The following is a 72,089-nucleotide window of genomic DNA, read 5'->3' on the forward strand; positions in this document are numbered from 1 at the left end:
CAGGGGAAAAGAAATGAACACGGTCAACAATGCAGATATTCAATCTGAGTCGCACACAGTGACATGAGGTATCAACTATAAATTTCACTTACAAACGTTAACAACATGCGAAAGTTACTCGAGAAATAACTTCTTACATTGTACGAATTACTGTCAACTAGGATGGGATCACAATCTGGAACACAAGGGACAACAACAACACTCAAGTGAGCACACTAGCCACAGAAACGTCTTTCTGCAACGGCTTGTGGCATCAGCAAGAGATGGCATAACTCGTTGCAAGTAAAGTTCTTCTCAAAACGTCCCCTGGGAAAGAACGAGTACTTGAACAAGTCGCCATCACAAGGATAGTAGTCTCAGCACTATCCTGCATGCACGATACTGTGGCTGGAGTCCAGACAGGAGTGACAGTATTACTAGTGCCTGACCGCTCGGCTACGTTAATAAGTAATGAACGAATCTATAGGAGCTTAATCTGAACGTCACATTTTGCAGCACTTTAACAAATCTCAGATACAAGCTGTGAGAACAAACACATTGCTCAAGGGCTAGGTATTGTCTTTCACTCAGTAAGGGAATATTGGTACTGTGGACTGATTCATATTGACCGTGGAAAATTGCATTTATCTGAATGTAACTAATTATGTACAGAACAGTAAATGATAACAAAGATAATTATTATTTATCAATGTTACATAGACAAGTAGGAATTTGGGACACCTAGGTCGCAAAAAATGTCCCCCTTCGATACCTACCACTGTCATAACCACAAGATGCTCTGGACCTATTAATTAAATGAAATATACATACACCAGGAATACTGGTAAATATATAAATTTGTGGACTGTATATTAAAAATAATAAATGGTTATATATATATACACAATTACATAACAGAAGGAAAATATATCTTAATATCACTCACCAATCTGACTGGAGATTAATGTGTATCATACTCAGAAAACCTCACTCTAACTAAATCTATTAAAATAATGCTGGCCAGAATTACACACAAATCTAGAGAGCTTATCTGAGGTTCCTGGAGCTGTCTTATCCAGTCGTCTGATATCTCAAGTTATGCAGGAATGCACATCCACCAATTTTGCCTCCTATTTGAGAGGTGTCAACACAATTTTAACCTCAAGAGCACGAAAAATTCTTCCCATTACACCAACGTTTGTACAAAATTCAAAACCAAGATGGCGAGTCTCCTGCCCAGGTGCAGGCTTTCCGTTTTCCAAGACAAATATTATTAAATACAGTGTAGGCCATCTATTTACCTATAAATTACCATATATCCGGAAAATATATACAGTATTTTCCACACTGCAGCTGGCCGGAGTTCGTTGCTAAATGACTCAAATTACTCCTTCCTTTAGGAGATGATTCCAGCCGGTTCTGGCTTGAGTGGCCGTTCTCCTAGTAGGTCTTACTACGATTTCATTTTCCAGCATCACTTAGTCAGCGTTATCTTCCATATCACTCGTATCATTTTCCCTCAGATTTTCATTTATGTTTGATTGAACACCTAACTCCAAGGGAATCAATTTATTAATTGTGCGTAAACTTTCCTGGCCATGACACAACACTTTGACATTCCTGAGAACACCTTGTGCATCTGGGTACAATGTCAATACTTTGCCCAGAGGCCACAATGTTCAATGTTGTTCAGTGTCAATTAACACAATGTCACCTGGTTGAATGGTCTGTCGATTTACTGCCTCTGTCGCACCATAAAAGTGTTCACGTAGTGTAAGAAGATATTCCTTACGCCACACATTAGACCAATGATCAATTACTTTATTTAACATTTTAAATTTATCACACAACACTGCCGCATCATTGTAATCTTCATCACTTTCTTCCAGATTATCTCTATAGACAGGGGCAGCTTCCAATTTCCTTCCACATATTAGGTGAGAAGGTGTTAATACATCTGCATCAGGTGTATCACTCATGTATGAGTGAGGCCTATTATTTATACGATTTTCTGCCTCCACTAACACTGCACGGAATTCTTCCAAATTAATTCTCTTCCGGTGTAGTACTTTGCGGAGACACCGCTTCACTGTGCCTATCAGTCTTTCGTACAGCCCCCCCCTGCCAAGGGGCTCTAGGAGTAATAAATTTCCAGGTACACCCTCGCTGGGTTAACAGAGATTGAACATCGTTACTATTATTTAATTCTATCAAGTGTTGAGCACCTACTACAAAATTTGTGGCATTATCCAAAATCATCAATCTCGGACAGGATCTCCTAGCTGCAAATTTTCGAAACAGCTGTATAAACTGTTCTGCAGACAAGTCCTGTGCCACTTCTAAATGAACTGCCCTAGTAGCAGAACAGGTGAACAAACAAACATACACTTTCAGTGGAGCACCTGTTAAAATTATTGTTACATTAAATGGTTTCACTAATTGTACACGCTCCTTTGGCAGTGGTGGAGGACCTGGGTACATATAGGATCTGGCATCCACACGGCGACATATTACACAAGATTTAATCACCCTTTTTACACTTTGCCGTCCTTGTGGAATCCAGAAAGTTTCCCTAATACAATTTAAGGTATCTTGTACCCCACCATGCATTACATTTTTATGGGCATTTAGAACAATCAAATTTGTTACATGATGAGTTTTGGGCAGTAAGATAGGGTGTTTAGCATAATCACCCAATTCAGCATTTTGTAACCTACCTCTGCACCTAGTTACACTGTTCTTTAAATACAGCCCCAATTTCTCTATTATGGAACCTTTCACAATTTTTCTTTCCATCATCAATTTAATCTCATTTCCATAGATTTCCTCCTGTACCCTCTTTATCCAAAATTCAAGGGGATGTGAAAACTTAAATGAAATATTCATCTTGTTTAAAAATTTAAACACCAACTTAGTTATATTGATTAGTTTGGGTAAAGAAGAATACCTATTTATATCAATGGCTAAGGAAGGACAAACAATTGGAGCGGTGGTCACAGTAATTTCAACAGGAGCAATATACGCCTTTTGTACAGGCCAATTAGCTTAATTTACTAATTAACTCGGTCCTTTAAACCATGATACAGCATTTACAAATTTAGCATAAGGTAAACCTCTAGACTAGAAATCAGCTGGATTCTCCTCACCTGGTATATGATTAAAAGTTAACATATGCTGACCCAAACTATTATACTTCTCTTGCATCTGATTAATTTCAGCGACTCTGTTTTGTACGTACATAATTTTACTGTTTCCATTATGAATCCATTGTAAGGATATCTCATTATCAGACCAAATTACAGTGTCGCTAATATTTATCTCCTGCAACTTATTTCTTATATAATTAGCTAATTTGACACCTACATAAATGGCTGTTAATTTCAACTGAGGTAAAGTATGTGATTTAATTGGAGACACTTTAGCTTTAGAGATAACAAGGGAAATAACACTATTACATTGAAGGTAAGCAACCACTCCACATGCCAATTTTGAAGCATCACAAAAAATGTGGAGTACATTTTTCCCATTTGGATTGGCCACATGGCATGGGAACTCCAACATTGGAATTTTCTCATAATCACCAATTAATTCATCCCACCTGTTAATGAATTCCTCAGGTAGAATTTCATCCCAAGCACATTTAAGTTTCCATGCTTCCTGAATTAATAATTTCCCTCTTATAGTAAGGGGTGACACTAAACCTAGTGGATCAAAACATTCGGAAACTTCAGCAAGCAAGACTCTCTTAGTTAATTTATTGGGCATACTGTAATTATTAGGTTTTAACATTAACAAATTTCTCTCAGTATCCCAAGTTAAACCCAATACATTACTACATTTTGGCACTTCATCTCCAGGGTAATCTTTACTTATTTTGTCCTTTAATTTGGATGAATTACTATTCCATTCCCTCAGAGGCATATTTGCACTTTGCATTATTTTATTAGCCTCTTCATAAGTCATTAACAGTTCCTCTTCAGTTGATGCCACACCCAGGAAATTGTCCACATAAAATTGTTTGCTCATTACTTTACTCAATGGACTTTCCATACGTTTAAGGTGTGCATTTATCGTCGCTTGAAGTAGGAACGGACTGGATGTAGCACTAAATAATATGCTCCTAAAGTGAAAGGTTTTCAGAGGGCTAAGTGGGTCACTAGGATTCTCAGGCCATAAGAAGCGGGTACAATTCCAGTCAGCCTCTTGTAAACCCACTCTTAGGAAAGCTTTACTTATCTCAGCCGTAAAGGCATAGTGCTTCACTCTGAAATTTAATAAGATATCTCCTAATTTTTCCGTCAACGACGGACCTGTCATCAAACAGTCATTTAAACTAGGTACATTTTTGTTACTCCTGGCACTACAATTAAACACAATCCTCAAAGGAGTGGTCTTAGAATCCTTCTTCACTCCATGATGGGGCAAATAGTGACCATAAATTTTGGCTTGCTCAGGAGGTACTTCTATAAATTTATTAATTAACTGTTCAGCAATTATATCATTATATGCAGTTAACAATTCTGGTGTCTTACTCAGTTCGCGGAGCTGAGCCTTTAACTGTCCATATGCCATTCTGTAATTAGTGGGCAATTCTGGATGGTTCAGTCTCCACGGAAGTCAAACCCAGTATTGTCCAGATTCAAATTTTACATCTCTCAGGTATTGCTCCTGAGTAAAAGAATCGTCTGGACTTTCTTCATTTACATTTATTCCAATGCTGTCTAATTCCCACAATTTATGCACTGGCTCAACACCATCCTCTATGGAAGAATTATACTGGGGTACGATTTCATGAGTAAGACACACAGTTATGGTATTTGTAGTTTCCTCTACTCTTGAATTATTATTTCGAGGAATCCTACCATACATTACAGGGCCTCCTGCAGTCTTCAAAAGGGTGACACCACATTTATTTACCATACCCTTTACAACGGAGGCATAATAGTCACTACCTATCAAAATATTTATTGGGCCTACAGAATCATCACTTACACCAGAAGGTGCTAAATTTACATTATGTGAGAGTCTTTCTGTAGATATTTTCTCTGGAAGTCTATCTACAATTACTGCATTAACACGTTTTTTCTCATTGCCCAACCTGACAGTTACATAAACAGTGTCATACAATTGAGCTCTTTTATCTGAGAGAAAAACCAGATAATTTTAGAGTTGTGGGATCTCCCATCTGTACTTTCATACCATCAAGACATTTACGTTTCATAAAAGTACGCTGGAATCCCTGGTCCAATAATGCATTTACACTTTTAGATTTATGCCTTTTATCATCAATTTTTACCTGTAACACAGGTAAGGCTACTTCAGCAAAACCATCATTATTAATATTAGCAGCTATTTTTACATTAGCCACTTGTGTCAGGATTGTCAACATTATCATTATTATCAACATTATCATATAGACTTTTACACATGACTATATGGTGTCTTCCTTTGTGACATTGATAACAGAAGTTTAATTTGGCATAACAATCCTTTACATTGTTATTACCCAAACATCTGATACATCTGTCAAGTTCCTCCAATCTTTCAACTTTATCATTCCATGAATTGTATGCATTGCAATTCTTAGAAAAATGAGTACCCTTGCAGAAGAGACAATCTCTCTTTTCTTTGATTGGTTTCTTATTAACTGGGCTACTCTTAGGAGGGTACTTATTCTTCTTACCTTGTGGAGAATCATTATTTCTGATTCCTGCTACTTGATATGCACCTATGCAACTATTTTTAGGAAATGAATTTTGATTATTACTATTGGTATAATTTTTCCCTTTATGAAACTTGACAGATACCTCAGAATTAATATGTGTTGCATCTTTAAAATGAGTTAGTTGGCTGGTCTGCAACTGAACAATTAATTCTTGTAGACCTAGTCTTATTTCCTCCAGACCAAAATAACCTTTGTGATATTTGTTTGAGAGCCATTCAAGTGTTTTACAGCTTAATTTATTCTGTACCATGGCACTCAATAACCAGTCTGATTCCTTCAGATTATATTTATTACTTAAAGTTTTGAGAGTGCTCTCCAGTTTAACTCTGTAAACCTTTGTAAGTGTGATCTAAAGATTTTAAATTAACAATGATATTCACTAGATCCAACCTACTTTGTTCTATATTACTATAAGTGACCTTCAACAAGTCAACTGCTTCCTTGTAAGAGTCATCAACATTGGGAAAGGCTTGTATGAGTATGTGAGCATCTCCTCTTACCTGTCCTTTTAGGTAAAATAATATAGTTACACAGGCTAGGTCACTCCTGTCATGCACAGCTGCTTTAAAAATTGACCAAAATTCCTCCCAATTTTCTCCAGGATTAAACACAGGCAAACATAATTCTGGGAGTTTTGGCAAAGACATATTATTTGTTGGAGCAGACTGACCAACTGCCTGGTTTACACATTTTAATTTATTCAAGGCCTGACTTTTACAAGAAAGAATCTTTTCCTCTAATTCATAATACTGATCTACTTCAGTCTCATCTACACAGCTTACTAACAAATCTCCATCATATTTGTTGTAATATCATTTGTATGAATAATATCTATTACCTAAAGCATCTAAATACAATTTTAAATCATCAGTATTCACAGTTTCTTGATTCATTAATTCCAAGCACTTATTATATGCCTTGGTTACATGAACTTTCCTAGCCTGTAGTGATGCTTTCTTTACTCTATATTCCATATGTTTGTCTTCTACATCAATTTCCTCATTTTCAGCCATGATGCAATGTATTAAATTCAACCCAATCAATAACACTGACACAACCTACCTTTGAATAAATCCCAGCTACTTGAGCTCAGCAATTACATGTAAAAAATTGTAATATAAATTTTAAATGTACATTAATACAAACTTGGCTCATCAAATTAATATTATACAATTAATATAAACTTAGCCAGACTTGACTTATCAAAATTAATATTGTAATAATTATAATCCACTACACATTAAGTAAATTTGTGAACTTAACATCCACCTCCTTCTGTCATTTCACATATAATTATTAAGTAATTAACTAATTAATGACTTCACTAATTACCTCCGGTTCAAGAAGGACCAACGGGCAAATTAAATGTGGAAAATTGCATTTATCTGAATGCAACTAATTATGTACATAACAGTAAATGATAACAAAGATAATTATTATTTATCAATGTTACATAGACAAGTAGGAATTTGGGACACCTAGGTCGCAAAAAATGTCCCCCTTCGATACCTACCACTGTCATAACCACAAGTTGCTCTGGACCTATTAATTAAATGAAATATACATACACCAGGAATACTGGTAAATATATAAGTTTGTGGACTGTATATTAAAAATAATAAATGCTTATATATATATATATAGATATATATATATATATATATATATATATATATATATATATATATATATATATATATATATATATATACACAATTACATATCAGAAGGAAAATATATCTTAATATCACTCACCAATTTGACTGGAGATTAATGTGTATCATACTCAGAGAACCTCACTCTAACTAAATCTATGAAAATAATGCTGGCCAGAATTACACACAAATCTAGAGAGCTTATCTGAGGTTCCTGGGGCTGTCTTGTCCAGTCGTCTGATATCTCAAGTTATGCAGGAATGCACATCCACCAATTTCGCCTCCTATTTGAGAGGTGTCAACACAATTTTAACCTCTAGAGCATGAAAAATTCTTCCCATTACACCAACGTTTGTACAAAATTCAAAACCAAGATGGGGAGTCTCCTGCCCAGATGCAGGCTTTCCGTTTTCTATGACAAATATTATTAAATACATTGTAGGCCATCTGTTTACCTATAAATTACCATATTTCCGGAAAATATATACAGTATTTTCCACATTGACTTTGACTGGCATGATACACTAAGTGAACATTCAAAAGTGACTGGGACATCTTCTCAGTGAACTTACTGAAGGACATAAAGGCAAGAAAAAATTGAGAGAATAAAAGAAAATGGAACTGAGGAACACACAACACAGTGAACTTAAATGGGAAAAAAATGCTTAACTATTCTGCATAAGTAATTAAAAATTGACAGGACACACAGAAAGCAAGGAAACTCACACAAGAAAATGCTCAACTGAATAAACAACACTTTGAAAATCAAGAGAACTTGTACTTTACTCAAATCTAATTTGCTCAACTTTACTTTAAAATTGAATGAATGACATAGTGAGTTGTCTTTACTCTCAATGCAATAGGGAAATTCAACAATAAAATGATGAATCAATCAAAAATGTTAAACTGGACTCAATAAATCCTGTGCAAAATTAAAATAAACTGGGTAACAATTCACTAAAAATAAAATAAAATGGCACACAAAGAATAAAATATTATGCACAGAACAGAGCATAAGAAACTGCACTGAAATAAACTGTAGCAATATTACAAATAACAATTGCTAATCAAGAGTACTGCACAACACTACTTAAAATTTCTGCACGAAAATTTTTAATGATAACACAATGCTTGCACAAGAATTATTGCAAAATGAGTCAATGTGCAATAATAAAAAAAAAATTACACATACAAGAAAATACAGTTTACAAGATTAAAAAAAAAATATAGCAAGGAATGAACTGAGGGAACACTTTAACTCTTAACTGCAGTTTAAGCAACACCTACTGAACAAGCAAAAGAACAATTTACTCTAAATGAACAACTTAAAAATTGCACTAAGAGTGAATTTGTTCAATGAAACATGAAAAAAATAGGTGTAAAAACACAGAACAAAAAGGTTGAACACTTACAGTGATGCAGATCACAACACATCAATATAAACACAATACTAGAATTTTCTTTCTATGAAACTTGATGTGTGAAAAATTTGGAAAATAATTTCTTGCTTGCACAAAATAATGGCACTATTGTCTGTGGAGATAAGAAAATTAGACACTGGCTAAATGAAAGGAATTAACACAAAAATGTTCAACACATAGAGAAAAATGTAATAAACTGGCAAGAATGCACAAATGCTGGGATAAAATATAACAGACAACACTGAGTTGTGATGCAGAATATAAGGTAATAAGTTACTTCTTTCTTATGTTCTTATAGCAAAATACTGAGAACACAAGGTGATTCTGAAGTGTAAACACAAGTTCTATACTGCTCATATGTTGCACCCACAACAAAGGAAAAACACTAAGGTACTTACTTCAAGTGTATAAAAAAAAGAAGCACAACACAACAGATATGAAATTATGCACGAAAATTAACACTGAATTAAGAAGATAAAAAAATATTGCAAACAGTATATAATAAACACTGAGTCTAATCAAGAGTCACTGAATGTCACTAAGAAATCACTGGAAACACAAAGAAATGTCTCAACGCTCGCAAATGTCTCTATGAAAAATATTATCACTGTAGCGACTTGGTGAAGAATTAGGTAGATGGTGGTGGAGGATGTTTATGTCGTCTTGCGGCTGGCTACTGTCCTCTGCACACGTGATCGTAGAATTGCGCTTACATCGACGATAGACTTCACACAGGAGGCTTTCAACAGTGGCGCCAAACATACTCTAGCTCTTGACCCTCTATGTGGTCCTTAAAATATGGTACTAGTACCCGTAGTAAGACTACAAACAGTGGTAGTGGTTGGGAGAGTGGGTGAGTGGCTGAGTGAGGCGGCTGGGGCCGGGCAGGGGCGAGACCGCGTGGTGAGTGGGCTGAAGCAGGGCTGAAGCTGGGGGTGGTGAGACACACGTGATGAGTGGGCCTATGGAATGAACGGCGTAAGCCTCACTGGGGACAACCACACTGGCGCGTAAATATTTCTAAGCCAACTGGCTTGAAAACAAACCCACAAAATACCACAACACCACAGGGCTGAAAAAGCACTCAGAATGGCTTGGAGCTTGAAGCACAAAGCGATGAGAAGACTGTACCCACGTGGTTTGCTTGAGTACTGGATTAATCACCTCGGTTAGTTGCCTGGGTTAGTTGCTGGTTGGCTTATCTTAACCCTTCACACAGAATAGCTCGACAACTTCTAATGATGAGCACATCAGGGGTGGAAAGCTGGCTTGGCAGGCAAAAGCTGGATGGAGTAGGCTAGGCTGGACTGACTCCCTCACCACAGACTGGTTGCTGGCTTATTTTGCAAACTCGAGTCAACTCCTCGGGAGTGATTCAACTAAGCAGTTAAACACTAAAACAAGGAGAACAGTGATTATTTTAGAGGCTGGTAGACACTTGCGGGCATAACTGGCTTGAGGTAGCTGGCTGGCTAGGTCGGCCTAGCGTCAGGAGATGGCGACCATCTCAGTAGAAATTTATCTCCAGAAATCGCTGTAATCGTCAGAATTACAGGCCCTCCGTTGCCACCAATTTGTCGTAGGGGGTTCGGTAGGAGATTTGAGGGTTGAAGGTAGACACACTTGTTGGATGGTAACGCTATATTGTCAGACTGTGGTAAGGAAAGGATGAGCCCAGCCTGCCATGTCACTGCCTGGATGTCAATAAGCTGACTGAGAGCAGGGCAGCTTGTCTCACTCGCTCGCTGCATCCTGTGACGTCATACAGTCACAGGCCTAAGGGATCTTCTATATAAACACATGGATGGTACTATGATATGCTATACAACACATATAAGGGGATCAGCAACTATGCTGACAGGTCGCATCCTGGGGGTCAAGATTGAGGACCCCATTGGAAATAAGTTACTGTCCTCGATGATGCACTTTCTGGGGTGGCTAACCCTCCGGGGTTAAAAATCCGAAGAAAATCTTAATGGCCTAGTCTTTGCACCACGCATTTCGTTCATAAGCCCATATTCGGGAAAGATAATGCTCTGACGCCTAACTAAATGTGAAGAAAGTATTAAAATTCTATTCTATTCTATTTGATTCGCCGGTATGGCATCCCGGCCCGGGTCTCTTCCATTGTGGTGACCCGGCATTGGTTCCCCCGGTAGGAAAGTGTCATTTATCTTGCACATGCAGGCCAGTTCTTCAGTGGGAAGGGGGGTATCTCACCGGCTCTATGGCCAGATGACATACCAAACGTTAGTGTGCACTAACGGCGGCTGGTGTGCAGTGCAATGGAGGCCCAAAGCAGGCCCTCACAGCGACTTCAGCGGGGATGGGCGGATGACGTGCAATGACTGGAAGTAAGGTTTCCAAGTCTCTGATGTAATAAAGTTGGTAGAATTACTGACAATATGTAAAGTAAAAGGACACAAGTGCAACTAATGTGACATTTTATTGTGGCAACGTTTCACTCTCCAGGAGCTTTATCAAGCCATTATAAACAATACATGGACACAGAGGGTATATATAGGCTCAGAGTGAGGTGCAATACTAGTGGTAGTAGTAGTAGTGACAAAAGATGTAGTGGCAGTAGTAGTAGTGACAAAAGTTGTAGTGGTAGTAGTAGTAGTGACAAAAGTTGTAGTGGCAGTAGTAATACAATATGGTAGAACAATTAATTTGTACATGAGTAAAAGGATATAAAAGCTATTACTTGGGTAACATAAAATTAGGTTGGACAAATATAGACTGGATAGAGGCAGCCTGTTTCAGTGTTCACTCTGTAATGTGCTTTGTGTAGTATAACGGGAGAGACTATGTGATGGCAGGGTTTACTGTTTTCAGGATTCTTGCTAAGACTTCAGAGGTGGTGAAGCTGCCGTTGTTTTGTTTAATTGTATTCGAAACAGCGATCAGTGCTGATTCGAGGCACTTGCGTCTACGGAAGTTAGTTTCTTTGATCACTAATTGGGCGTCCTTGAATTTCATGAGATGATTGGTGGAATTTCGGTGTTGTACACATGCGTTGTTCAAGTTACCGTTCCTACATGCGTAAATGTGTTCATTGAGGCGGGTGTCGAGGTTTCTTGCTGTTTCACCAACATAAATCTTGTCAAAGCCTCCACAGGGTATAGTGTAAACCCCTGCATTGACTGGTTCGTGGTGCTTTGATTTTGTCCTGGTTAGATCCTTTAATGAAGTGCTAGAAGTGATGGCGACTCTGGTGTTAGCTTGTGAAAGTACTTTAGAAACGTTCAGTGCAACCTGGCTATTGGGAAGAATTATAACTTTGTTGGGAGTGGTGTTGGTGCGTGGAGAATTAATGATCTGAAGAGCTCTTTTCTTGCAGTCTTTGATGAAAAAGGAAGGAAAATGTAACTCAGTGAATGTTTGGTGAATGAACATTCCTCGTCAAGAAACTCAGGACTACAAATTCGGTATGCTCTTAGGAAAAACCCGATGATGATGATGCCTCTTTTGGTCTTGGTATCTTGACTGGAATAGAAGTGTGTGAGATCGTTTTTATTGGTAGGTTTCCGATAAACTTGAAATCTTAGGTCGTTGTCTACTTTTTGAATGAGGACGTCGAGGAAAGGTAGTTTGTCATTGGACTCTTCTTCTAGTGTAAACTGGATCGCCGGTTCAACTGCGTTGAGCCTTGCCTGAAGATTCCGTACATCAAAACGTTTGGGAGTTATTACGAGGACGTCGTCCACGTAACGTAACCAAGTGACGCTTGAAGGGATGATGTTGGCGAAGTGTTCGGACTCTAGGTGTTCCATGTATAAGTTGGCTAGGACGGCACTGATGGGGGACCCCATTCCCATGCAGTAGGTTTATTTGTAGAGCTTGTTATTGAAAGAAAAACAGTTGAAATTAACAGAGTTCAATCAAGTCAACAAAATCTCCGGGAGGTAGAGGAAGATTAAGGTCCTGATTGACTTTACGTCGTAGAACCTCGATGGCTTTTGTGGTAGGTACTTTTGTGAAGAGGGAAGTCTCGTCCAAACTGCTTAGTTTCTTGTTACGGATGGAGAGGTTTCGGATGCGGTTGAGAAGGTCGCCTGAGTGTTTAAGATGAGCAGGGCTGATGGTCCCCGGAAGGCAGGAAAGATGTTTGGCAAGAACTCCGGCTAGTTTGTGTGGAGCACTGCCTATTCCTGACGTGATTGGTCTGAGAGGAATATTGTGTTTATGGGTCTTGCGTAAACCATACATGTGTGCTGGTTTAGGGTTGCTTGGTAACAAGTACAGAAGTTTCTTCCCTTCTCTACTGCGTTTGAGTATTTGTCTGGTTTTGTATAGAAAATCTTTGGTGAGTGTCTCCCACTTTGAGTGCTGATGGGTTCGTATGTGGATTGATCATTCAAAAGACCCATCATTTTAGTGTAGTAGTCACTGGTGTTGAGTATGACGACTCCACCTCCTTTGTCGGCGGTGGTGACGATAATTTTGGGGTCGTTGGCGAGGTCCTTAAGGGAAGTGATGTATCGTCTAGGAAGATTAGAAGAAGAAGGTTCACATAAAGCTGCAGTGAGAAGGCCCTGTATATAACCCTTCTGGAAGTTGCTGTTACTGTGTCTATGGTTCCTGGTAACTAGATTGAGTTGATAGTTAGGTTTGCGTATGTTGGTGGTAAATTTGAGTCCCAGACTCAGTGCTTGTTTCTCGTAGTCAGTTAAGGTGCATGACGATAAGTTATTTATCAGGGATTCGCGTCCCATTTCCTTCCATCGACTGTTAGTGCAGAGGTACTGAAGTTTGCGATTGAGTTTGATCATCTGTTGGAGGTTAGCTGTGGTGACTGTGCTGAGAATATGCTCAGCAGTGTGTTGGTCAATCTGAGGATTGGCCCTCATATTCCTTGCAGTTTCAAAGGTTTCCTTAGCGATGTTAGAAAGTTCTTCGGCACATTCAGTTAAGTAAGCTTGGGTAGCTGGAGAGAAGGGGTGCTTGGAGTTGGAGAGTTGTGCAGGAGTAGACTTAGGGATCACCTTCTCTGCCAGGCAATCTTGTAGGAAGTTGTGCCTGTGAGCACGAAGAAGGGTGTCCAAATAACGTCTGCATGAAATGTCCATTATGTTGCGGTGTCCGACAGATTGTAATAAAGTTGGTAGAATTATCGACAATATGTAAAGTAAAAGGACACAAGTGCAACTAATGTGACATTTTATTGTGGCAACGTATCGCTCTCCAGGAGCTTTATCAAGCCATTACAAACAATACATGTACACAGAGGGTATATATAGGCTCAGAGTGAGGTGCAATACTAGTGGTAGTAGTAGTAGTGACAAAAGTTGTAGTGGTAATAGTAATACAATATGGCAGAGCAATTAATTCGTACATGAGTAAAAGGATATAAAAGCTATTACTTGGGTAACATAAAATTAGGTTGGATTTTGTTGACTTGATTGAGCTCTGTGTTAATTGCAACTGTTTTTCTTTCAATAACAAGCTCTACAAACAAACCTACGGCATGGGAATGGGGTCCCCCATCAGTGCCGTCCTAGCCAACTTATACAAGGAACACCTAGAGTCCGAACACTTCGCCAACATCATCCCTTCAAGCGTCACTTGGTTACGTTACGTGGACGACGTCCTCATAATAACTCCCAAACGTTTTGATGTACGGAATCTTCAGGCAAGGCTCAACGCAGTTGAACCGGCGATCCAGTTTACACTAGAAGAAGAGTCCAATGACAAACTACCTTTCCTCGACGTCCTCATTCACAAAGTAGACAACAACCTAAGATTTCAAGTTTATCGGAAACCTACCAATAAAAACGATCTCACACACTTCTATTCCAGTCAAGATACCAAGACCAAAAGAGGCATCATCATCATCGGGCTTTTCCTAAGAGCATACCGAATTTGTAGTCCTGAGTTTCTTGACGAGGAATGTTTATACATTCACCAAACATTCACTGAGTTACATTTTCCTTCCTTTTTCATCAAAGACTGCAAGAAAAGAGCTCTTCAGATCATTATTTCTCCACGCACCAACACCACTCCCAACAAAGTTACAATTTTTCCCAACAGCCAGGTTGCACTGAACGTTCTAAAGTATTTTCACAAGCTAACACCAGAGTCGCCATCACTTCTAGCACTTCAATAAAGGATCTAACCAGGACAAAATCAAAGCACCACGAACCAGTCAATGCAGGGGTTTACACTATACCCTGTGGAGGTTGTGACAAGATTTATGTTGGTGAAACAGCAAGAAACCTCGACACCCGCCTCAATGAACACATTTACGCATGTAGGAACGATAACTTGAACAACGCCTGTGTACAACACCGAAATTCCACCAATCATCTAATGAAATTCAGGGACGCCCAATTAGTGATCAAAGAAACTAACTTCCGTAGACGCAAGTGCCTCGAATCAGCACTGATCGCTGTTTCGAATACAATTAAACAAAACAACGGCAGCTTCACCATCTCTGAAGTCTTAGCAAGAATCCTCCTGAAAACAGTAAACCCTGCCATCACATAGTCTCTCCTGTTATACTACACAAAGCACATTACAGAGTGATCACTGAAACAGGCTGCCTCTATCCAGTCTATATTTGTCCAACCTAATTTTATGTTACCCAAGTAATAGCTTTTATATCCTTTTACTCATGTACGAATTAATTGCTCTACCATATTGTATTACTACTACCACTACAACTTTTGTCACTACTACTACTACCACTAGTACTGCACCTCACTCTGAGCCTATATATACCCTCTGTGTCCATGGCTAAGTGTACAAGATGTGCTGCCTCATCCTCTCGGGCCTGCCCCACTGGGGTCATTGGGAAGTGTCTACGGCGAAGGGGCATCATAGCCTGGCAGTCTAACAGGTAGTGCACCAAGGGCTTTGGAACCATTCGGTCACAATGGGCACAGAGCTCCTCTCGTGCCCATTCAAGAATCCGTGCAGTGGTGGGATACCATAAGTGTAGGCGGTGGATATGTACCCTCAGTTCTCTGAAATGTGTCCGAATACTTGGAGGGGGCGCCCAGTGGGTTGCCCTGACATACCAGCGGAGGCTCCGTGAGTCCCCAGGGTCAGGGAGTGGGCGCCTGGCTGCGCCAGCAGCCCACAGCGCAATCTGGCTGAGGCTAATGGAGATTGAAGCACGTGGCTGTGCCTCGAGGGTTGCAGTCCTAGCAGCCTCATCTGCAGCATCATTGCCAGGGATACCCACATGGCTCGGGATCCAGTTGATGGTGGCCCTGCGACCCTGGGCCATGAGGGTCTGCAGGCCACCCCAGATGGATGTGATAAAGTGTATGTTGTCCTTAGGCTCTCTGTGCATAATGGCTTGGATCGCTGCCTTGAAATCAACGTGGATGACGGGGGGATGCTGATGGTCTGCAAGAGCATGCTACAGAGCTTGTTGGATGGCAAAGAGTTCAGCCTGGAGGATGGTGCAATGGTCTGGGAGGCGCCAACCTGCTGTCAGATTGCTGTGGAATATCCCAGCAGCTGTGTGGCCTGCCACTGGGTCTCTGGGCCTTCCGCACCAACAATGCTAGCCGAGGCAAGTCGTTGCAGAATGTCCTGGGTGCAATGCCTCTTGCTGTCTGGTAGGGTTGCCCAGTGCACTGCCAACAGCTCTGGTGCCCAAGGGGGCGGCACCGTGTAGTTCGCTGCCAGTCTGCCGCAGCCACCCACCTGGAGCAATGTCATGGGCAGGAGCTTCCGTGTGGCATCTGCTACCGACCACACCCATCGCCGGCCGGGATGCAGTGGAATTACCTGTCCCTGGTGGACCCGTAAATCCCTCATCAGTTTGTCAGCCCCTGGGAGTCGGAGATACTTTGTGATCCTCTTGGCAGCTACCAGTTGGATCCTGTCTTCAAGGGGCTGCAGCTGTGCCTCAAGGTTCAGAGCCACTGCATTGGCCCACCTAGGAGCCCCCAACATGGCCCGTACAGCTGTGTCCTGGATCACACAGAGGGATTTGATGTTTGTGGGTCTGGCGTGAACCAGAGCAAGTGCCCCATAGTCAATGAGGGAGCGTATTGCCTGGATGTAGAACAACCTCATGACCTCAAGGCTGGCCCCAACCCTAGGGTTGGCCATGCCACTCAATGCCCTGACCTTCTGCAGAGCCCTCTCTTTAATGTGGTGCACATGTTTCTGGAAGGTGAGGTGCCCTGTCAATGTAGATGCCAAGGTACCTATAACCGTGAACCCACTCCAGGTTGATGCCCAGGACCTGCAGCCTCTGACTGGGTACCCTGGTGCGAAGGATCATCGCTTTGGATTTTGCCGCAGATATCTTGAGCCCCAAGTGACGGCAAGCGGAAGCCAGCAGATCGAGGTCCTCCTGGGCACGTTTCAAAAGCTGATGCTTCCTAGGTATGACAAGTGCCAGGTCATCGGCATAGCTGAGGAGGACGGTGCCTCTGGAGAAAGGCAGGCGCACCAGCTGGTGCATCAGTACATTGAACAGGGTGGGACTCAGCACCCCGCCCTGTGGAGTGCCATTATCCAGGGTCTTGAGAGAAGAGGCATGCCCCTGGAAGCATACCCGGGCCCACCTGTCCTGGAGATAGGAACGAAGCCATGAAAGCAGCCTGCCTTTAGCCCCCCTGCAGGCCAAGAGTGAAAGGATGGCAGGTGCACTGGCTAGCTCAAAAGCTTTCTCAAGGTCAAGAAAGACAACAATGTGGGCTTGGGCGTCCTACCCAATGCCGGCCAGTAGAGTGGAAAGGCTTTCAAAAGTGCCCACTCCTCTGGTGAAGCCATAGAGGTGTTTATGAGGAGGGCCAAGCTTCCACCTCAGGTGCTCCAACACCATCCTTTCAGACACCTTCGAGATGCAACTGGTGAGGGAGATGGGTCGCACACTGCCAGGATCCCCAAGCTTAGGAATCGGTATGATGTCAGCCTCCTTCCATACGACAGGGAGTTTGCCAGCTTGCCAAGTCCGGTTGACGACCCCCAGAACAGCTGCATGACCAGAATGGCCAGACCGAGTGATCATGCCATAGGTGATACCATCATGCCCCGGTGCAGTGTCCCAATGAGATGTGAAGGCTGCCTGGAGCTCCTGGTCGGTGAAGTCTTCATCGGTGTTGTCCTTAGCCTGGCATGCTGCTTGGATCACCATCATCCTTCTAGGGAGGAGGGTGGCTTGGAAGTCCTGGAGATCCAGAGGCAGTTGAGCCATGGCTGCTCTGGAGGTGAAAAGGTCCACCAGACGTTCTGCCTCCGTTGCGGGGTCTGGGTGCAACCGAGCCACACTGCGACACTGCCCAGTGGCCAATCATAACTTGGTCCAAATCTCAGATAAAGTGGAGGAGTAGCTGAGGGAGGCACACCACTCGAACCATTTAGCCTGTCGAACCCTGTGTGAGACATGGCATGCATGTCGCACCACTTCCATGAGCAGACGCATGGACTCAACCGTGGGATTACACCTGAGCATCTTGCGTACCATGTTGATGCGGTGGTTCTGCTCCCTGATGTCCTCATTGTAAAACCACCAGTCACGTTTATATGGCCCTCTGCCTGTAATCTTAGGTATGACTGCCTCCGCTGCACATGTGAAGGCCACCTGCAAGCTTTGAGCCGCCTCATCTGGGTCTTCCAGAAGAGGAGACTCTACCCACCAGTGCTCGATGACCTCCTGGAAGCACTGCCAGTCGGCCTTTTTTAGATTCCATCTGGGGGTAGGTGTGGGGAGCGGGCACCGCTGGACCATCAGCATGGTGACCACTGCAAAGTGATCACTGGTGAGATAGGGGTGGACCTCCCATCTTGCACTCTAGAGCAACCGCCTAGAGATGAGTGTGACGTCCAAGCAGCCACCGTAGTGATGGGTTGGCTCACCATTGTTGAGGAGGGCGATCTCAGGGACCTCCTCCAGCACAGCTGCAAGGTGCCTCCCAGCTGCGTTGGTAGGAGAGACAGAAGAAAGTATTGGGTGGTGGGCATTGACATCCCCAGCCACAACAAGACCCTCCCGGGGGGCGAGTGCTGCCACCTCTGAAATGTCAAGGGCGTACCTAGAGCTTCTGTAAATGTTGTAAACCATGAGAGGTCCATCCGGCAGGTGTAAGGTGACAGCCTGATCCTCCACGCCCTCCCCACAGGTGATGGGGTCAGTGGAAATTGAATGAGGGATAGTGGTCCTGATGTAGCTCGCCATGCCCCTGCCAGTCCCATCCAGGTGCTAAAGGTAGGCCAAGAATCCCGGAATACGTGGCTGCATTTGATGTGACGAATTGGTAAGTGTCTCCTGGAACAGGAAGACATCAACCTCATCCTGAACTGCAGCTTCAATCACTAAGTGAATTTTCCACTGCAGCCCGCAAATGTTCCACTGGAGGATCTTCAAGGGCCGCATAGGTGGCCCACTGATTCCATGTCTGCCTGGGACTCGTCATCCGTTGTTGGCGACTCCGGGGCCTCCTCCATCACGGACTGGAAGGACTCCTGAATGATGGCTTGAAGTTCCATTGAGTCTTTCCTGACCAGTAGGACCACGCCCAGTCATACATGACAGGAGCTGCCTGCAGGCACCCCTGTCCTCCGCCAACGGCAGCAGGCGACAGAGGAGTGCTGAGATGACCCCGATGGTTTTCTTCAGTCGATCCGGAAATGATTTGACCATTACCTCTGCAGGCATTGAGCTGGACGACCCGTCGAGTCAGGGCTGGGTCACTGGGTATGTCTGGGTGGCTGTCGACACTGCAGCAGCATAAGCTGGGTGCACCCTGAGCCCGGCCTGAGTGGCCATGGGCTTCCGGGTCCCCCAGCGGGGAACCTCTGCCTGACTCTGGCCGCTCACAGTAGGGGCCTGCCCTTGGGAAGAGGCCTGCTGGCAGTATGGCAAGAAATGTTGGTGCCCAGCTGGGACCTGCTAGGCAGTGTGCCTGGCCTGTGGCTGTTTTTCCCAATGATTCTGTCTTCTCGGCCACCTTGCCATCTGACCCCGCAGTTGACCGCACTGCTGCAAACCAGTGCCTGCCCCCTGATGCCACCACTGGGAGCCCAGTGCTGGGAACTCGCTGGCATTGCCCTCCTGCGGTATCTGGGGAACCGTGGTTGGAGCCCATACCGGCTGTTGCTGGGTGGTTCCAAGGCTGGGTGGTGTCGGGGCTGTCGGGTCGTTTTTGATGACGAACCTGCTGCCAGTGCTGCACCATCACAGGACAGCTCTGATTCCAGGCATGGTGCCTCTTTGAGCAGTTGGCACACTTGGGCTCTGGCTGAAGGGCTTCGCCAGTTGGCTGTTTGAGGATTGCAATACAGTCCTTTGAGTCGTGTGCCTTGCTGCACACACCACACTTCTTCTCTCGCTGGCAGGTGGCTGCAATATGATTGAACCCCTGACAGTTGAAGCATTGTATGGGGCCTGACAGGTATGGTCGGGTCTTGAATCTTCTCCAGACCCCAAGGTCCAGGTGCATGGGAAGTGGACCTTTGTGGTGGATCAGCACCTGGCGGGTGGGCACCTTGTTCACCGTTGCAGTGAGTCGCTCCGCCTTGACAATATTGGGCACTTCCAAAATGGGGTCCAGTGGGAGGGGCACAGGGACATGTAAGAGCACCCCCTTGTGCACCCTCTCCGAAGCAACCAGTTCCACCATGCTGGGATGCGTCACAACCAGCCCCTTGAACTCCTTGTAAGAGTCTTCGTCCTGAGGAATGACCAGAACCTCGTTCCTGAGAGTGAACTCGCAGCAGAACTTGATGCGGGGTAGACCTTCCAGGTACCTTACAAACCCGTAATCGGGAACCTTGAATTTATTGAAGGCCCTGGTTGCTTGTGCCTGAGTTGAGCGGGAATTCCTCCTTCCATGTGGAGTCAGCCAGTCCCCGTCCACTGTGGAGGCCGGCGCAACTGGGGAGGGACCTGGGATGGCTCCATCCTTGCCAGTTGAGGAGCTACAGCCTCCTGGCTTCCTTCCACGACCCCTATGGCCATCTGGGGGTGCAAGTCTCCTTGGGTAGGGGCTGCCGACAGACCTAGTGGCAGATTGGTAGATACAGTAGTCTCCACTGCATCCTTGGCCTTCTTGGTGGGGGCTCCCACCTGCCCCACGTCGTCCTCCAACTCGTCCCGGCATTCCAGTGAACGTTCAGGCCGCTCTCCTGGGTCTGTCATGGTGACTGTAGGTGTGGGGACAGAGCCAGCAGCAGAGCTGCTGCCTGTGACCTCACAGCCGCCCACACTGGGTGCAGAGGTGTGAGGCTCAGAGCCCCAGTCGGGGCCCGTAGCCACCCTCTCGTGGCTCACTGCTCTGAAGCACTGAACAGTCCAAGGATTACCAGAAACGACGCTAATCTGCTACTCTGTGCGTAAACTAACACTGATTTGCGAACACAACACACACTGTTTTCCAATCTTCGTCCAGTCGATAATCCTTATGAATCTCCAGTCCAGTTTCCTTCTCAAGACTCTGGATCAAGGTGATGTGAAGTATTATAAAAAGTAGGTAAGTAAACAGCTAAATAAAATTAAGACATTTGTATTTTTCTCTTAACTGGATATTCATGGAAAAACTTTTATTATATATAGAATGGCTTTCGTCTTTATTAGTATTACATATAAGTAATGTCATGTACTAAATACATAAAAAAAAATTAGTTCTCTATTGCGTAAATTTTGTGACAAGGTTGTTATTTAATTTACTAATGTTTTATAATAGTTTACTTGCTAACATTTGGGAGAGAAAACGTGGGCGGCCAACACAATAAGAAAATAAATATTCACTCAAACTCTTCAATTATTTTTGAACATTTAATGTTTATTTTATATTTTTATAGTTTTAGTGTAATTAACTTGAAAATAATTTTTGAATCCCGTAACATCCATAAAATATTAATAAATTATTCTTAAGGTATATTCTGTAATCATCAGTTTATTAGCAATTACACATGTTACTTTTTTATAATTTATTTAAAACATTACATTACATTAAATAAATAAAATAACACATCTTCCCCACAGCGGGGTGGCCATCCTAGTGAAGCAGGGGTATGAATTTCGCAATATACATGTCGATGAGGACAACGTCCTAGCAATTGAAGTGCCAACATCACAAGAGCGACTTCTAGTAGGGACAGGGTACTTCCCTCCCAGACAACCGTATATTGAATCTATTCCTTTACACTGATTACTCAATATAAATATCCCTACTGTCATAGCAGGGAACTTCAATGCCCGCCACCCGCTCTCTTCAACTGTGGTGCCGCCCATCCCCAAGGCGACCACAAGGAGAAACAACTATTCAACATAATGGCCGCGAAAGACCTTACATTCCAAGGCTCATTCTTCATGTCGTTCGTGGGCCACCACCCAGGTACCCCAGACGTAGTACTTACCAACAGAGACTGCGACTTGTTCCACTGCAGTCTCTCCCCAGGCGGCAACGTCGGTTCAGACCACATCCCCATCATAATCAAGCTCCTGTCCACTCCGTTCCGAACACCCACCCTCCCCAGTCCCAACCTGAAGACACTAGGATTTGACCCCTTCAGGGCCTTCTTAGGAAACGACCAAACTATTTCTCTTGAAGACCATCCCTCCATTGCAATAGACGGGGCAGTTAACTCCCTCCATGCCAGAATCAATGAGGCCACACAAGCTTGCTGCGCACTAACAACGTCCAAGAACTACCAACAATACAAACCAACAAGGGAAATCAAGGACAGAATGAATAACTACCAATCTGAGTACAGCAGACACTTCCACACACGGTAACCCACCCAGGAAGTCCTACTAAGAATGAGAAGAGAGCTAATCGCCCTAATAACCCAACACAAAAGAGATCTTTGGGATTATCTGGTGTGCCAAGCAAACCAGTATAAACGCCACCCAGACCAATTCTGGAAGAAGATCCTTAGACTCCTATGGGCCAAACACACTCCCACTCAACACCTCACTCACTCCTTCACCAACGAAGACGGTGTCGTTTGTGTGTCAGTGTCGATGACCCACAAGATCAAGCCAAGCTGATGGGCGAAGTATGGGAGAACATTCTCTCACACAACGACAGCAGAAGATTTAACAATAATCACTACCAGTAGGTCAACCAATGGCATGGCGAGAACCTGGAAGACTTCCATCCTATACCATCAATTGACAGATCTTCTCTCGAAAACGAACACCCTCTAACCAGACCAATTACGCTCAGGGAAGTGTCCCAAGTCATTGGGCGACTGAGAAACACAGCACCTGGCCCATCAGGCATAACAGCTAAACAACTCAAGTACCTTCCCCGCAACTTCAAGATGTCACTGGTGAATATCTACAATGCCATCTTGGCATCTGGTCATTTCCCAGTGGCATTCAAGACGGCTAGGATGATCTTCGTCGCCAAATCCAACAAGGACAACCGCAACCCCGAGAACTACAGGCCCATCTCCCTACTCGAAGCCACGGGCAAAGTCTTCGAAAGAATAATCTCTAACAGGCTGAATTACTACATGGAGTAAAACCACCTATTCTCTGAAAGGCAGTTCGGTTTCAGGTCCCGCTGCAGCACACATGCTATAAATATCATCTTCGATGCCGTGGCCAGCCTGAAGAAGCAAGGGAACCTGACCCTGATTGCCACCAGGGACGTACACAAGGCATTCGACAGCCTGTGGCACGACGGTCTCATTTTCAAACTCGTAGACCTCCCTGACCATAACTGGACCTTTCTCAGGCTTATCTACAACTTCTTAACAGGAAGAAGAATCATCCCCACCTTCCACGGCGCGGAAGCAACTTCCTTCACGCCGACAGCAGGAGTACCCCAAGGCTCTTGCCTCAGCCCTATACTCTTCAACATATACGTCAACGACCTTCCCCAGCCTGAACACAATACCATCATCACCCAATTTGCAGACGATGTCATCCATGTAGTCTCTTCTACCCCCACCGCTGGTGCAAATAAGCATAGGAGAGCAATTGAGAAAATGAATGAAGAACTAAGGAGAGGAGCTAGGTGGGAGAAGAAATGGAGAATCACAACCAACCCAGACAAAGTCCTCATAAGCACCATCGGCTGCTTGCCATCGACCATAGAAGACAAAGGGGACATTTCTATCAGAGGCACCCGAATTGCTATTAGGAATCCAAACAAGATCCTAAGATACGAGATTGACAGATTACTCAACCCTACATCCCACATAATCAAAAAAGTAAACCTAGCGATAGCCCGCCTTGGCCAACTTTGTCGATTTAAGGCAGCCCCTTCCCACATCAAACAACACCTATACAAGATGATGATCAGACCTCTGCTAGAATACCCTTGTGTACCCATGTCGCTAACAACCAAAACCAACATGCTAAAACTCCAAAGAGTCCAAAACAGAGCCCTCCGCTTTATCACTGGCACCAGACTCAGAGACAGAATCAGGACCGAAGACCTGTACATACAACAGAGAATCACTGCAATCAACTTCAGGCTAGACAAACTAATGAAGAGACAACTATATGACATGCAGGAACTCTATGTACCTGACACAGAGAACCCTCCCCACCCATCGAACACGATCGACTACACCATTATCACCCCCTTCCCTCACAGATCCCAACGAATGACCCTCCAACAAAGAGTCCGACGCTTCATCTACAAGGAGAACTTCCCTCGATCAAAAATCCTAAGCGACCTCCCCGAAGAAGAAGAATGGATACCACCAGAATCATTCTACGTCCAGTAACATGGACTAACGCGCCCCAATTCTGGGTGACCCACTTCTATCAATCAACACCTCACAACTAACCTTGTAACACCTACAATTATCCTTTAGCAGGACACCACCTCAGAAACTGCTTAGCCAGCCAACTCCAGGTGAGCAACCAACCTCCATCAAACGACCTGCAACTACCACCTGCAGCTGCGGCCTTACGACCAACCTCTTGCGAAAAAAAGGCAATTGCAAACAGTATGTATCCTTCCAATTCAGTGCCACACAGGTACACAGACAATATAGCAGTGTGCAATTGATGGGCAGGAGGTATACCTATCTCATGAAGTCAACTTTTCTACGAATTACACAACATACACACACGCGTATTTAAATTGCACCAAAGTGGATAGGCCACTTACCTTTAAAACCCCACCTACCCCACCACCCTCCCAAACCTTTCCAACATTCCATCCTTACCCATCCTTCTTCCTCCCCCATCTTACCAAAGCTCTGGTGGGAACCTCGTTACCTCCACAGAATTATAATCTCCCATTGTCTTAATACATACCGCACATACAACTTCGTGCAGGCTCATGCTACCCCCCCCCCCCTCCTCTTTCTTTGTATGCCTCAACACCTATCCTAATTACATGGTTACACAGGATTATGCTTTACTTCAATCAAACAAGATTACAACATACATTAATATTCCAGTATAGTACTTATCAGCTGACCGAGTTCTTCGCCTTCACTACAACCTTGTACCGTCTACGCCCACCAGTCATGGTTTGGGTTGCTCGTAGTACATAAGAACGTAAGTTTATTTAGGTATACACAAATACAGTTACATAGATTATCATACATAGCAGCATATGTGTAAAGTACCTGGGATAACCCAAAAAAGTCAGACAGAGTGACTTATTTCCATTGGGGTCCTTTTACCTTATTATTATTATTATATAAAGGTGATGATATTTTATTATTATTCTCTTAAGGAGATAACATCTTATTATCATGCTATTAAGACTATCTACTACACGAGGGTCATTAAGACTACAACACGAGGGTTAAGACTATCTACAATGCAAGGGTCATTACTAGGAATAAGGTAAAATTACACGTGTATTAGCTGAACGAAATAAAAAATCGTCCCCCTCCCTTTCTGTAGCTACATTCATCAGACACCTTTTGGCACTCTTCTTGAACTGGTTCATTCTATGACTGGCTTTGACATGTGCGGGTAGTCTGTTCCATTCATTTATTGCTGCACCCACTAACTGTGGGTACTACAAAGATGTGCTCTCTCTCACCCTAGTACTATGATTGCTTTGGTTCCCAGCCTTGACAAAATTGGCAGCAAGATATTCTGGAAACTGTGAGCAATTTTATAAACATGATTTAGTTTCAGTTGTTTTACTCTGTCTTCAACATTCAGCATATCCAATTGTTGTAATTCATCCTGGTCTACATATTCTCTTGAACCCAGGTCCAGCATGAATCTTACAATTTTGTTCTGGGTGATTTGCAGTCTATCTTTCAGCTTTTTTTTTTGTCAAGGCAGAGTATCATGAAGACCAAGCGTAGTCCATATGACATTGTATAAGGGCTAGACATAGGGTCTTGCGAGTCTCAGTAGGTAGACACTGTGCTTGTTGTTCATAAAGGAATTTCAGTCTGGCATTCGCTTTCTTTACTACACTGTTCCCTATCAATTCTCCTGACATGCATGGGTCAAAGGGGATTCCCAGATATCTTACTGAGGAAACTGAACTGATAGGTTCCCCATTATGCTGGACATTAAAATTATTTACCCTTCTCGGTTTATGTTTCGTGCCGAAGAGAATGGCTTCAGTTTTCCTGAGGTGTAATGATAGTTTGTTGTCTACTAACTATTTGCTGCAGGACTCTAGTTCCTGTGTTAATACATTAGCTATATCTTGTGGGTCTTTACCTGACACTAACAGAGCACTGTCATCTGCATACAGTAGGAGTTTGCACTTGACACTGATAGGCATGTCGTTGACATAGCATAGGAATAATAAGGGACCCAGAATTCTACCTTGGGGAACTCCACATGCTATCGGCAGGGGTTCTGATTCCGTTTTGTTGATTTTAACAATTTGTCTCCTGTTGCTAAGGTAGGACTTAAACCAGTCTACAGAACCTATACCGATAGCTTGAAGTTTCTTACATAATATATTGTGGTTGACAGCATCGAAGGCCTTTTGCAGGTCTAAGGTTACCATACCTATGAGGTTCCCGATTGACATTTCAGTTCTCATGTAATCCACTTGTCATGATTGTGACTAGACCTACCTGGAGTTCATTACCTTTGTAAATTGTGAGTTCATTACCTTTGTAAATTGTGAGTTCATTACCTCTGTAACTTGCTCAGCTATCAAAACTTTGGAGTCCAGTCCCTGGCCTGGTGGCTAAAGCTCCCGCTTCACACACGGAGGGCCCGGGTTCGATTCCCGGCGGGTGGAAACATTTCGACACGTTTCCTTACACCTGTTGTCCTGTTCACCTAGCAGCAAATAGGTACCTGGGTGTTAGTCGACTGGTGTGGGTCGCATCCTGGGGGACAAGATTAAGGACCCCAATGGAAATAAGTTAGACAGTCCTCGATGACGCACTGACTTTCTTGGGTTATCCTGGGTGGCTAACCCTCCGGGGTTAAAAATCCGAACGAAATCTTATCTTATCTTATCTCTTACCTCTGTAATCTTTTGACTACCGCCCACAGGATGGGTATGGGGTGCATAATAAACATATTAAACTAAAATGTAATCCATCAGAGTAATTAGGGAGATGTCGGTTGAGTAAGATCTTCTAAAGCCCGATTGATAGCTATGGAGAATGTTGCTGTCATTAAGGTACTTAACTACTTCAGAGTACACCGCCCTCTCTAGAATTTTGGATATTACACTGCGTATACTAAGAGGCCTATAGTTGCTTATATCAGACCTACTATTTTTCTTGTAGAGAGGAGTAACTCTGGCCTCCTTGAACTCCTCCATTACGGTATTATTGGTGATGGACAAATTTATTATGTGAGCAATAGGGATTGACAATTCAGAAGCACCATCTTTTAGGAACTTAGACGGGATGTTATCAGGCCCGGTGCTCTTAGTTGGGTTTAACCTGCTTAGTTCTTTTTGAATAAAGTCATGAGATGCACTTACTAGTTGACAACTGTTTGGGGTTACCTTTTTATTGGTATAGTATGTTTGAAACTTATCTGAGTCTGTGTTAAAGGTATTTGATGCAACTGGTAGTTTACTTACTAGTGTAGATGCGACAGATGTGTAGTAGGAATTAAAACATTTTGCCACTTTAGTTGTTTCGTGGCATACCTCGTTATCGATAGTGAGTACTATGTTAGATCTATCTACTGGTTTATGGCTATGCCCCAACTGTTTTAGTTGTTCCCAGAGCTTTCTTGCACTCTTCAATTTTTGAGCAATAGTGCTTTGCCTTTGCTCCTTTTATGTCTCTGTACTCTGTTCCTCACCCTTTGGAATTCATTTAGTGCTGCAATATCCTGTCTGTCTGTTTTAAATCTTTTAGCAGCTGGTCTCTGAATTTCATATTTTTTTTATATTTCTATTGAAAAGCCTTACAAAGGTACAAAAGTAACATAATAATAGTAAAAGAATACAAACATAATGGATTCCACTACTAGCACTAGGTTATTCCTGGAGATGACAAGTACTATTACAACATCCACTGTAACAGATAGTACACGCAAAAAACTAACTCACTAGGTCATTACAGTCATTGATAGGTACCACCAGGCAAATGTGCACCATAAAACTCCTAAGGAAACTTTACATGGTTTTACAGTAATTAGGAGTACCGTGTCTTAAATATTACAACAAATACAATGTACTTCATACAAATTGCACAACATCACAAGGTTACTATAGTAAATATGGTAACACTTGACTAAAGCCATAGCAACAATTGTCACACACAAAATATATTACAAAATCATGATAGTAAAGTATAATGACCCTAACTAAACCTGTCATAACAACTATAAAACACAGAATACGAACATACCCTCTAGAACAGTGCATAGGTTAAAGTTGTGTTATGTAATAGCATAACCAATAGTAATTCGGAAGGAACGCATGGTTCCTTATTTATTATATTTTTATTAAAAACTTCAATTACATAACATAAAGTGATATACAACAATGAAGGTCAAGAGATCAATACAGGTTCCGAGTGTCTTAGACTACAGTTGACAGAACACAACCTGCTCACCTCTGCATTATACAGTGCTACAAAACCTACACTCAGTAACAAATCATTGCCGGACTTATAAGTTTTATTTGTAACCTACCAACATAAATTCAAGTGGTAAATCAACACATGGTAACAGGGTCCTTTAAGACCAGGTATCCCCGGCCGTACAGGAGGCAACAAACATTAACAAAAGTACATTAATAGGGACACAATTCTTATAAGGTGTGCAGTCCTAGAGAAGGTCCACAACACTGTAGTGAATAACTAAACATACCAACAAGCGACAGAACATCGTTATTATAGTAACTAGGGAATGCCTGATAAACAGACGTTGCAACTAATGCAAAATACAAGGCACACACCATGAAGTTGCGGAGAAATGACAGTATACAATACTATACTATCGCCTTTGCGGCACCTTGTTCTACACTCGATCAACCAACAAATAGACACTATCCAACTTGACTGGTAACAGTACACGTATTGTAACATACCTACCCTATACGCGACAGCCTGCTACAAAAGGCTGGCCTCCATAAGTTCCCATAAGTCCTCAAAAGCCACCGCGACCCCTTCCTTATGTCTCAGCCTAAAAGAATGCACACTGCACCCTGCTGGCTTCGCCATCACCTTCTACACATTCCCCGTCTTGGCAAGTATCATAGCCAATCATACATTCTAAGCACGTGCCCATGCCTTACAAGAACATCTACCTGAAAGACTTGGTAAACCAATCCAGCACACGCCGGCAACCCCCCTTCCAGACACTGCCAGGCTGTACCAAGAAGACCTGAGATAAAAGAACCATTGACGGCCGGAACACACTCAGGGACACAGTAACGACTGGCATGATCGATGTTACACCCCCCCTACCCATTTCACATACAAGCCAACAACATCCATTAACCTTCACTCCCCCCCTGCTACCACCCTTGTCATACAACGACTAGTTCACTGCACTCCCGATCATCGCTGTCCACCAGCCCCTTGCCGTCCTGTCCCAACCAATCCGTTAAGTTTTGCCACCGTCATACCACGATAACCCTCAGGAAAACACTCGACATACCTACTACCATAGACACTTCTATTTCTACACATTGTCCCATAAAACCCGTGCAGCCAATGCACTGACCCTACTGGTGCCCCACATCTCTTGCATTCCCCAAGATATGTACAAATAATCCACCATGATATATCTTAACGCACGTGCCACCTCTTGTGTCATCCCATCCACGTCGAGGAGTAACGCCCTTAAAATGGTCACCCCCTAACATCCCAGATACTTCCCTCATCCACAACCTTACTACTAGAGTAGGACAAAAATACACCATGTGAAACGCCGTTTCCTCATCACCACAATGCACGCAAGTTGCATCCTGCACATAACCCATTTTCCATAACATCACCTTAGACGCCAGGATCCCCATGATGAATCTATACACCACCTCACGCACCTTAGCGGGTATACGAAGCCGCCGGAATTCCTCCCATATCCCCTTCCAATTATATGTAGGATATACCCCCACCCCTGACAATACTGCCCACCAGGACCCTACACTCACCAGCCTCCCGATGCACATACCACATACATCCCTAACCTGTAACATACATCGCAGCAAGTCCTCGCATGCCTCCAGCTCCTTTCCACACCACCAACACCAGACTTCACTCACGACCTCTCCCACCCTGCGGCCTCTAGCCACCAAGTATTAAGTAACATGCCTGGACATAAATTGCTCTCACCCTAGGTCCCAAAGCTTGCAAACCTAAATCCCCCCGTGTACTCCAGACATCACCACCTCACGACCCAACCATGCTGGTCCATATCCCCAAATATACCTCAATGCCCTTCCCTGTATCTCTGTTACATCACAGGGCTGCAAAGGATATACAGCTGCCACTCCTTACTATACACTAGTGAGTTCACGACCATCACCCATTGGTGCAACGAGGAATCCCCGGCTTGTAGTCCCTATAACGAGATTATTTGGTGATGCTCCAAGCGGGGTTCAATGATAAACGTCTTCAGAGGCTTCTTACTTTATTTGCAAGGTCATGGTGGGTACACAGGCTTGTGTGTTGTGCCCATGGCCCGGGAGGGCCATCCCATGAGGGAGAGAGGGAGTGGGACTGCTGACTGCTTCTAGGCCACTGAGTGAGTGAGCGAGTGTGAGTGGGACCAGCATCTCACTGACCTGGGCTGGCTTGGAGAGGGCAGCACCTTAGTGCTGCAAAATGTGAACTAAGCTGGCAGACAGCATAGGCTGTCTGTGCAAACAGTACCGGCTGTCTACATACGCTCGGCCACCTACTACAATACTGGTGGTAAAAAAAACTTGGTCTCTCTCTTGTAGGAACAGGGAACGGAACACAAAATAAAAAACATGTATATACATATGGACATGGGAAAAAAAGACTTCCTACAGGGAGGGAAGAAAAAAAAACATATGGGGTGTGCTAAACATCGTGGTCATAGGCAGTGAGTGTCGATGGGCATCACTGCATGCCTTACTGCATCTGGACAGATACTGCAACATAGGAGACATCGCTGAGGCTGAGCTGTGATGTAACGGGGTACGGTCTCCTCTAGAATGGTGAAGCAGACATCGTAGGGGTCTGTGGCATGCAAAGAGTATGTAACCTTCATTCGGCGCATGTACACACCCTCATTTACAGGCTATCTCCCCCAATCAGCAAACCAGGTGACTGAGGGTTGATGATGGGGCCCCGTTGTTCAACCAGTACCCAGATTCCAGCCAATGAGAAGATGGTTTTGGTAATTGCAGAGGTTATGTGGGTACCACTCTCCTCTCTGCCCTTGTCATTCCCATTCTAGAGCTGGTTGAAGCACGGTCTGCTCTCTAGTGGCTTCTGTTCTGCCTTGCTTACCGTGGAGTGCACTAATACCTATTGCTGTACATAGTGTATATAGTGTACATACTTCTTTTCTAAATTGGTGAAGGATAATACCAGTCAAAAGTTTTCTGCTGTGTTTATTTTTCTCCCTTTACACCCAGGATAACAGGCCATTTGGACTCCTGGGTTGTAATATGGGGGCCTGTCCAGGAGCTGGAGCTGGACTTAGAGAAAGGGTTGAGCCTAGGATGAAGCTGGAAGCAGGAACATTGTGTAGCTTGCTGTCTGGCATTGCATTAGCTTTGCCAACGCTTTACAAACTTTGCATGTCAGTTGCTTTGCTATGGTCAGCCTTGCTATTGTATGATCGTTCAACAGCTCGCTACTAGCTTGTTCAGGTGTGCTCACTTTGCTATGGTCAGTCTTGTGGAACAGTGTGTAGCTTGCTGTCTGGCATTGCATTTAGCTTTGCCAATGCTTTACAAACTTTGTGTGTCAGTTGCTTTGCTATGGTCAGCCTTGCTATTGTGTGATTGTTTAACAGCTCGCTACTAGCCTGTTCGATGTGAAGATTTTGCAGTCAGCTTTGCTATTGTGTATCTACCTTGCAAGCGTATGCGTATTCTGCAATTGAACTGTACATAGCTAAGCGTGTTCTGCAAATAACATGTTACGTTGGGGTATTCTGCAATTGTACTGTGCATAGCAAATAACTTGTATATTAGGGTATGCCACCTAGACGAGTCAGAAGTCTGGTGTCGGCATATACTTTGTTTAACCTACCTAAATTGTCCCTAAAACGTTGTTGGCAAATTGCTCATTCCATTGGCATTGATTACAAACGCACTCTCACAGCTGCGCAACTGCATTCACTGATCACTGACAAACTTCGGGAAGAGGAAATGGCACATCAAACTCCTGCCTCTATGGGAACTAGGAATAAAACTCCTATGTTCTCGCAGGAGGAAGATGATACATCAACGGAGCAAAATCGTCAGTCTAGTGCAGCAGGGTTGTCTCAAGATGAATCAGCAGTGCTGGCACTTGAGCTGGCAAAAATCAATCTTGAGCAGACTAGGGAACAGAGAGCCTTTGCAAAAGAAGAGTTTGATAGGGAAAAAGAAAGAAGGTAGTTTTCGCATTCTGTAAATGACTTTAGTTTACAGAAAGCAGTACAGCTTGTTCCCCGCTTCAATGAGGCCGAACCAGAACAATTTTTCGAAGCTTTCGAAAATCAGGCTCGAGCCTTGAGGTGGCCAGAACAGCATTGGACATCGTTGGTTCACACAGCATTGTTTGGTAAGGCACAAGAATTTACGTCAGTGTTAAATGACATTGAATTTTCCGATTATAACGTGGTGAAGACCAGTTTTGAGAGCATATACATGTATCCCAGCTAAGTATCAGAAAAATTTTAAATTAGGCAGGTGACAGCTTGGTCAATCCCTGGTTGATTTTGTGCGACAGCAGACCAAACCTTTTACCAGCTGGTATAAAGCAAGTTGTGTTGCTACCTTCGATGATCTTGTTCAGCTTATTCTGATTGACAACCTGCTGGAGTCTGTGGGACCAGAGGTTCGAGTCTTTTTGCAGGATCGTGACTTAACCACTGCATTGGAGGCAGCCAAGTTGGCTGATACCTTTGAAACTAACCGCTCCTTGTCCGAGCGGTCCCATCTCTCTTTTCAACAGCCTGGCATGAGCAGAGATCGTCAACCTTGGAGGATGAAGTGCCAGCCGGAGGGAGAACGTCTACGTCAGCCAACTGAGTCACCTGGTGAGCCACGCTTCTCAACTTATGGTCCACCTGGTGAGAGACAAACTACTCAACATGGTGCAACTCGACAACAGTATCCAGAAAGACACCAGCCAGAGCGACACCAGTTGCAACGTCAGCAGGGAGTTAAGGGCAAACCTGTCGTCTGCTACCTGTGCAATAAAGTAGGTCACATCCGTCCCAACTGCCCCCATAAACCCCAACCCATTGGAAAAATCTCTAATATCCCTAGTAACATGTCCCTGAAAGAAGTAGATAAAGGGATGGCCCCTTATTACTGTAAGTCTTATTTCCCTTCAGGAAAACTCCGAAACAACTGAAGTCAAAACCTTTAGAGATACTGGAGCATATTGCTCACTTATAAGAGAGGGAATATTACCCCTTTCAAAGAATACCTCCTTAAATTCCTCTGTTTTGTTGGAAGCATTTGGAGGAGCTATATATTCTGTCCCTTTGCATAAAATTTATGTACAGTGTAAATATTACACTGGGTACTTGACTGTGGGTGTATCAAAAGGATTCCCCATGAAAGATGTTATTACTGGGTAATAACATTACCACTGCTAGTGTATGTCCTGAACCCATAATGATTAATTCTTCTCCGGTGTTGGCCATAACTCGGGCAACATCCCGAGGGTTGTCTGGCGAGAATGTTGACCTATCCTTGGACGACTCCAATCTCGGAATAGCCACGTTGTTTTACGAGGAAAACCGGCTGGGGCCTCGTAGATCAAGTGAACAAACCCCGATCAAGCCTTCCTATTCCAAGGTTGCAGGATTGCCAGATATCTCTGTTTCCATGCCCGAGGGACTGTCCTTCTGGGAGGAACAACGAAAGGACCCTTCTTTAAATTTCGCTTTTCAGGCAGCCATGGGTAAATCCTCTTTGGATCAGCCAGTCAGGTATAAACTTAAAAACGACTATTTGATCTGCACTGAGACCTCAAATATTGAATATAGCTCATAATACTTCATTAGGAGGTCACTTAAGAAATACTAAAACATTATATAGGATCACAAAAGAATTTTATTGGCCAAAATTAAAGCAGGATGAGAATAATCATATCTGGTGTTGCCGAGAATGTCAGCAAGTAGGGAAACCTGGACATTCCATTAAACCTGCACCTCTCCAACCTATACCTGCTGATGGCGAACCTTTCGCAGATTTAATTATAGATTGTGTAGGTCCACTACCTAGGTCAAAGTCGGGAAATCAGTATTTATTTACCATTATGGATAGAGTAACTAGATATTCTGAAGCAATTCCCATGCGCAGTATTAATACTAAAGCTATTCTCAAAGCTTTAACCAGATTTATTTCTTGTTTAGGCAATTTCTAAAACTATTCAAAGTGATCAAGGTACTAACTTCACTGCCAAAGCATTTAGGGAAGCATTAACTAGGTTAGGGATAATCCACAACTTATCCACTGCCTATCATCCTCAGTCCCAAGGCGCCTTGGAAAGATTCCATCAGACGTTAAAAACTATGATGAGAACTTTTTACATGCATTTTCCTACAGACTGGGATGAACCATTGCCTTTGTTGCTGTTCTCAGTACGAGAAACGGTGCAAGAGTCTACCGGGTATAGTCCGTTTGAGCTGATCTTTGGGTACAATGTACGAAGTCCTCTTCGGGTGCTCAAAGAAGGATGGATGGGAGAAGAGGTTAGCTCAACACTCTACAACCCGTCTTCAAGGTTGCAGGTGGCACGTCAGAGAGCCAAGACTAACCTAAAGGCAGCTCATTAAAAGATGAAACAGAGGTATGACAAAAATGCACAATTCCGCTCCTTCCATCCAGGAGACGAGGTGTTGGTGCAGGAATCTATACCTGGCCACACCTTGAAAACTAGATTTACGGGACCTATGCAAATTGTAAGTAAATTATCTGATGTAAATTATGTGGTAGCTCCCCTTGATAAGACCTCAAAAACTAAAACTTTCCACATTAATCAATTAAAATCTTTTCATACACCAGATAAAGTCCCAGTAATGACTCTGTCCTCTACCTCTGAGGACGACTCTGACTCTTGGCACTCTATTTCTGAAATTAATGTCAAACTTCCAAACTCTGTCCTCCTCAAGAACCCTAGCCCTTTAATGGTGGGGCTATCTGAAACTCAATCAACAAGTTTAACTGCGTTTCTACAGACATATCCTGATATTTTTTCGGATGTGCAGAAAAAATGTATGTTAGGTTATCATGATATAGATGTGGGAAACTCTAAACCTATTAAACTCTCCCTCTACAGAGCTAATCCTGAAAAGCAGAGGCTACTTCAGCAGGAAGTAGCATTTCTGTTAGAGCATGGTTTAGTGGAGGAGTCATCTAGTCCATGGGCTTCACCGTGCATCTTAGTTAAAAAAGCTGATGGAGGTTTTCATATGTGTACAGACTACCGTAAGGTGAATGAGGTCACAATCACATATGCTTACCCTCTTCCTCGTCTGGATGACGTAATCGACTTTGTGGGTAAGGCTACTTTTGTGTCCAAGTTAGATCTCCTTAAAGGTTACTATCAAGTACCTTTGACGGATAAGGCAAAGGAAATATCTGCCTTCGTAATTCCAGGAGGTCATTATCAATATACAGTTATCCCCTTTGGAATGAAAAACTCTCCCTCTTCATTCCAGAAACTTATCCATCAGGCTATTAAAGGACTTGAAGGCACAGCAGCATGCCTGGATGATATTGCTGATACTTGGGATCAACACCTATTTAGACTTAAGGCTCTCTTTGAGACCTTTCAGAGTTCCCATTTAACTGTTAATTTATCTAAGTCTTCCTTTGGCCAAGCCACTGTTACTTTTCTAGGCCATGAAGTAGGTAGTGGTAAAGTTGCTCCTAAAGTTGCTAAAGTTCTTGCCATTAAAGATTATCAAGTTCCACATGACAGGAAATCTCTTCAACGTTTCCTAGGCATGATAGGATGGTACAGAAGATTCTGTAAGAATTTCACAGATATTGTAGCCCTCTTATCTCACTTACCAGTCACAAAGTTCCCTTTATTTGGACTTCAGTTGCTCAGGATGCTTTTGACAAAGCAAAAATATTATTGTTTACTGCACCCATTCTTTTGTCTCCAGACTTCTCCAAACCTTTCTCATTACAGGTTGATGCTTGTGAGTCTGGGGATTTTGGCAGTACTGTTGCAAATCATGGCCAAGGAGTTGCAGCCTGTAGCCTTCTTCTCTGCCAAATTCCAGCTGCATCAGAGGGCTTACTCTACCATTGAAAAAGAAGCCCTCGTGCTGGTACTGGCTTTGGAGCACTTTGATGTACACGTGGGACAAACTTCGCAGGTGGTCACTGTCTATAGTGATCACAATCCTCTAGCATATCTCCAAGCCATGAAGAACCACAATACGAGGCTCATGAGATGGAGTCTACGACTGCAACCCTACTCTCTCAGAATTGTACATATTGCCGCAAAGAAAATATGTTGGCAGACTCTTTATCTAGAGTCTAACAATATTATTTATGATAATTATATATTAGGTTAGGATGTGTTAGGTTACTTGTGGTAACCCCTTCCAAGCTCTTTTTTTTAATCCCCTGGTTTGGGGGTTTTTTTTTAGAGAGGGAATGTGGGCTACCATCCGCCCGTGTCTTGGGCCTAAGCTAGTCCGACTTAGGTGCTCTGAGTTTAGGGTTTGGCTTTTTGTCACGAGAAGCTGAGTTCTATATAAGAGTTGGATGGTTGAGAGGAAAGGCGGTCCCATTATTTTGTGCCATGGTGGAACGGTTACCACTGGGAGGTGGGAGCCTAATCCTGAGCCTTCTCTGGGTGGGGGTGTGGCATGCAAAGAGTACATAACCTTCATTCAGTGCATGTACACACCCTCATTTACAGGCTATCTCCCCCAACCAGCAAACCAGGTGACTGAGGGTTGATGATGGGGCCCCGTCGTTCAACCAGCACCCAGGTTCCTGCCAATGAGAAGATGGTTTTGACAATCGCACAGGTTATGTGGGTACCACTCTCCTGTCTGCCCTTGTCATTCCCATTCTAGAGCTGGTTGAAGCACGGTCTGCTCTCTAGTGGCTTCTGTTCTGCCTTGCTTACCATGGAGTGCACTAATACCAATTGCTATACATAGTGTATATAGTGTACATACTTCTGTTCTAAATTGGTGAAGGATAATATAAGTCAAAAGTTTTCTGCTGTGTTTATTTTGCTCCCTTTACACCCAGGATAACAGGCCATTTGGACTCCTGGGTTGTAATAGGGTCACTGTAGGTTTCACTCAACCTGGGGCATGACATGCTGGTGCCCTCGAGTGAGGCATCGACAAAACTCGGCAACTGGGCAGGACTTCTGGCAAGCGACTCAGGACACTTCTTGACTGGTACTGCCGCTGGGCTGTCACTGCCAGCGAGCGTGGAGTGAGTCGTGGAGCGAATCGTGGCAGAGACGACTGGGCGAAACATCTGGGAGTCGTAACATCATACACCAGACTGCAGGGAGTGAGCTAGCAGTCAAAGTGACATCACGTTTGTGCAGGAGCTCAGTGAAGCTATGACATGAGGCTGACACGGCGCCTGCTGACAGGGCTAACTGCAGCTTGACAAGTGTCATTATCTCGGCAGTTGGAGCTATAGCAGAGGTTAGTCTAAGCATCTCCAGACATGTTTCTCTACAAATAACTGCACTCTGAAGGTCTCGATATGAAGTGAAACAAATCTTGATGGGAATCATAGCAAGTCATTATGAGCGACGAGCATAAGAGCTTTCTGTACAATGGGATCATAAGCTCAGGCTGACTAATATCAGCTGTCAAACGTGCTGGTCACACCGGGTGACACTAACACACTGGGGCTACACACTGGTCTGGGCTCAAGACCACACTGGACACATGAAAAACTTTACACACACCCACGCTTAAACTAGCAAATGATGCTTTTCTGTGCACAAAATTGATACTAAGCTATACAAGAACATGTGAGAACACTGACTGAGAGGAATTAATGCACAACATATATCTTCTCTCAATCTTCTCGACAATACTGACATTACTGAAACACTTGATGTGACATGTGATGTCAGGTGTGACATTTCAATGTGACATCAGCAGAACTGTGACATCAGCAGACGTCTCGAGGCAACGTCAGGCAGACATCGTGACGTCGTGAAGTTGGGCAGCATCGTGGGTGATGTCAATGTGATGCAGGCAGCAGACCACAGCATGTGGCCTGGGACATCTGGCTTGGTAACCTATGTGGCTTGTAGATCCACGTGGCTTCATCCACACCCCACGTGGCATCGTGATCCATGTGGCGTCGTGATCTATGTGGCATGCTGATCCACATGGCTTGCTGATCCACGTGGTTTGCTGATCCACGTGGCTTCAAGTGGCCTCGGGCACTCGGATACACAGCTTTGGCAATGAATTCACATAGAAAACAGCAGAAAACACAGCAGAGGGAGTGACGGCATAGTGGTGTATGGTAGGCTGGTGAGGTGTGAGTGTACAGCAGGGTGAGCGTGGGCAAGGCAAGGAATGGCCACTTCCTCCTCTACCACCCACAAACACGTGGAGAAGCTCACACTGGATACAGAAATCACCACAAAACTCACCTCTGGCTTGCTGAAATAGCTGTGCTGAGCTGAGCAACAACAGCAGAACATACAAGTGATGCTGAACACGTGACTTGAGAAACAGCATGGGACACTGTAGCGTGGGGTCACTGGGATGCCACTTACAATTCTCGAAGAAATTCGGCAAATTTTGGCTAGATCCTGCTTGTACCTGTGTCTGGATGCTGAAACGTGCGGACACGACATCAGGATAACTCGTTGAGAGATGGATGCTTGTTGTGTAGGGTGATGAAGTGAACAACTTCATTCCTTCCTTCCTCTCTCCTGGCAAACACAACTGCTGTAACCACCGCTTCCCACCATTTATAACCAGTTTGTTTGGTGGCTCTTGCAGAGTGGGGTTCAATGATAAACATCTTTGGAGGCTTCTTACTTTATTTGCAAGGTTGTTGTGAGTACACAGGCTTGCGTGTTTGTGCCCATGGCCCAGGAGGGCCATGCCCATGAGGGAGAGAGCGAGTAAGCTTGTTGACTGAGTCTGGGCCGCTGAACGAGTGAGCAAGTTGAGTTGGACCAGTGTCCCACTGACCTGGGCTGGCCTGGAAAGGGCAGCACCTTAGTGCCATGAAATATGAACTAAGCTGGCAGACAGCATAGGCTGTCTGTGCAGACAGTACAGGCTGTCTACCTCCCCACAATCTGCCCAGCACCTTGTCCCGTACCGCCACCGAATTAACCTCCCTGCTTCCCTGTTTATCCACCAAATACATAATCCCACATTTCCTAATCCTATCCACACATGTCCATCCAAACCCCTCACCCATTCTCCCCCCTACCCAGCTCCCCACCTTCAGCAACATCGAATTACGACTGTTAACCCTCATACCCGTCGCAGCCCCAAACCTTTCAGTGACCTCTCCCACATAAATGAAATCCTCCCGTGCACTAATCAGAACTGTCCTATCATCGATGTACCCCACTACATGCCCCCCAAACTCATCATCGCACCTCCTCCTCCACTCACAATCTACTAGCTCATAAAACAGATTCTGTACATATGCGAACAAGATTTGGGAAAGCGGGCACCCCTGCTGCAAATCTCGTTCCATGCATATATTATCCCTCAGTCGCCCATTCATCTGAACCCTCATCATTGCCCCGGCATACAATGCCTCCACCCATCGCACTACTTTTGCACCAAAACCCAAGCCATGTAAACACTCCCTCATAAATCCCGTCCACACAATTGTACGCAGTTTCCCAGTCCAAACTGAGAATCCCCCCTCCACCAACCCCTCCAGGAAATCCCAGATACTGCCATGCCCCTCCCTTATACTTCTCCCAGGAATTCCATACTGTCCTTCGCGCAAAACAAACCCCAGAACCCTTTCAAACGATGTGTGCTGATTACACCTTGTAATCAGCACACATTAAAGAAATTGCTCTGTAAGCACTCAGAACGTGTTCCCCTCCCTTCTTAGGAACCAGCACTATAACACCCATTCATTGGGACTCGTCCATTCTCCCACCTGCCAACATATTATTTAGAACCCCAACTAAAACATGCCTGATGCATCCCCAATGCGTCCTGTAAAATTCAATTGGCAACCCGTCAATGCTCGGCGTCTTGCCAGTCCGCATTCCAAAAATCGCCGCTGCTGCCACCTCCTCCTCCTCCTACTCTATCCACCATAGGGAGTTGAGTTCGAATTTCTAATTTTAGGGCCCCTTGCCCTACGAAGACAAATATCCTCCTCCATCCTCTCTCTAAACATTTTCCCCAACACATCATGACCCCCCTTCCACCACCAACCCCCACAGATCATTACCCACCCGCCCCTTCCATTTTCCCACAAACCAAGCATCAGCATAATAGCCCATGCTGTCTGTGGTGGTGAAGATCATGCCATCCTGGTATCCCCCCACCTCCAAACTTGCCACCAATTGCAGCATGGTTTCCACAGCACGATGTTCTCGGAACTTGCGTAACACAAACCCAGATGGCTTGTTGCCCCATAGTACATCCTCCAATCCTGCTCTATAACGTATCCCATTGAAAGGTTCATTGCGAATGTCAGCGAGTCTGTCCCTTATGGATTCCGCTTCCCCATCCGCCCCACACCCCCTGTCATAACAGTTCTTTAGCTGAGATTTCAAATAATTTTGCAAGCCATAATGCCATCTCGCTTTCTCCCTTCCCCTGCCTAGGAAACAGGTCGCAATGCGAGGCTTTGCATGCAACTCCCACCAGTCAATGAGCTGCAGTACCCTATTCCTTCCCTCCATGAACCTACCCCACCATTCCTCGAAACCCGCACCCCCTTTCTCACCCATAAGCAATTCTACGTTCAACTTCCAATAACCAGCATGAATTCTAACCACTCCCTCCCACTGCAAAACAGCAATTACTGCTCTGTGGTCCGAAAAGCCTACATCGACTGCCTGCACGCCCCTCAACTCTATACCTCTATACTACCTTAAAATAACTAAAACACAATGTAATGCTTCCTTTCCATTTACACCTGTACACTACGGCCAATGAAATAGTATGATCGTGTACTACTTATATAGCGCATACATCATTAATTCCCCCCCCCTCTAAGTATCTGCCGCACCAACATAAGCCAAAAAAGACAAAAAAGACATTACATACACATTGGTGGAACAAACTCACCAAGACACAGATACATTAAGTAACAAATATGACCATAAGGGACACTTGACCCAGTAATACACAGTATCCACTCATCCAGATGAATTTACAAAAACATAATTAATGTACCTTGACCAATCCACGACTCCGTAAAAACCACATACATGCATAATGAATTACCTTTAAACTCAACCCACACAACATAATTATAATCCTACTGTGAAACAGGTTATCACAGCAGAATAGAATCCGCCAGACTGAATCAGACGTAATATAATACTTCCCATTATAGAAGTTCCTAGGCCCACTCATCTGCAGTCACATCTTTCTACATACAATACGCCGGTAACTGCACGTGAGGGCCAGTACAACCACATTGGCCAATCAACATATCATACTCGTTCATCTTAAGACACAGCACCTACACCTCACTCTTCACAGTGTTAGAGGCAAAGACCCCTGCCCCCACTCACACCTTATCTACTATTCACTCATCTCTTGAAGTTACATGAGGCCATTATGAATGGTGTATACAATCATACATTCCATGACGTATATGAAACTGGGCATCACACTACTTTACCCAATCACTCTGTAAGACAGAACCTACCATACTTCCTGATACACAGGACTACATAAACACTTCCCAGCCACGCCGACATATCACTACCCAAGCATGCTCAAACAACGTTCACCCATCTTTACACATCCCACACTCCACAGGTGTGCGCACCTACGTTTCATACATGATACCTACTCCCTCATCATGCAAACACCACTCATACAACTTTGCATTCAATCCCATAAAAACCCCAAGGAGGCGACCCTGTTTCTACCCCTGACTTCCCCTCCCACAGCATCACTTCCACTCATACCCTCCCCTCCCTCTTACATTACAAGTCCAATAAAGCCCCTAACGTAAGTTCCCTGTATCCCTTTGAAAAATCCCTCTTCCACCTCCTCCCATAAATTTCCTTGTTATGACATACTGTTTTATGGAAAGTTGCCGCTAACACCCTCCTCTTCACCTCACGAACCTTTTTTCCCCATAAATCCCATGTTATATATATATATATATATATATATATATATATATATATATATATATATATATATATATATATATATATATATATATATATATATATATATATATATATAATCAACCATAATGTACCCCACAGCCCTAATGACACTCTCTTCCCAACCCCCCACGTCCAGACTTAACGCTTTCAGCACAGAAATTCCTTTACCCCCAATTCTATGTATCATCCTGCTTAACCACCCCAGGACGCTCCGCATATCCCTCACAAAAATATACTACATGAAACGCCGACTGCTCCCCACCACATATCCCACACCCCCCCAACCACTCGTCTATCCCTTAGAACCACACCCGACGGCAAAATGCCGTGCAGAAAACGATACATTGCGTCACGTGCACGTGGTTGTAACCTCATCCTACTTAACCTATTCCATATACTTTCCCATTTATACATGGAGAAAATAGCTTCTACAGGCGCCACAACCCTCTCCACTAACAATCTACTCATCCCACCTATTTTGACCTTCCCCGGATCTTGGGCCCATGCCATAGCCCTCAAAACAGTTTCACACTCAAGCAACTCCACTCCTGTATACATTCGTTTCACTCTATCATGGATCCTGACCAAACCTTTCCCCCACCCACACCTTCCCTCATCGCCTCCTTCTTGATGAAGACACATTTGACCTTCCGCTTTAAGTCCAGCAATCCCAACCCCCCTGACGCACAGGCAACATTACCACGTCTCTTTTAAGCCAATCACAGCCAAAACCCCACAAGAATTTAAAAGCCCTCCTAAGTATGTCCGCTATTGCCGTCCGAGTTAATGGGAACACGGCTGCCACGTGCCATACCTTACTATACAATAAGACATTAATAACAATGGCATGCTGCATAAGGGTCAAATGATAAGGCCTCAATGCTCCCAAGTGCCCCTTAATCTTAACCACCAACCTAATCGAATTTTCCACACGTGCCACAGCCAGATAGTCTGCATAGATGAGACCACAATTTTTTAACAAATTCACCTGCCCCCCTCACGACCGCACTACCCTACTCAACCCTCCCCGCCCAAGCTCCTAACCCCATGACCATGGACTTTTCTGAATTCACTCTCATACCAGTTGCACATGCGAACATTTGTACTACCCCATCTAAGGTCTCCAATGACATCCCCTCCCTAACCAGAACAGTAGTATCATCTACATACCCAATTAAGACTGGCCAAACCCTCCCAACACCACTCCATTCTTCCCTTCTATTGCACATACACTGCTCCACCATTCAATAAAAGGGGTGCTGTATGCACGCAAACAATATTTGTTACATAGGACTCCCCTGTCAAGGTCCCCTACCCATTACAATCTTCCCACCCTATCTTCCATTAATCTGTACCCTCACCATTGTACCGCAATACAATGCATCTACCCGTCCTACTCAATGCTTCTCGTTCCACTCTGTCATATGCTCCTTGCCAGTCTAGTGCCACCAACCCCCCCTCTTCCCCCCTTTTGCTTCCACAAAATCCCTTAGTAACCCATGCCCCTCCACCATAGACCTCCCTGGCAACCCAAACTGAGTTTTCGATACTACCCACCCCACTACGCACTTTAACCTAATCCCCAAAATCTTGGCAAACAACCATAAAAATGAGATTGCCTGGTAGTCCCTAAGTGTATGCTTCCCCTTACCCTTTGGTCCCAAGACTATGACAGCCGTTGCCTGCTTCTCTCCCAACTCTCCCCTCTCCTTCATTGAATTTAATAACCTAACCAAAAACCCCCTCATTAGCTCCCTATGCTGTTGATAAAACTCTTCCGGGAGTCCATCGATTCCTGGCACTTTGCCTTTTTTTGCGCCCATGGGGAGGGAGTTCTTGGATATAGTGATTTGAGGGGATTTCTATAAAATGGGTGTTAGTCGGTGATGCTAAACTTAGTTTCTGGTGATTTTGACGGTGTTTTGGTAGTATTCAGTGGTGATTTGGTAGTAATCAGTAGTGTTTTGGGAGTATTCGAAGGTGTTTGATGTTGTTTTTGAAGGTGTTCAAATGATGTGCAGAGTATTTTTTTGAAGATGTTCAGTGGTGTTTTGGTGTTGTTCAGAGTTGGTTCAAAGTTAGTCAGTGTTAGTTATGGTAATGTCTCATGTCATAAGTGTATGAGTTAGTTTTTTTTTTTTGTGCTAATGACGTAAAGTCTGGAGAATGAGGGAGGAGTTTGGTGGATGAGATATAATTACGGTTAATGAAATGTGTGAATGAGAATGTAAATTGGTGGGTGAGTTAAAGAAGACAAAATGTTATGTGATCTTAGTAAAAGTATAGATAGTTTTAGTGATCTTCGTTATGATGATGTTTTAAGAGAATGTGTGCAAAAATGTGTGATCTTAGTGCTGAGGTTATAGAATTTGGTAAACGTCTTGATTGTGGTGATCTTAAATATTGGAGATATAACAGGTTGAAACAAGTAACTTCCTCTCGTTAAGTTAAATGTAGTAAAAGTGGGGTGTGACGTCGCTGATCGCCAAGTAAACACAGGATGGAGTGTGATGTCATGGGAGGTATCCCTATCTGTGCTGGTATGTGTTGGTGGTAGTGAGGGGAGTGTATTAGATATTGTATGGAGTTGGTGATTGTGATTTTTTGTGTGAATGTTTATAAAAATGAGTGGCCATTGATGATAGTTGATGGATGACTTAGTTTGTGTGTGTGTGTGTGTGTGTGTGTGTGTGTGTGTGTGTGTGTGTGTGTGTGTGTGTGTGTGTGTGTGTGTGTGTGTGTGTGTGTGTGTGCGTGTGCATGTTATGTTTTCAGTTGGTGGTGATCCTGTTGTAAGTGTTTCGTTGATGTTTGGAAATGTCCAAAGGTGTTTTTTGCGAGTGTTTTCTGCGATCTTAGTGGTTTTGAGGTGAGTGGCCATTGATGATAGTTGATGGATGTCTTAGTTTTTTTTTTTTTTTTTGAGTGTGTGTGTACATGTTATGTTTTCAGTTGGTGGTGATCCTGTTGTAAATGTTTCGGTGATGTTTGGAAATGTTCAAAGGTGTTTTTTTATGAGTATTCAAAATGATTTATGAGTATTTTTTTTTTTTTGCGCTCATGTTATATAATAGTCTGAGGTGAGTGGGATCGTCTTGATTATAGTGATTTGAGGGGATTTCTATAAAATGAGAGTTAGTTGGTGGTGTTGATCTTAGTTTCTGGTGATTTTCGGTGTTATTTGGGCAGTATTCGGTGCTGTTTTGGTAGTATTCAGTGGTGTTTTGGGAGTATTCAAAGGAGTTTGTTGATGTTTTTGAATGTGTTCAAATGATGTTTTTGGAGTAATCAAAGGTAATTGATGTTGTTTTTTGGTGTTGTACAAAGTAAAGTGTGGTGTGTGTGGGTGTGTTTGTGTTAGTTTTGGTAAAATGTCTCATGTCATAAGTGTATGATTTAGTTTTTGTGATAATGCTGTAAGGTCTGGAGACTGAGGGAGTAGTGTGGTGGATGAGTTGTTATTTCAGTTAATGAAATGTGTAAGTGTAGATAAATTAGAGATGATAAATCTTATTTGGGAGTATTCAAATTGATATTCTGGAAGTGCTTCGGTGTTGTTTGGAAATGTTCAAAGGTGTTTATGTGAGTATTCAAATGATTTATGAGAGTGTTCGAAGTAATCTTGGGGTTGTTCTGTAGTGAGATGATTTATAAAGGTTGTGGGTGAGAGAATATTTCTTAAGAGATATTGAGAAAAGGTAGTCTCAAATGATAATGTATGAGAGTGTTTTGAAGGTGTTCAAAGTAAAGTGAGTTGTCTGTGTGAGTTAGGTGGTCATAGAATTTTGTGAATATCTTGGATACAGTGATTTTAGTGGATTTGAGATGGGTGATGAGATGCATTTATGGATGTGAAATGTGATTTTTGTGTTTGTTCTGAAGAGGTGTGTTGGGAGATGGGTGAGTGGATGTGAAGAAATGTGGGTGAGATGGAGAGGGGTATGGGGAGGGTTGTATTAAAAATTTAATGAAATATGGGGGGATTTTACTGAAAATAAAGGTAATATGTGAATATTATAAAAGAAATTATAGAAGTGAAAAGTTATGATACAATGGAAAAGATTGGAGTGTGTAGAAACATGTCGCAGTAGTTGGGTTGTGAGATGATTAGTTGTTGTTAGAATAATATTAATTTATGTGGATACAAGGAGATGGGTATGGAGAGGATTTTATTAGAATTTTAGTAATGTAGGGAGGAATGTGCATTACATTTTAAGATTCAATAAAAAGAAGGGGAAAAATTTGTATCGAAAGAGGAAAAATTGTGAATAAATTTGTAAGTGATGAGGGTTGTGGGTATTGTCGAACTAGAGATATCGAAAAAGATGTTATAAGTGGGTTGCTGTTGTGGGTGTTGTGGGTTGTGGGGTGTTGTGGGTTGTGGGTGTTTTGGGTTGTGGGTGTTGTCGAACTAGAGATAACGAAAAGATGCTATAAGTGGGTTGTTGTTGTGGGTGATGTGGGTTGTGGGTGTTGTGAGTTGTGGGTGTTGTGGGTTGTGGGTATTGATGTCAACCTAGAGATACCAAAAAAGATGTTATAAGTGGGTTGTTGTTGTGGGTGTTGTGGGTTGTGAGTGTTGTGGGTGTTGTTGTCGAACTAGAGATGCTGAAAAGTGGTTATAAGTTGTAGGTTGTTGTTGTGGGTGTTGTGGGGTGTGGGTGATGTGGGTTGTGGGTGTTGTGGGATGTGGGTGTTGTGGGTTGTGGGTGTTGTTGCTGAACTAGAGATACCGAAAAAGAGATGATTCTGTTGTAAGTGTTCGTGTGTGTTTGGTTTGTGTTCATGTTTTTTGCGCTCATGTTATATCTTAGTTGGAGGTGAGTGTACTCATAGAAATTGGTAATCGTCTTGGTTATAGTGATTTGAGGGGATTTGTGTGAAAATGGGTGTTAGTCTGTGATGTTGATCTTAGTTTATGGTGATTTTGGTGGTGTTTTGAGTGTATTCAGTGGTGTTTTAGTAGTATTCAGTGGTGTATTTGGGAGTACTCAAATGGTGTTTTGAGGCTATTCAAAGGTGTTTTTGAAGGTGTTCAAATGATGTGCAAGAGTACTTATGAAGGTGTTCTGGGAGTATTCAGTGGTGATTTGGCTGTGTTCGAATGAAGTTTTTGGAGTATTCAAAGGTAATTGATGGTGTTTTTGGTGTTGTTCAAAGTGTTTGAGTTAGTTTTTGTGATAATGTTGTGAAGTCTGGAGACTGAGGGAGGAGTTTGGGTAGTGAGTTGTAATTTAATGAAATAATATAAGTGTAGATAAATTAGATATGTCAAATCTTATTTGGGAGTATTCAAAATGATATTTTGGAAGTGTTTCGGTGTTGTTTGGAAATGTTCAAAGGTGCTTTTGTGAGTATTCAAATGATTTATGAGAGTGTTTTGAAGGTGTTCAAAGTAAAGTGAGGTGTGTGTGTGTGTTAGTTACCATTTTGTCCTAGGCACATGTCGATTAGACACTAGGCCTGTTGTATATGCGTGCATATGTGTGTGTGTGTGTGTGTGTACTCACCTATTTGTACTCACCTATTTGTGGTTGCAGGGGTCGAGTCCTAGCTCCTGGCCCCGCCTCTTCACCGGTTGCTACTAGGCCCTCTCTCTCCCCGCTCCATGAGCTTTATCAAACCTCGTCTTAAAACTGTGTATGGTTCCTGCCTCCACTACGTCATTTTCTAGGCTATTCCACTGCCTTACAACTCTATGACTGAAGAAATACTTCCTACTATCTCTCTGACTCATTTGTGTCTTCAACTTCCAATTGTGGCCTCTTGTTTCTGTGTCCCCTCCCTGGAACATCCTGTCCTTGTCCACCTTGTCTATTCCACGCAGTATTTTATATGTCGTTATCATGTCTCCCCTGACCCTCCTGTCCTCCAGTGTCGTCAGGCCGATTTCCCTTAATCTTTCTTCATAGGACATTCCCCTTAGCTCTGGAACTAACCTTGTTGCAAACCTTTGTACTTTCTCTAGTTTCTTGACGTGCTTTATCAAGTGCGGGTTCCAAACAGGTGCTGCATACTCCAGTATGGGCCTGACATACACGGTGTACAGTGTCTTGAATGATTCCTTACTAAGGTATCGGAATGCTGTTCTCAGGTTTGCCAGGCGCCCATATGCTGCAGCAGTTATCTGATTGATGTGTGCTTCCGGAGACATGCTCGGTGTTATACTCACCCCAAGATCTTTCTCCTTGAGTGAGGTTTGCAGTCTTTGGCCACCTAGCCTATACTCTGTCTGTGGTCTTCTGTGCCCTTCCCCTATCTTCATGACTTTGCATTTGGCAGGATTAAATTCGAGAAGCCATTTGCTGGACCAGGTGTCCAGTCTGTCCAGGTCTCTTTGAAGTCCTGCCTGGTCCTCATCAGATTTAATTCTCCTCATTAACTTCACGTCATCTGCAAACAGGGACACTTCTGAGTCTAACCCTTCCGTCATGTCGTTCACATATACCAAAAATAGCACTGGTCCTAGGACCGACCCCTGTGGGACCCCGCTCGTCACAGGTGCCCACTGTGATACATCATTATGTACCATGACTCGTTGTTGCCTCCCTGTCAGGTATTCTCTGATCCATTGCAGTGCCCTTCCTGTTATATGCGCCTGATGCTCTAGCTTCTGCACTAATCTCTTGTGAGGAACTGTGTCAAAGGCCTTCTTGCAGTCCAAGAAGATGCAATCAACCCACCCCTCTCTCTCTTGTCTTACTTCTGTTATTTTATCATAAAACTCCAGAAGGTTTGTGACACAGGATTTGCCTTCCGTGAATCCGTGCTGGTTGGCATTTATACTCCTGTTCCGTTCCAGGTGCTCCACCACTCTCCTCCTGATAATCTTCTCCATAATTTTGCATACTATACACGTCAATGACACAGGTCTATAGTTTAGTGCCTCTTTTCTGTCTCCTTTTTTGAAAATGGGAACTACATTTGCCATCTTCCATACCTCAGGTAGTTGCCCAGTTTCCAGGGATGTGTTGAAGATTGTGGTAAGTGGTACGCACAACATATCTGCTCCCTCTCTAAGGACCCACGGAGAGATGTTGTCCGGTCCCATTGTGTGTGTGTGTGTGTGTGTGTGTGTGTGTGTGTGTGTGTGTGTGTGTGTGTGTGTGTGTGTGTGTGTGCGTATTAACTTCGTAATATGTAAAATTGTGTCTAGTGAATTTATCGAAAAGTGGTTATAAGTTGTAAGTGTTATGGTGACTTTTTCTGATGAAATAGTTAAAACGAGAAAAATTGTGGGTTATGAGTGAAAATTGTGGAATTATTTGGGTTATCCTGGGTTAAGAGTGAAAATGTGTAATGTTTTCCCTATGTTGTATATGAAATGTGTAATACTGAGATGGTGACGACGAAGAAGATCCAGAACAAAAAAGCATAGAATTTCTTCAAGAGAAAAATAATTACTCTATATTGATTTTAGTCAATGAATTGTACCTTTTTTCAATGAATTTTTTTGTTGGATGTATATGAAATGCATTGGTTGTATAATAAATAAATGAAAATATTGTGTATTAGTGTTATCCTGCATTTTATTGTCTGCTCGACAAGATTCAGCCTGTGTGGGGGGTCATCACGTGACGTCACTGACATAGGGGAAAGTCGACAAGATTCAGCCTGTGTGTGTGAGGTCATTGCATGACGTCACTGACCGCCGCCGAGTAAACATGGGTGGGGTGACGTCACACTTGTTTAGATCTGTAGTAAGAGAGAGTACCATGCCCCATAAGGGGAGTTCACTTGAATGCTTACCCCTAGAGGGGGGAATCCAAAAAACTTGATCCCAGGAAGTAGAGTCTTTGTATTATTGATATCGAGAAAAACTTGATTCAAGGAGATGGAGGAGAAATACTTGATCCAAGGAGATGGAGGAGAAATACTTGGGGTAGAAGTGGATGGTGGGGGAAATCTTTGTATTATTGATATCAAGAAAAAACTTGATCTGAGATCATAAGAATGCTTAACCCCAGAGGGGGGAATCCAAAAAACTTGATCCAAAGAGATGGAGGAGAAATACTTGATCCAAGGAGATGGAGACCACACGAAAATGAAATTCAAAAAAAAATTCGAAAAAAAAAAATCTGGAGTAGAAGTGGGTGGTGGGAGGGGTACCCATAGGGGGAATCCAAAAAACTTGATCCAAGGAAGTGGAGGAGAAATTTTGGGATGGGGGTGGTGTAAGAGAGGGTGTTGATCCGAGGAGTTGGAGTCTTGGTATTATTGATATCGAGAAAAAACTTGATCCAAGGAAGTGGAGTCTTTGTATTATTGATATCGAGAAAAACTTGATCCAAGGCAGTGGAGATCATAAGAAAATGAAATTCAAAAAAAAAAAATCGAAAAAAAAAATTTGGGGTGGAAGTGAGTGGTGGGAGGGGTACCCATAGGGGGGAATCCAAAAAACTTGATCCAAGGAGATGGAGATCATAAGAAAATGAAATTAAAAAAAAAATCGAAAAAAATTGGGATGGGGTGAAAGTGGGAGGGGGAACCTCAAAAATTTGATCCGAGGAGATGGAGATCATAAGAAAATGAAATTCGAAAAAAATCGGAAAATAATTCGGGGGCGGGGGCGATCTGGACGACGCTGCAGAAGGCGCTGCAGAAGGTGCGGTCGGGCGCGAGGGTGCAGGCGGGCAGGCGCGAGGGCGCGGTAGGCGGCGTGGGGAGGGGGCGTGGGGGGGTCGTTGGTGGGGGTCGTGGGTGGGGGTCGTGGGTGGGGTCAAGGTCATTAGCATAAAGGTGTGAAAAGCCGGCACATGCCCGGAAGGGTCATTATCATAAGGTCAAGGTCATTAGCATAAAGGTGTGAAAAGATGGCACCCTTTGTTATGATGTACGGAAGAAACCCTACACCGGAAGTAACACCTAGGTGTGAAAAGGCGGCATCCTTTGATATGGCACTCAGCCGCCTTCAGTACTACTGTCATCGATTGGATAAGTATCCGCCACTCGCATAACAACCCCTTAACCTGTCCTCCAAATAGTTAGCAAGCCCATATTTCAAAGAATTGATGCGTTTCCCTTCTCTCACATAATATTGCCTAACTCATTCTTTAGCCACACCATCCCACCACTTCACTACATCCTCCACTCCAACCTCTCCTCGTCTCCTAACACACTCGTATTTAGCTTTCAGTATCCCTTAGAGATACCTGCTAGTGACTCCCACCCCACCTCTGCCACTACCGCCCGATGATCTGAATCAGCTACTTCTGTTGTGCGGAAAAACCTTAACAAGACCCCTTGAGATATATACAACCTATCTAACCCAGCCACATAACCCTTCCTTACGATAGTGTGCTCTACCTCCCATGCCTCCCCCTCCAACCACATCCCTCAACCGAATATCCCTCAAGAGGTCTCACAAGGCCGCCAACATGTGCCCTGCCCCTTTTGGTTCCACGTCTGCCCTCCTAATAACACAGTTCCATTCCCCACCAACGATGGCCACTGCAGGTAAACCACGTAAGAAGAAAACTAGGTATCACATACAAATTCCTGCTTTACTTTCACATCGTTTTCTGCTGGTGCATACACGCTTACGAAGGTTACCCTCTGCCCCATCCACCACCTGTCCACACGCAACACCCTCCCCCCTCTCCCTTCACTTCGTCTTAACACAAATGGGCTTGCCTCCCTGATCAATAAACTCACACCACCTTTCAGACGTGCAGATGGCAGAGTCATTACCCAAAACCCTGCCACCTCCAGCTCTCTCCCCCCTCCTTGAAATTATGTTCTTGCAGAAACACTACATCCACTCTATATTTACACAGAAACATTCGAAACCATTCCCTCTTTACACTATTACACAGTCCATTCACATTCACAGTCATACACCTAAGGCCTCTTTATAGTTTCCAACCCTTCCTCCTCTCCTCATTCATCCCAGGGCCTCCTGCCCCAGGGTCACCACAGTTCTTCACACCATCCACCATCCCCTTCTTTCGATGCCTCTTATCCTGGCTACCTCGACAATACTCTTCCTTCCTCCCAGACCTCTACGCCGGCGTCAGGACATCGTCTGAGTCTGACACTGCCGCTCTCTTCCTCGTGATGCCCTCCACTGCCATGTTGCCTTCCGAGGAGCCCTCACGATGAACCTCAACCTCCACCATTTTATGTTCCACAGAACATAGCGATGCGTCTCTGTTCCTGCTGGTCCCTTCCACCTTCCCTATGCATGTCCCGGCACTCTTCTCCACTTGCAACTCAGAGGCTTTCCTCCACACGGATACTTCCTCTTCCCCAGGGGGAGTTAAAGTTCTCAAGACCTCCTCTAGCTCTTCCTCCAGTGTCATCACCTCCTCCTGCACACGCACATCTGCACTCGTTGCCGTCATAGTAGCAAAAGCAATTCTTGGCTCGACACAGCTTACGTCACACACATAATTCACCACGAGAGAATCCTCCACCACATCACTCCACAGGCGTCCACTCCCATGATTGCTCGTGGGGCTCTCAACGACGGCTGCCACACCGGCAACTGGTGCTTCACCAATCTGCTCCATCCCCCTCCTCTGTTTCACACGCATCGCTGCCATATGATCATATGCCCCACACAACCTGCACGTAAGTCTTTGTCCAGCATAAGACACAAGAATCTGCATCCTGAACTCTTCCACCACAAGGTAAGATGGGATGGGATGTCTCAAGGTCATTTTGAGAGAGAAGGTTTCCTCTGGACAGCCCATGTACGCACCTGCCACCCACTTGCCTTGGGTTGCCAGATGCACAATACCATACACCTCGAACACACTCCTGATGTCAGCCTCATCCGCCTCAAAGGGTACGTTGCTGCTAACCAGACTGAGAGTCGAAGATCAAAATGAATTTTTTATGAGAGAGCCACAAAATTTGGTTAACACAAGCCTATCCGATGTTATCCTGACGCCAAATGACTTCGAACAGGCGATAAATGACATGCCCATGCACTCTGCCCCAGGACCAGACTCATGGAACTCCGTGTTCATCAAGAACTGCAAGAAGCCCCTATCACGAGCCTTTTCCATCCTATGGAGAGGGAGCATGGACACGGGGGTCGTCCCACAGTTACTAAAAACAACAGACATAGCCCCACTCCACAAAGGGGGCAGTAAAGCAACAGCAAAGAACTACAGACCGATAGCACTAACATCCCATATCATAAAAATCTTTGAAAGGGTCCTAAGAAGCAAGATCACCACCCATCTAGAAACCCATCAGTTACACAACCCAGGGCAACATGGGTTTAGAACAGGTCGCTCCTGTCTGTCTCAACTATTGGATCACTACGACAAGGTCATAAATGCACTAGAAGATAAAAAGAATGCAGATGTAATATACACAGACTTTGCAAAAGCCTTCGACAAGTGTGACCATGGCGTAATAGCGCTCAAAATGCGTGCTAAAGGAATAACAGGAAAAGTCGGTCGATGGATCTATAATTTCCTCACTAACAGAACACAGAGAGTAGTCATCAACAGAGTAAAGTCCGAGGCAGCTACGGTGAAAAGCTCTGTTCCACAAGGCACAGTACTCGCTCCCATCTTGTTCCTCATCCTCATATCTGACATAGACAAGGATGTCAGCCACAGCACCGTGTCTTCCTTTGCAGATGACACCCGAATCTTCATGACAGTGTCTTCCATTGCAGACACTGCAAGGCTCCAGGCGGACATCAACCGAATCTTTCAGTGGGCTGCAGAAAACAATCTGAAGTTCAACGATGAGAAATTTCAATTACTCAGATATGGTAAACACGAGGAAATTGAATTTCAGAGTACAAAACAAATTCTGGCCACAAAATAGAGCGAAACACCAACGTCAAAGACCTGGGAGTTATCATGTCGGAGGATCTCACCTTCAAGGACCATAACATTGTATCAATCGCATCTGCTAGAAAAATGACAGGATGGATAATGAGAACCTTCAAAACTAGGGAGGCCAAGCCCATGATGACACTCTTCAGGTCACTTGTTCTGTCTAGGATGGAATATTGCTGCACACTAACAGCACCTTTCAAGGCAGGTGAAATTGCTGATCTAGAAAATGTACAGAGAACTTTCACGGCGTACATAACGGAGATAAAACACCTCAATTACTGGGAGCGCTTGAGGTTCCTAAAACTGTATTCCCTGGAACGCAGGTGGGAGAGATACATGATTATATACACCTGGAAAATCCTAGAGGGACTAGTACCGAACTTGCACACGAAAATCACTCACTACGAAAGCAAAAGACTTGGCAGACGATGCAACATCCCCCCAATGAAAAGCAGGGGTGTCACTAGCACGGTAAGAGACCATACAATAAGTGTCAGGGGCCCGAGACTGTTCAACTGCCTCCTAGCATACATAAGGGGGATTACCAACAGACCCCTGGCAGTCTTCAAGCTGGCACTGGACAAGCACCTAAAGTCGGTTCCTGACCAGCCGGGCTGTGGCTCGTACGTTGGTTTGCGTGCAGCCAGCAGCAACAGCCTGGTTGATCAGGCTCTGATCCACCAGGAGGCCTGGTCACAGACCGGGCCGCGGGGGCGTTGACCCCCGGAACTCTCTCCAGGTAAACTCCAGGTATAGTGTCGAGATACGTCTATCAGACGCACCCTCACAGCAGGAGTTGCATCCAGACTCACATCCTGGAATCGACTCACTAAAGACTCATACACAGCCGTCGAATTCAGTTTAATGAAGATTCTGAAGGCCCCATTCAGGGCTACACCATATAAATCATACCACGGGTGGGATTGAACCCGTGGTCAGAGAGTCTCAAAACTCCAGACCATCGCATTAGCCACTGGACCAGCAATGGTTCAGTATGGTTTGTTTGCAATCGTGTCATTACGATTTCGTGAGTCATGTCTACACCATATACCTCGTCGTCCTGTATTCCATACGTCTCTGATGATGGTCGGTAGTAACACTTGCGCAATTGAGGGGGAAATTGCCCCACGAAGTAGCTCATTGCCGATGGTATTCACCCTACACCTTACACTCAGTGCCATGTTGTTGCTATGGAGCTCGCCTGAAAAGAGCAGAGGGGTGCAGAACACCACCATGCTCCACCACAGTCAGGCAGAGAATGAATTTCATTTAATAGGGCTGCGTTCGTCACCATGCCCAGCCCTTCTAGGGTAGGGTAGGAGCCTGAGCCGGAGCTTGCAGCTCGCAAGACTGTCATTCCCATTAGCCCCCTTGGGGCGGGGATGGCAGACCAGAGAGGCCTAGGTTCTCCCTACGAGAAGCTAGGCCTGGGGACAGTTAGTCCCAAAGATGAGGGGGTACTTGTGCCTCCTCCCATGGGAGACTTAGGTCTCAGACACTCCATAGACAGGGAGCCAAGGCCGGGCCACCACTTGGAAGAGGCCCGGGCCTGGAGAATACCGTCGAATCCTTAATAATAATAATAGGGCTGCATCATGTTGTTGACTGCCTGACCTGATCTGCTGTTTCAGCCATTTTTAAAAGCAGAGGGAAGAAAATGCCACTACAACCTGACTTTCCTTGAGTTTTATAGATAGATTTGGCGTTTTCTCCTATGATTCTCTCACTGTACACTGGTCAGCTGAATATAGGTCAGCTACTAAAACATTAACCTTGGCTGTTTAACTATTCACTTCTTTCCCACGATTGGTACTGAGGAATAACCGTCCTATATGATAGTTTCCTTGGAGTTTTGTATTGTAGATTTGACGATGTCTCCTGTGTTTCCCTCTCGTTAACACTGGTACAGGTGTTATGATGGTGGTGTAGATATGATGCTACTGTCAGTATAGACAAACGTCAGTATAAATGAGAACTTCGCTAGTTGCACGTCTGGCAGTAGCTGGTGCTTGGATGCAGGTCAGCCATGTGTAAATGCTCAATTCCTTCCCTCATTTGGCACTGAGGGAAAAAACAGTCCTACAGACCTGTCATTTCCTTGGAGTTTTGTTGTTAGGTTTTCTGCCATGTTGTCTTCCCATCAAAACTGTGCAGTTAATATGTAGGTCAGTTATTTCAGTGTAGTGGAGAATGTTGCATGTCTGGTTCACGTCTGGTACTTGAATGCCGGTCCCTTTTTTGGTCATATTTTGTCGTCACCGTCAGTTTTCATGTCACTATAGGTTCCTTGAATGTTGTTGCAGCAGTACTTACAATTAGGCCATCACTGGAGTTCGGATAGGCCCAGGGGACGGCAAGATATAGGAGCAACCTTGTTGCTGCTTACTGCCACTCAGGCTGCCATCATTGCCATTACACTACGCAGTTCATTAAACAATACTTTCTCAGACCAAAACTACCTATTCCAAACTCAACCCCTGCATAACCTTGTGGGGGAGCCTCCCCTCCCCCCCACCCAGGTTGTGTTTTCACCCATCCACCTAATCCCAACCCAATTATAGTCCAGAAGACAATGACATAAAATTAAACATTTGGTGTACTAGTTCAACGAGCAGTATTTTATATTATTGTGACCACGAACGAGTGGTATTGATCAATAACAACATTGCGCTAGCCAAGGACTCGAACCCATGCTGCTTTGGCCTGCCTCGTTGAACTAGTACACCAAACAGGGACTAGAATGAAATTAGCCTAGAGTTGACTCACGAAATCGTAATGACACGATTGCAAACAAACCATACCACGGGCGGGATTTGAACCCGCGGGTTCAAATCCCGCCCGTGGTATGTTTAGCCTAGAGTTATCGACACCATCGTGTGTCCTTGGATAGGAAGTACAACATCCAGTTCCGCTGGATGCCCTACTCTTAAGGATCGTATGGTTCAGTGGATAAGGGCGTCATGTGTATTCGCCCACCATGAGGCAGGCCAAAGCAGCATGGGTTCGAGTCCTTGGCTAGCGCAGTGTTAATATATATATATGTATATATATATATATATATATATATATATATATATATATATGTGTGTGTGTGTGTGTGTGTGTGTGTGTGTGTAATGTAAAAATTAATAATTTTGTACATAAAGTACAGGACTGCTGAGAGTCCTGTTTTAGTTAGATATTTTTTAGTACGTTATTCTTCTGGGTCACCAGATGAAGAAGACCCGGGCCAGGATGTCCTAGCAAACCTACTTGTACCTGGAGCACTTTGATTACATCCCTTTTATTTATTATTGTTTTCCATTTATTCACCTCAGTGTATCTCCCTACTTCTACGCTTTACTAGAGACTGCAGATTCATTGCTCTCGGTCTGACTGAAGCTGTTGCTGGTGATCAAAATAATGTCTCTAGGGAATTACTAGAACATATAATTCATGAGATAAGTAAATCAAGATGAAATCAAATATCAGCATTTCCAGCCAGCTTACCAAAAACAGCTTAATGTCTACACATGTGCCCAATTACTCTTTCAAGAAACTAATAATTTTAGATAAATCTCTACCATCAGTACTCCCGAACACATACTAGATATACACGACTTAAAAAAATAATATCACAAAACTGTATACGCTGATAGTTTCCTTAATTGTGAGAGTGGAAGGACAGGAAGTGTTATCGTCAACTTACCTGATGGTACTATAATTCAGAGATACATTAGAATTAATAACTGGGCTTGCACTTCATAAACCAAACTCTTTACCAAAGGTATTTTGGGAACTAGAGATAGAGAAAGTTTAATTGAATCTGTCTCTTTTTTTTCTCACTGCTTGCTTTAAATAGCCTGTGACAGTAGCGTAGCATGCCTGGGAATGAAGCCGAACATAGATATACACATTTTTTTTAAAGGGATGATTAGAGTTAAGTTTTTATGGATTCCCTCTCAAATAGATCTCCGGGACGATGGCGGAGTCGATTACGTAGCTAATATAATATTAAATACTGAGAATGTGGAGTGTAATTTTGATTTCTCAAACATAATTTAAAAGTAAATTGTTAGAAAGTAACCAGCAAACGAGTTAAAAGAAAGTAGCACAATGAAGATCAGATCAGTTGTCCAATAAAATGAAATGTGTAAAGTTATCACTGGAGAAGGTAACGAAGTTAATAACATACAAGACGCTGTAACCGCTAGATTAAGGCTAGGCAGTGCGGTTTGTTAGGTATTTTACGATGACAAATCTCATGGTGTGGGCGCAGAGACAGGGGTCATACACTGAAACATTACATCCTAAGTGTATATAAACATCCAACCTTTAAGAGACATCTCCATGCAAAACCTTTAGAAATGAGAAATCACTTCATTGTTAATGAAAGGATATCTATCTGAGACCTCGAGACTGTTTCTGCATTTGCCTAGGCTAGATGAATGAACTGATGACACTAACCCAGTACTGGCCAGTTTTTTCTTATATTGGTAATGAGATGCTTAAATATTCTTGAGTGTATTCCCACATTGTTTTATGTAGATTAGCTGTGTCAAGTCATATCATGAAATAACTGAAATATTTATTATTTGTAATGATGTAAATAAGCCTAGTGGGAGTCTGATAAAGACAGGATTACATAGGTCACCGTGTGATCTATATAATAAGTTTTTGTTTTGTGCTACCGTTCACATGATGAACATGCAGTGCATGATGAACTAGCCACTAAGGCGGCCCAGCTATAACTAAGCCTCTTTTAACTGACTGTTAAGAAACATGTGTACCATTATAGTGTGGAAATGTGAATCGTTAGTGTGGGCCTCTGGGGATAGTCAAGAGTATCATGTATAGTGTTAGCTAATGTTCGGCTTTTCTTGTCACAGGAAGATGAAACTTATATTTAATTTTTAATACAGGCAGTGTACATTATAGATGTAAGCATGGTAGAGAAACCTCGAGGGAGAGAAGAGGCAGAAAGATAAATTAACATGCATAGTTCATGGTTTCTGGAAGGGACCAACGAACCATTAGAGAGGTTAGGAAGGACGCTGTCTACAAACATACGAATGTGTACAACCACGAATACATAAATATGAGGGGTGGTGAAAATATCTTGGCAGAGACATCTCGGAGGAAACTGTGGGAAGATGTAGGGTTGGAGGCGGGTTTTATGGTTAAGACGGTTAAATAGAGATCATATTTCCTGTTCATTGTCAGTCAGTTGTCCTTCCCTAATTTTCAGCAGACCTACTTTTTCCCTCACTTTCATCCTATAAACTTGAAAGAACCTGTTGGATTAGTCTTTGATTAATCTCATAGTCACGTTTAGCCTTGCTAATCAGTAAGTAAGTAAGTTTACTTTTCTTTTAAAACGAACGTATTGGTCAGTAAGGTTAACCTCTCCTGTTTTGATGCATCTATAAATTCCCCTTTTCTCTCCTGATACGTGCTTTAGTCTCCTATTTATCCATTTGGGATCATTTTTATTAGGCCTAATTTCTTTCCGAGGAATATGTACATGCACTCCGAGTATGCTGGACATTATTAAGGAAAAAGCCATGTACGTAGATCCTTTCATTATCGTATGATCATCGTCAATAAAATCATTAGCTAGATAACTCCAGTCGAGATTAAACAAGTGTTCCCTAAGTCGTTATAATCGGCAGAACAAAAATCAAGGACTTGTACCATATTATTCTTATTCTCTCACTTCCAAGTAATTTTAAAGGTAATAGATTTGTGATCACTTGCACCAAACTCTTAAGAGGGTTTCTTTATTTTACAAGACTAGGTGAAGCAAATCATTACTTCTGGTAGGCTCTGTTAAACACTGTTTCAGAAAGCAGTCCTGAACTACTTCCAGAAAGTCACTGGACTCCAGATTACTGGCCAAAGAAGTCCAGTCAATTTGACTCAAGTTAAAAATCTCCTACTATTACTACGTTATCGTGTCTAGAAGCCCTAAAAATTTCGTCCCAAAGAAGAGTCTCTGGCTTTCTAAGCCTGGAGGTCGATATATAACACCTAAAATTAGTTTTTGTAGACTTTCTAGAAAATTCTACCCAGACAGATCCTGTGACTCATCCATCTATTTTTATACCTGTTTTTATGCAGCAATTTATATTTTCTCGTACAAATAATGCAACTCCACTCCCTTTCCCGTTATATCTATCTACATGGACCAACCTAAACTCTTGAATATGACACTCAACAATCATATCCCGATTCTTCAATTATGCCATGTTTCAGTTATTGCAATGACATCAAAGTTTCCCGCACACTCTAACAAACGTAATTCATTAATTTTATTTCTAGTACTACAATTATTAATATAAAATACATTAAAATGTTTTTTCCTCTGCACCTTTTTCCTATTCAGCCTTGTTTTTCCACAATTTCTGTTATCGTCATTACCCTGTGTTACTCGATGACTGTTATTCTTAAGGTTCATGATATTAAAGCATAAATCAATATTTCCACGCTCATTATTTTCCATTCCTAAACCCATACCTCTAACTAATCCTAGTTTAAAGTCCTAACAACTCCCTCAACTGAGCTAACGAGAAAACCCACACCTGCCTTGGATAAGTGAACCCTATCCCTGGCATACACGTCATTTCTGCCATAGAAGTGGTCCCAATTATCATTGGTACAGAATTATCCTTACAAAAGTTGTCCAGCCAACAATTTATACCAATTGCTCTGGACAGCCATTCATTTCCAACACATCATCTTGGCAAAATGCCACAAATAACAGGGGGGAGGGGCCATCCTTTCTTCCTAATTATGTCTATTTTGTCCTGTATCTTTTAACTAAATTCTCACTACTACGCTTGCCAACATCATTGTCTCCATCACAGAGGCAAATAATAGGATTGGTCCCATTACCATTTATGATGCTGTCAAGCCAGCTAACGATATTCTTCATTCCAACCCCAGGAAGGCAAACCCTCTGTCTCCTACACCTGTCCTTCAAACAAAAGGCCCTATCCATGTACCTAATCTGACTGTCCCCAACAAGCACAATGCTCTTACCTTCCATGGTGTTCTTCATTGCGTCGTTTTCAGTAGTTGATTCACATTCATCAGGTAGCATGGAGAATAGGTTTAAAATTTCCACAGCAGCTCTCTGTTTCTACTTCTTTATCTGTCCTCTTGATTCCCAGCTTCGTTCCATGCTGCCCAGCCGCTGTCTAGTTTCCTTTCTTGACCTGAGGATTCACAATAGGAGGAATATTATGAAGCCTCATATTTTCCTCAGTCATTTGCCACATCTCGAGCCTAGCCATCCTCAGCTCCTCCCTAAGCTGCTGGCAGAGTTGTTCGATAGAGGGCATCATCGGTTAGTCTCACAGAGAGCTCATAGAATACGTCTTCACACTAGGAAGTCCATGTCACCCAAGATTTTTCCTTTAATGGCACTACTCGGGAGTTTGTTCCACTCATCCACAACTCTGTTACTAAGTCAGTGCTTTCCCGTATCTTTTCTAAGTCTAAATTTTTCCAACTTCAACCCAGTGCTGCGAATCCTGCCCTGGTTAGATATTTTTAGCACGTTATTTATATCCCTTTTATTTTGTTCTGTCGTCTATTTATACACCTCAGTCATTTTTATTTTCATTAACACATCTACCAATTCCCACCAAGGCAGAGTGACCCGACAAAAGAAAAACTTTCATCATCATTCACTCCATCACTGTTTTGCCAGAGGGGTGCTTGCACTATTAACATTAACACCCCTCCATCTCCAGGACTCAAGGCCGGCCTGCCGGCTTCCCTGAATTAGTAAGAATAATTGATGAGGACAAAGAAAGGGTGCAAGTGGAGTTGGAGAAACTGCAAGATCCGTCAGATCCGTCTCATCTAGCATATGCAAGTGGATGAAATTGGAAGAGCAACAAGGACCAGAAACTGAGCATAAACTCAAGGAACAGAAGCTACAAACATCACTCAAGGAAAAAAACTTAGGAGTGAGCATACTGCCAAGCATATCACCATCAGTATACATCAACCAAGTATACTCTGCACTGAATGCTCACTTAGCAAAGCTAAGACTAGCTTTCATGAATCTAATCAAAATAGGCATTCATAGCCATTCATATTTATTTGTAAGACCCATCTTGAAATATGCAGCACCAGTATGGAACCGTCACCTAATTTAATACGATAATAAACTGGAGAAAGTACCGAGACTTACAGTGAGAATAATACTTGAGCTGAGGGAAATGAACTACGAGGAGTGGCCAAAAGGAGACAGAGTCTGACGGCATAACAGAACATAAGAACTGGGGGAAATATGATAACGACATTCAAAATACTCAGAGGAATCGATAAGGTGGACTAGGAGAGGCTGTTCGAGAGGAAAAGCATGGGGACACAGGTGGAAGCCAAAGACACAGATGAGTCATAGAGATGTCAGGAAATATATCTTCAGCCAGAGGGTGATTAGGAAGTGAAATAACTTGGAGGAATTAGTAGAGGCAAGAAGCAAACGAAGTTTTAAGAATAGGTATGACAGGACTCACGTGGCTACGATGGGGAAAATCCTGCAAGTTGAATGTTAAGAGACTGGACTCACGAAATCTTAATGATACGATTGCAAACAAACCATACCACGGACTGGGAGAGAACTCAAGATCAGAGAGTTTCAAAAACTCCAGACCGACGCGTTAGCTACTGGACCAGCTAGCCAGCTAACACGACGGTCTGGAGTTTTGAGACTCTCTGATCGCGGGTTTTATCCCCGCTCGCCGCGTGGTTTGTTAAGAGACAGGGTCGGGAGCTGATACTCAGCTCATAGAAACGCAAATAAGGAAGCAACCACAGGTAAGAGCGCGCACCACACATCCAGGAGCTGAGACTCGTCCCCTGCGATCACGCGTAGGTTAGTACACACACACACACACACACTTACCATTGTTTACACGGCGTTTAAAAAATCGAGAGATTATATTTTTTCGTCGGGCAAAGCGAGCATTTCAGGCTGAAACTGGAATCAAAATGAAATTATGAGAATCCTGAATTTGAGGATAAAAAAAAACAGAGTGAAAAAGTTACCGAAAAAACAGGTACATGGTACGCGATGCTGCTTCCCGAGTCACACGACACAACACTGTCTCGACTCCCAGCCAAACATTGGTGTTGGTCGAGAGTCCTTTCCCAGTCTTGATTAAGCAAATGCGAAATATAGTGAGATAATTGTTTTTAATTAGCAAAACTGGATGCATCAGCGGCGTGCTGCTATATTAGATAATTATATAGACAGAATATGACGACGAGGTGATGATAATGTCGGCAAGTATTTGTTTTAAGAATTCAGGATTATTATTATTATTATAATCAAAAAGAAGCGCTAAGCCACAAGGACTATACAGCATAAGAATTCGGGAACTACGGGAGTTTCACAGGTTCCGTTCCAGCAAAACTGGAGTTAATGTTACTTGGGAATTACCATCTCTCAGGATAACCAGTATCACAGATAAGATATACTGATCAGGACGACAAAAATTATATGCAGGACAGAAATGAGAAAGATGGGTAGTTAGGATGGATCGGAAATTTGCACTACGCACATACATCAAAATAACAAGCAATGTAGATTAACTGTTGCATTAGCCTACCAACATTTTAAAATTATTATAAGCTTAATAATGCACTTTTGCACCAGTCTTGCGACAACCAGTCTGAACATCATCACACAACTACTTCAGTTGTATTACCTGGAGTCTACCTGGAAGGGGTTCCGGCGGTCAACGCCCCCGCGGCCCTGTCCTTGATCTGGTCTCCTGATGGATCAGGGCCTGATCAACCAGGCTGCTACTTTTGGACGCACGTAGTCCAACGTACGAACCACAGGCCGGCAGATCGGGTACTGACTTTAGGTATCTGTCTAGTTCCCTCTTAAAGGCAGCCAGGTATCTATTGGTAATTCTCCTTATGCTTGGTGGAGGCTGTTGAACAGTCATGGGCCCCGGACACTTATTGTGTTTTGTCTTAGAGTACTAATGGCGCCCCTACTTTTTATTGGAGTATATTGCACCGTTTGCCCAGACTTTTGCTTTCGTAGGGAGCGATTTGTGTGTGTAGATTTTGGACCAATCCATCTACTATTTTCCATGTGTAGATTATGATGTATCTCTCTCGCCTGTGCTCCAGTAATTTAGGCTAGCTAAAAGGACACAAATGCAACTAATGTGACATTTACTGTGGCAACGTTTCGCTCTCCAAGAGCTTTGTCAAGCCGTTATAAACACTACAAGGACACAGAAGGGTACAGATAGGTACAGAGGGAAGTGCAAAGCATAATATAATCGTTGTAGGCAGTAGTAGTAACAGTAGTGGTAGTAGTAGTAGTAGCAGTATAGTGGTATCAGCTATGTGATGGCGGGGTTTATTGCTTTGAGAAGAATTCTTGCTAACACTTTGGAGATGATGAAGATGCCTTCATTCTGCTCAATTGTGTTAGAAATAGCGATTAATGGTTGACGATTCCAGGCATTTACGTCTATGGAAATTGGGATCTTTAATCAATACGCGGGTGTCGTTGAATTTCATCAGGTGGTTGGCGGAATTCCGGTGCTGTACGTAGGCATTGCTCAAGTTATCGTTCAAACATGGATTAATGTTTTCACTGTGATGTGTTTTGAGATTTCTTGCTGTTTCACCTACATATATTCTGTCACAACCTCCACAGGGGATAGTATGAACCTCGGCATTTAGGATCAATTCAGGGAACTGGATCACAGATCCAATTCCCCGTGGTCCAATGCGGAAAGCCAGGCGAAAACCGTTATTGTGATCTCAATTGCGGAGAAAGTTGAGGGAGTGACACTTTCCACTACACACCTCAGGTTCCTCCTAGTTAGATCTTTTATGCAAATACTGGTTGCGATAGCGACTCTAATGTTAGTTTATACGAGTACTGTAGAGACGTTCAGTGCAACCTGGCTGTAGGGAAGAATTATAACTTTGGAGTGGTGTTAATGCGTGGAGAAGGCCTCTTTTCTTGCCGTCTTTGGTGAAAAAGGAAGGGAAATGTAGATCAGTGAACGTTTGGTGTATGTATATTCACTCCTCGTCAAGAAACTCTGGACTACAAATTCGATATGCTGTTAGGAAAAATCCAATGATGCCTATTTTGGTCTTAGTATATTGACTGGAATAGAAGTGTGTGAGATCGTTTTTGTTTGTAGGCTTCTTGTAAACATGAAACCTTAGAGTGTTACCTGCTTTGTGAATGAGGACGTCTAGAAACTGACAAGTTACATTTTCAGATTCTGGACTCATCCACACACGGAAGCACATGGCTTCTTCCGAAAGGAAGAGGTCACGATGTTCCAAGGACTCAGCCAAGGGCTCGGATTTGTAGATGTGAGGCGCAGTTCTGGCGAAGAAACTGCGAGACCACTCACTGGACTCCCTGGGCTCTTGGGACAGATACAAGTGAAATCAGCCTGGACACTAAGATAGATATGGATGATGAAATTCCCATCCATACCACAAAAATACCGTATGGCGATGGTTGAAAGGAAGTACGATCTTCAAAGACCAAGGGAAGGCACAGTGCTTCATTTCAGATCAGTCAAGCTAAAGCTTCCGTATGCAACAAATTCATATTCATCAACAAAGTACACCGGGGCATCCTGTATGCTGCTATAATTCACCTGAAGAAATAATACAGTCTGAAGATATCAGTGTCCACAGATACAACCACCTCAGCACCCGATGTCAGTTTAAGGAAATATACGACATCTGTAGCGGGTCTCACCCGACCAAGGACTGCTTGGGTAAACTGAAGAGAGGTGAAGCTACAGAATCTCGATGTCCGAAATGCGACAATAAACATCGTGCTTGGAACCTGCCCTGCCCGGAGACGCTCCACTGAGTGAAGACAGCATGAAAAATCCCAGTTACCCAGTTTTCAGCATCAAACAGAGCCCTCACCACTGAGCAGCAACCTCGTCCAGAAGAGGCTACAGTAACCAGGAATCCAGGGTCACTTCTCCGGCCACAGTTACTAAGGAAGTCGAGGAAGCATAAGCGAAGGTGTGGCGCCCTTTCTCAGCCAGCTCCCGATACTTCACCTTAAGCTCCCACCCATCAATGGCACCCAACGGGCCCCATAATGCAGGAACAGACTAGAGCCATTGCGTCAACGCTAGCACCACAACAGCTACTAGTGAGGAACATTGAAGTCCAAGAAAGCAGAACAGGACATCCCTTATTACCCCTGAGCCATCAAATGATGTCGACGATCACTTGCTTCACCGATATCATAAGCGACCTGATAGACTCGGAAGAAAACAAAGGCATTCAGGACTGTTGTGAAGACTTTCGTCAGTACATGCATGGTGGACAAAACAGTCCAAGAATGTATTTGCAAATTTACCCGACCACCTTACACAGGGCCCAGAAACAGTAGTAGTGGAACGCACTGGGACTACAACACATAATCATTATCATGGGGGAGCGCTATACCAGTAGGTATTATACATCGCCTGTGGGGGGAAGGGGATAAATGGAAGGCATTCAGGGTCAATTCAGGGAATTGGATCACAGATCCAATTCCCCGTGGTCCAATGCGGAAAGCCAGGCGAAAACCGTTATTGTGATCTCAACTGCGGAGAAAGTTGAGAGAAGTGACACTTTCCACTACATACAAACACCTCAATAACCTCCTAAGGTTCAACACTGTCATCCCAGACAATATACTCACACTCAGTGGGCCTCTCTACAACAATTAGTGAGTCTCATTCCCGGTAACATCTCCTCCTTCACTACACGAGTTCCTGCATCACCTGCGTCACGGGGAGCAACTGGTGCTGCTACCATGACGGTGGCCGTCTGTCCTAGTGGAGTCAGTTTGCAGTCTGGGTAGCGAAGGCGATGCCTCAACTACCCACACTACAAACTATTTTTCCACTAATGAGGTAGCAGTTCCGTAACTATTACCCTTTCCCCAAAATCCGTGGTGGTTGCCCAGGCACCTGGAGAGCCCACACAGCCAAAGCCGGTACCAAGCTTCTTTCTGACAAAGTAATGCATCTCGCCACTTCCCGACAGCGCAGGTGACCCTGATACGTCGCAAGCAACAGTTCAAAATTATCAACATGAAGAAACAAGCTGTGACTGAGATCACACCAACTCTGAAGTCAAACACGAAACTCAATGAAGTCACTCCAGAATGTTGGGTCAAAAAAGAATATTGGGAGTTACCATCTTGCAAATTAACATCAGAAACTTCAACGATAGTTATCTCCTGGTTAATCATTGGAGAGACGACTGCCACAAAGACCTACTGTCTTTACTAAAAATTGATGCGTTTACTCTAGGAGTCGGCCACCAATAATAGGCGTGTCATCCTTCAGGAGATGAGACTGGTCATATAGAAAACCAAGAACATTACCCCGGGAACCTCGAGCACAACAGAGTAAGTAGTCAAATATCTTCATGTCAACTATAAAGAATCGTTAATTAACATTTACAAAGCTATCCTGGCTTCTGTCCTGAGATATTCAAAACAGCAAAAATGATGTCCATAGCCAAACCCAGCAACGGTAACTATAAGCCCGAGCACTACACTGATCTCTGTTGGAGGTCACTGGCAAAGCCTTTGTGAAAATAATCCCCTACAGGTTGAACTACTACATGGAATATCATCACCTCTTTACTGAAAAACCGTTTGGGTTCAGAAATCAGAGGGCAACCCAGAACGCCATCAGAATCATATTTGACGCGATTGACTCTCGGGTAAGCAAGACAGTCTGGCACTTATTGCTGTTATGAACGCGAACGAGGTATTTGACAGCTTCTGGTACGCTGGCTTAATGTTCAAACTAGCTGACCTTCCCGACCACAACTGAACATTCCTGAGAGTGATATACAACTTCCTTACCACAGACGTATCATCTTTATTTATTATTATAATCAAGGGGGAAGCACTAAACCCGTAGGATTATACAGCGCCTGTGTGGAGGATGTGGAAGGTATTCAGGCTTAATTCAGGGAACTGGAGCATAGATCCAATTCCCTAGATCAAGAGCCCATCACCAGCATCAAGGAACCTTCCTTGAGGGGTCCGACAACTGGAGTTCTTCCTGCGACTTATTTTGCTGAAATTAAGACACATGTGCAACATCTGGGTATCTTTATTGCAGACGTTTCGCCATCCAGTGGCTTAATACAAGTTCAAGGACATAATTTGAAGACAGTAGAACTATATACAGAAGATTAGGTAATCAGTCCCTCAGCCTTGGAGTTGGTGTGAAGAGCACCGTAGTCGTGGTTAGAAGATTGATTTCGTGAAACGAAGCTATTATAGACATTGTACAGATAGGCTTCCAATGTGCCGATGGACGTGGCACGTAGTTCTCAGGATTCATTTGTGAGAGAGGAGGTAGTTGCTGGTAGACGTAACTTCTGTATAAACTTCAGTCCTAGGCTGAGAGCATAGACACCAATAGTTTCCACTGATGCAAGATGCTGGCTTGGCTTACTCGATAGAGGTTTGCTCAGTCAATTATATGACTGTTGAAGTTAAATTTACTGAACATCCCTTCTCAGACATTATTGCTGGATTTCCCCAATCCTGGGTTTATACTCGTTTATACTTCTGATATTGTGGTCAGAGTATACTGTATTCGCTATAATTACGACTCTGGTTAGTTCTTCGTTGTTTATGAAGCTCAAATCCAGCATTTTTTTTCATTTCTTGTGAGATCTGTTACCTGTGGGTTCAACGCAAAATTTTCACAAAGGCCCATTAGCTCCCTGGTATGTACCCGTTGAGGTAGCAGGCTTCCAGGAACTTTTTCTGGTATACCGTTGTGATGAACCATCTACCACTTGACATCTGGGAGGTTGAAATTTTCAAGGAGAATAATATTTGGTGTGGGATTTTTCAGCCTTTCTAGACAGCTATCTATATTCCTTATCTGATCTGTAAATTCCTCGGTCTTTGCTGACAGTGATTTATATACGAGGATATTGGCCATTTTCCTATTTTCTACTTTATTTCTTAGAACTTTTACTGAATTATTCGATGAATTCAGCAGTTCTGTGTAACAAAAAGCATCTTTCACAAAGTATTTCTTCTCCCTTTGACCTATTAACTCCGTCCCATCTATTTATATTATAGTTTAATATCTCACTGCCCAAAAGATCCCTTGTATGTGTTTCTGTGAATGCTCTAAACATGGCTTTCGCTTTTGTGACAATCTTATTAATATAGCTAACTTTGCCATTATTTGATTTCAAACCCTGAATGTTTGCAAGCAAGGAAGCAGAATTTACCATTTGGGATGTTTTGGTTTAACGTGTGTTTTGTTAATACCACTGGTAATGCATCACCCCGAATGGCATCTGGTGTATAAGAACATAAAAACATATGAAAGAAGGATCACTGCAACAGGTCTACTGACCCATGCGGAGCAGGTCCATGTCCCCCCCCCCCCATTCGGATTAGCCCAATGACCCACCCAGTCTGGTCACCTCCACTCAAGGAAGGAGCACGGCACCAGACCCAGCAGCACAAGCTAGTCAGGTCCAACTCACACCCACCCACACCCACTCATGTATTTATCTAACCTATTTTTAAAACTACACAACGTTTTAGCCTGAATAACTGGACTCGGGAGTTTGTTCCACTCCTGAACAACTCTATTACCAAACCAGTGCTTTCCTATATCCTTCCTGAATCTGAATTTTTCCAACTTGAAACCATTGCTGCGAGTCCTGTCTTGGCTGGAAATTTTCAGCACGCTATTTACATCCCCTTTGTTTATTCCTGTTTTCCATTTATACACCTCGATCATATCCCCCCTAATTCTACGCCTTTCGAGAGAGTGCAGATTCAGGGCCCTCAGTCTATCCTCATAGGGAAGATTTCTGATACATGGGATCATCTTTGTCATCCTCTTCTGTACGTTTTCCAGAGCATTTATATCCATTCTGTAATACGGTGACCAGAACTGAGCAGCATAGTCTAAATGAGGCCTAACCAAGGATATATAGAGTTGAAGAACAACCTGAGGATTTCTATTATTTATACTTCTAGATATGAAGCCAAGAATTCTGTTAGCTTTATTGTGAACACTAATGCACTGTTGTCTTGGCTTTAGATTACTGCTAACCAGAACTCCTAAATCCTTTTCGCAATCGGTAGTATTAAGATCTACATTATTTAGTTTATATGTCGCATGGTTATTTTCCTGTCCAACATTTAGAACTTTGCATTTGTCAATATTAAACTGCATCTGCCACTTCTCCGACCATTGCGTCAGTCTATTCAAATCATCCTGGAGTGCTCTAGTGTCCTCATTAGAATGAACTGGACGGCCTATTTTGGTGTCATCAGCAAATTTGCTTATGTAGCTATTTATTCCCTCATCTATGTCGTTTTTATAAATTGTGAACAACAATGGGCCCAACACTGACCCCTGCAGAACACTGCTTGTGACGTGCCCCCATTCTGATTTCTCCCCATTTATGTAAACTCTCTGCTGCCTATTTGTCAGCCATGGCTCTACCCAGGAAAAAAATTTTCCTCCTATTCCGTGTGCCTTAAGTTTCCTCAACAGCCTCTGACGTGGAACTCTATCGAAAGCCTTACTGAAGTCCATACACACAATATCATACTCATTACCATGATCTACCTCCTCAAACACCTTAGTGAAAAAAGTTAGTAAATTCGTAAGACAGGAACGCTCCTTTGTAAAACCGTGTTGAGATTCATTTATCAATCTGTGACTATCAAGATGGCTACGAATTGCTTCGGCAATTATTGGTTCCATAAATTTTCCCACTATGGAGGTAAGGCTTATTGGTCTATAGTTAAAAACCAGGGACCTGTCACCTGCCTTGTAAATAGGTATTACATTTGCCATTTTCCACTTGTAAGGCACTATGCCAGTTTGTAGTGATATATTATAAAGATTAGCCAAAGGTATGCTAAGTTCCTCTTTGCATTCCTTTAACACCCTTGCAAACAGTTCAACAGGGCCTGGGGATTTGTTAGGTTTTAGTTTATTTGTCTGAGGACCATGTCACTAGTTACCGCAATCGTACATAGTTTATTATCGTCCTGTTCTACATAATCTATTATTTCAGGAATATCGCTAGTATTTTCCTGGGTGAAAACTGAGAGGAAGTAGGTATTGAGAATTTCACACATATCCTTATCACTGTCAGTGATCTGACCAGAGTTACTCTTAAGTGGGCCAATCTTGTCCCTAATCTTACTTCTGTATACCTGAAAGAACCCTTTTGGGTTAATCTTTGAATCCCTTGTGAACTTAGCCTCATAATCCCTTTTCGCTTTTCTTATTTCTTTCTTTATTTTTCTCTTTAATTGAATATATTGATTTCTTAACTGCCCATTCCCTCTTTTGATACGCCTATATATGCCTGTCTTTTGACCAATGAGATGTTTTAATCTATTGTTCATTCATTTGGGATCATTCTTGTTAGGTCTAATTTCCCTACTCGGAACAAAAGTTGTCTGGGCAGCTAGAACTATGCTCTGAAAAACGTCATGTTGGCAACCAAGATCACCTACCTGACCCATAGTCAGGACATCCCAATTTAGCCCACCCAGGTAATTTTTCAGTCCCATGAAGTCGGCCAAGCGAAAGTCTGGGACAGAGATTTGATTGCAGTTATCTGGGTAATTCCATGATATATTGAAACAAAGTGATTTGTGATCACTTTCCCCAAGCTCATCATTAACCTC

The sequence above is a fragment of the Cherax quadricarinatus genome, chromosome 38, assembly GCF_038502225.1.
Source record: "Cherax quadricarinatus isolate ZL_2023a chromosome 38, ASM3850222v1, whole genome shotgun sequence".
Taxonomy (NCBI): Eukaryota; Metazoa; Arthropoda; class Malacostraca; order Decapoda; family Parastacidae; genus Cherax; species Cherax quadricarinatus.